The sequence below is a fragment of the Scardinius erythrophthalmus genome (genome assembly GCF_964197995.2).
Source record: "Scardinius erythrophthalmus genome assembly, chromosome: 12".
Taxonomy (NCBI): domain Eukaryota; kingdom Metazoa; phylum Chordata; class Actinopteri; order Cypriniformes; family Leuciscidae; genus Scardinius; species Scardinius erythrophthalmus.
Genome location: NC_138232.1, coordinates 38,552,374 through 38,624,462, shown reverse-complemented (window position 1 = coordinate 38,624,462; position 72,089 = coordinate 38,552,374).

Below are 72,089 nucleotides of genomic sequence, written 5' to 3'. Positions count from 1 at the left end.
ATACACCATGAATATTTGATGATGGCTAACTTCTCTGTAGGGAAAGGCAGATATCAATAAAAAAGGCCATCCAGACGGTGATAAAGTCCACAAGAAGGCAGTCTGTCCAAACAGAGACGGGGTTTAGAAAATAATTGCTTGTAGAAGCTCTAACTAGATGGCAAACTAGATTTGCATTTCCCAAAGGAAATACCAGTGCTTACAAGGAAGCAAAAGAATATTGTGAAAGTTTTAGGCAAGCGGTTTGGCTTTAGTTCTATGTAAATGAAATGTCGCATAAAGTGTAACAAGTGTATATATGTCAGGATTATGTCTTTTTTGTGTGTTTGCTTGTGTTTGACTTTGAGTTGGTTTTCACTGTCCCTAGATCTGTGTTCATTAGTTTCTGTGGTTGCTCATGGGTTATTTAGTGTTTGCAGCTGATGTTAATTTAGTTAATTGGTTTGTTTCAGTGTATTTAAGCTCTGTGTTGATTACAGTGTCCGTTGACATTGCGTTGTTCAGCTTGTGTCTTGTTTCCTGAGTCCATTGTTTATTAAACTATATCACTGCTGCAATTAGATCATTTATTCCGTATAATTTCAACTGGCTGTTATAATATGAATATTTCCCATGAAGTGGAGTGGGAAGTTTACCCTAATAATATTGCACAAAAAAGTACAAAGTTTAGCTAAAATAAAGCAGATCTATATGAATATAAAGCCCACAAGATACCACAACTACATTTTCATGTTACTTAACAATCAAGACAAATCCATATTACAAATGAACCAAATCAGACATGGTCATGTTTCTATACATTCAGGAGTTACAAATTAGATTAGTTATGTTAGTTAGTCTGCAGGTAGCATTGCTATAAGGATAATTTTCTCAACCCATTCATTCAAAAACATTGATTCATTCAGGAACGTAAAATGTGATTAGTCGTTAGTTTTAAAATGACAGTTCCCTTACTTATTAACATGTTTGTTTATTAAACTGTTCCATGAAATATAAATAGATATTTTCATATTTGCTGCTGCTGATTATTGCTGCTACCAATGCAAAAAAGTATGAACTTGCTACTGCTAATAGAATAGATACACAAATACACATTTGTGAGCATAAGGCCGCTGTGCTGCATTAATAGACATACATAAATCCCGTAGCAGATCTAGGCAGGTGGAGCTGGGGGAGGTGGAGGGGTTCAGAGGAACTCTGATAGCGAGCTGCAGGACTGTACAGCAAACACTGAACCAGACTATTGAAATGTTGAGCAAGAAGTCTTGCAGATTGCATATAAAGGACCGTAGCCTACGCCCTCTAGAATTTCAGGACTGAACTAGGTAGCCTACATATATGTGAATAAGATAATTATTTAAAATATATGACACATAATGTGTAACACATATTTTTTGAAACATATATCTGCATCATCCTTCAAATTATACTACCATTTAATTTGTAAAAATATGATCAGTTATGAAATTGGGCATACATAAATCAGGGTTACACTTTATTTTAAGGTGTCATTGTTACATTGTAATTATATATTTAAGTACTGAATAATATTAAGCAACTACATGTACTTACTATAAGGTTAGGGTAGGATTAGGATTTGGTTGAGGGTTAGTTACATGTAATTATGCATAATTTACTGTTATTGCTATAGTAAGTGCATGTAACATATGTAACAAGGACACTGTAAAATAAAGTGTTGCCCTATTATGATATTGTAAAAGATCCCAAAGCTCGAGATCCAGTTACTACACAATTGTTAATGCATAAGAATAATGAATTCATGATTCATTGACAGACAAAGGCATTTTGAATGTGATGGTTAAAGCCAATCACTTTTACTGGTTTGACTTTATTTTGATGGTCTCTTTTGTTGATATACAGTACGTAACATTGGCGTCATATATTGACGCTCTTGACATTTCGTCTACATCGAACGCACATGGCACCATTTAGCGTCAATATGAGACGCAGATAGAAATGGGCCAGAAGGCGCCTCCTAGCGGTCTAACCCTAACCCTACACTAGACCTAAACCTACCCATAACCGAACAAAGCTCTGTGCATCTCATATTGACGCTAAAGGGTGCCATGTGCGTTCGATGTAGACGAAATGTCAAAAGCGTCAGTATTATGACGCCCAAGGATGAGAATGCGTTGGTCGTAGAGTATTAGTAGACTGTTATGGTTAGAATAAGTTGACGTACTTGCAAAGTTACTTATAGTCAGTATAATGTCTGTTGGGGAGCATCACAATTAAAGGTGCATTATGCAACTTTTCATGTTAAAAATACCCGTTTTTCTAACCCATACATGCTTAAACAATTGCCTGATGGGCTGAATGAGCCCTTCTCTGATCACTGCGATTGCCTCTATAATCCTGTAAAGTAAAATAAATAAGAGGGATTCGGGCCGAATTTGAGACTGGGCGTGACGTCATGCGCATTCAGTTGCAGTGTTGCAGTTTCATTTGTCGCCAGAGGGGGCATAGTTCTGCAAAAACTCAGAGACTTGCGTTATGCACCTTTAAGAGTTGGCAGATATTAAGCAGACAGTCTACTAATACTCTAATGAAAGTTAGTCGACATGTAGGTGCAAAATTAATTATAGTTAACAGAATGGGACCATCAAAATAAAGTGTTACTCCTTTACTTGATTAATGCCATTCATTAGATCGGTGTCTTGATTACCTCAGAGAGCCCAGGTCTTCTCCATCATGTGAAAATCAATGCATGCATGGAGCAGCTAATGACGTAGTAAAAGTGAGTTCTGTCCCTCCCTCTCTCTTTCTCTCTCTCTCTCTGGATAGAAAACAGCTTTACTGCCACAATAAACAAGGTTTTTACATTGTAAAAGCATTAATAAATATCACACAAATGTGCAAACGCCTTTCAGGAATCCGAAGAGCTGGAATATTCCCATTGACGTTTAATAACAGCATATAGATTGATAGATAAATTACGTAATTGTTCGGCATGGACGCGTATCGATTTCTCCCCGTGTTCGAGGGTTTTCTCCAGGTGATTTGTCACACAGCCGCGTGTTTGTGTCTTCAATGAGAGCTAATGTGGTTTGGGAGGGAGGACTGAATTCAGGTCCAACACAATCGACTTTTGTCGCAAGACAATAGAATGAGCGAGAAAGAAAGAGAGAGAGAAAACTGAATAAATAGCTGCAGGGTAAATATGCTTGTTTGCTGGTGAAAATATGATATTTATAATGTGTACAATCAATAATTCATAAATGACAAGTTGAATTATAAGTGGCGCTAATATGCCCTTAATTTTTTATTTAGGCCTATTTATTTATTTCTGTGCTTGTGTATCTTTCAGCTGGTAAATAACCTTTTTTACTTATTCATTCTACACATTTTTAATACGATGTTTAATACCATTTCCTGTGCACTGCACAAAATCTAATGTCTTGACTTTAGGTCAACAACTTTATCATTCAACCCAGTCAAAATCAGTCAACACTTTCCTGCAACTTTACAAATTAAATTAAATAAATAACATTTTTAAAATGAATATTACAAACCATCTTTTTAATTTTTTTTTTGTGATATTACAGCAATGTCAGCTTATTTTGATATATACCTTAACCAAGATCAATGTTTTGTTTATACATCATATTTAAAATAATATAATATTTTTACTCAATTTGAATGGTCATGCAAACCAAATATCCCCTCCAGACAATTTATAGACAGACAGACATGGATGGATGGATAGATAGCATTTTATACATAAGTTGGCTTGTTTTTATAAGCTTAGAGCTGATTGGTTAATGTAAGTGCCTTTCAGTGCAAGTATTTAATTCTGATTAAATGTTATGCAGTTACACTTAACATGGTAAACCATTTTGCTCTATTATCTTTAACATATTTCTCACTGCCTTAAAGTGAATTCCAGAGGTTGGAGGAAAAAAAGGAGGCCGGAGTTGAAAGTGGAGCGTCTCTTCCTCCCCGTGGGGCTCCCGCTCGTTGGGCTGGTTTGGGCGGACAGGCAGCAGCTGCAGGGGAATGATAGTGTGGTTAGCCGTCGCAGCCCAGTGAAATAATCCCAGTCCTGGCTGAACCAGAGAAAGAGAGCTGTGTTCTAACAGTGGGGCTTCTGCCATACCTCAAGTATCATCCTGAACAGCTGTTCTCAGGCCTGTAGGTGAGACAGGGCAAGTGGAGGAGCCATGGGACACTTAAGAGGCGTCTTCAGCTGACTCACTGACTGGCCTGCTAGCCGATGAGGGAAGAGATGAGATTACATCAGATGTTTGTTATGTCAAAGACCTTGGCTGTGTGGTTAAATGATGATGACTGAATTAATGAATGGCCTGATGTTCATTTATTAGTTAGTCGCAGTTTGTTATAAAGTAAAACATAAAGGAAAGGAATGATTATTATAGCATCACCTAGTGTCAGATGAGCGTGCCTACATACAACTGAGTGTTTGGTGAGCTTTGTGTTCAATCTACTATCTTTGGAGTCTGACACACAAACAGCTTTAGGACTGAACAATAAATAAAAATAACAATAAGAAGAAATTCAGGACAAAAATAACACTATCGGTCAAAATGTTGGAATATTTGCGATTCTTTTTTTTTGAGAGTTGCATGTTCATCAAGGCTGCATTTATTTGATAAAAAAATGCAGTGTAAACAGTGATATTGTGAAATATTTTACACAACTTTTCTATTTGAATATATTTGAAAATGTAATTTATTCCTGTGATTAAAGCTGAATTTTCAGCATCATTACTTCAGTGTCACACGATCCTTCAGGAATCATTATAATATGATGATTTGCTGCTCAAGAAACATTTCTGATTAATATCAGTGTTGAAAACAGTTGTGCTGCTTCATATTTGAGTGGAAACTGTGATATACTATCATACAAAAGTAATTGCTGTTCATTGAACTTTCTGCACATCAAAGAAAAAAAGTTATCATGGTTTCAGTTAAAACCCATATTTGAATGATTTCTGAAGGACCGAAGAATGCCATAAAATAACAGCTGTGCCAAAGGTTTACAATTATACAGCGATTTCCTTTGAATCTTAGAAAACTGTGAAATTCAATCTGAAAGCCTAATTTATCTAATTCTAATTCGCCCTACAATCAAGTTTGTGTAGTGTGGCCGCAGCTTGTCGAATTCATTGTTCGTTTTACTCCTTACAGCTGGTGCTATTCATCTTTTTTGTCATTTCCTTTAGAGTGTTTCTTTTCTGATTGTTTGCTTTAATGTATTCTGGTCATGGAGAACGTCACAACGGCTAAACTGAAAATGAAGTCACTCTCTCCAGGATCGTCCATTTCAAAACAAGCATGTGCTCAATTAATCATAGTCTCAGTTGAATAAAAAATCCTTCACATCATTCCCTCGCCGTCCCAAACGCACAAATACACAGCCGTCATTCTGACCGCATCCAATCCCTGGACTTTCAGACTCTTTCCACAGTCTTTTTATGATTTTGTTTTTTGTTTACCATTGAGTCCACACCCGAGTCTCTCTTAGAATATATAATTGAATTACTCTGGGGTGCCACTTTGTTTATTAGATGCAGTTGCATATGGTTTTTAGATGCAGATGAGCTCCATGTGGCATTGACCGGCCCATTCCAGAGCGTGGTTTCATCAGATTAAATAAAGATTATAAAACTGTGGAGCAGATGATGATGGCCCTGGGGTATCTCGTGGAGATATGATGAGAGATAAAACAATCAAACCCACCTCTGTAGCAAACTGACCCCCAGCCCTCCCGAATCAAGGCCCCTGCCCCGGAGGCACTATTATTTTTATATCAAAGCGTTTGAATGAAGAGTCATTCCTCTGCAACTTCCAAATTAGAACATTCATGCAATATTGATAGCCGTTTATTTAATACAGCCACTCTATTGTACGCTAACTTTGAAGTAAGATACACTTTAGACAACTGATGAGCTCAGACAATGAAGAGTTTTTTTTTTTTTTGTTCGGCAAAATGTGAAAGTGTCTCATCTCTGGAATGGCTTATGTCATGGTGATGGCTCTTTGTGGTTTTCAGTGTCTGCCATACAGCAAAATGGGGGTCAGGGGAGAAATAGGCCTATTAATATTTCACGATGAAAGAGCTTCATCCCGGTCTATTTCAGCCAGTAGCCACAAGTAGCCTACTTCCTTCGGCTCTGCTCCCATTTATCAATTAGTGGACCTCTTTTTTTTCTTCTTCTTTTTTCTTTTTTCTTCCAGGGGCATAACATTAAACCTAAAAGGAGCTTACAGTATCTCATCTGTGACAAAGTGTTTTCCCTCTATTGCTGTAGCTAGAAAGAACCTTTAATGTTAAGTGACACATTTGAACATGGGAAATGGGGCCTTACTGTCAATTAACATCCTGTGTCAGAATGTTTTATGAGCATTTAAATAAGCAAGAGTGACCTCACATTCACATAGCTAATATCATGGATTATTCACGAAAATGCCATCAGATTGAGTTATTTTTTTTTAATGCAACATCCCTGATTTTATGAATTTCATAAAATAGTAATCTATAAATTAGGACAGTCTCATATTTTAATTCTGCTCCACTAAAACGTTGCTTCTCACATTCTCAGCAAACTTCAAATATTAGCATGTGTTTTTGAATGATGCAAAACATGGACAGGGCTTTAACACCATTGCTTTAATATATTTACATTATGTAAGGGATAATATACATCATATTTTATAATGTGCACACAGAGCAGAGGGGTGTTGCATCATCCTGAAAGGGTTTATTTTGTGAAAACAACTCTCTGGATTTACATTATTGTGCCTGATACTTAGTTGCCACAAATATAATTACACACAAAATGCAAAATGTTTTATTAGTTCACTTGCAATACATTCACAGCGTCTGCAAAGAAAAACAGTTCCTAGAAGGCATCTTTCAGAACAAGGTCAAACTAGACGAATTTGTACTTGAAGTAATGGATAATGAGCAGTCATCCCACATACTATATGACGTCTCATAAAAAAATAAAATAAAAATAAAAATAAAAAAAGAATATACAGTATATACTTATAATACATTACAACAAACGGTTACTCTTTATTTTAAGGCAATATTGTTACAGTGTAATTACACAAATAAGTACTGAATAATATGAATTAACTACATGTACTTACTATAGGGTTAGGTTTTTGGGTTACACTTTATTTTAATGTGTCATTGTTACACTGTTATTATACATTTAAGTACTAAGTAATAATAATTAACTGTACTTACTATAAGATTAGGATTAGGGTTTGATTTAGAGTTAGTTAAATGCAATTATGCATAATTTATTATTATTAGTAACTGCATGTAACGTGTAACAATTACTGTAAAATAAAGTGTTAGCGGTTTAGGGTTTACTTGTTAGCAGTTTACTTGTAATTATGCATAATTTACTGTTATTACTATATACCATGCACTACACTCACCTAAAGGATTATTAGGAACACCTGTTCAATTTCTCATTAATGCAATTATCTAATCAACCAATCACATGGCAGTTGCTTCAATGCATTTAGGGGTGTGTTCCTGGTCAAGACAATCTCCTGAACTCCAAACTGAATGTCAGAATGGGAAAGAAAGGTGATTTAAGCAATTTTGAGCGTGGCATGGTTGTTGGTGCCAGACGGGCCGGTCTGAGTATTTCACAATCTGCTCAGTTACTGGGATTTTCGCGCACAACCATTTCTAGGGTTTACAAAGAATGGTGTGAAAAGGGAAAAACATCCAGTATGCGGCAATCCTGTGGGCGAAAATACCTGGTTGATGCTAGAGGTCAGAGGAGAATGGGCCGACTGATTCAAGCTGATAGAAGAGCAACTTTGACTGAAATAACCACTCGTTACAACCGAGGTATGCAGCAAAGCATTTGTAAAGCCACAACACGCACAACCTTGAGGCGGATGGGCTACAACAGCAGAAGACCCCACCGGGTACCACTCATCTCCACTACAAATAGGAAAAAGAGACTACAATTTGCATGAGCTCACCAAAATTGGACAGTTGAAGACTGGAAAAATGTTGCCTGGTCTGATGAGTCTCGATTTCTGTTGAGACATTCAGATGGTAGAGTCAGAATTTGGCGTAAACAGAATGAGAACATGGATCCATCATGCCTTGTTACCACTGTGCAGGCTGGTGGTGGTGGTGTAATGGTGTGGGGGATGTTTTCTTGGCACACTTTAGGCCCCTTAGTGCCAATTGGGCATTGTTTAAATGCCACGGCCTACCTGAGCATTGTTTCTGACCATGTCCATCCCTTTATGACCACCATGCACCCATCCTCTGATGGCTACTTCCAGCAGGATAATGCACCATGTCACAAAGCTCGAATCATTTCAAATTGGTTTCTTGAACATGACAATGAGTTCACTGTACTAAAATGGCCCCCACAGTCACCAGATCTCAACCCAGTAGAGCATCTTTGGAATGTGGTGGAACGGGAGCTTCGTGCCCTGGATGTGCATCCCACAAATCTCCATCAACTGCAAGATGCTATCCTATCAATATGGGCCAACATTTCTAAAGAATGCTTTCAGCACCTTGTTGAATCAATGCCACGTAGAATTAAGGCAGTTCTGAAGGCGAAAGGGGGTCAAACACAGTATTAGTATGGTGTTCCTAATAATTCTTTAGGTGAGTGTATATATATATACACACATATACACACAGTGGGGAGAACAAGTATTTTATACACTACCGATTTTGCGGGTTTTCCCACTTACTAAGCATGTAGAAGTCTGTCATTTTTATCATAGGTACTCTTCAACTGTGAGTGATGGAATCTAAAACAAAAATCCAGAAAATCACATTGTATGATTTTTAAGTAATTCATTTGCATTTTATTGCATGACATAAGTATTTGATACATCAGAAAAGCAGAACTTAATGTTTGGTACAGAGACCTTTGTGTGCAATTACAAAAATCATACATTTCCTGCAGTTCTTGACCAGGTTTGCACACACTGCAGCAGGGATTTTGGCCCACTCCTCCATACAGACCTTCTCCAGATCCTTCAGGTTTCGGGGCTGTCGCTGGGCAATAAGGACTTTCATCTCCCTCCAAAGATTTTCTATTGGGTTCAGGTCTGGAGACTGGCTAGGCCACTCCAGGACCTTGAGATGCTTCTTACGGAGCCACTCCTTAGTTGCCCTGGCTGTGTGTTTCGGGTCGTTGTCATGCTGGAAGACCCATTCACGACCCATCTTCAATGCTCTTACTGAGGGAAGGAGGTTGCTGGCCAAGATCTTGCGATACATGGCCCCATCCATCCTCCCCTCAATACGGTGCAGTCGTCCTGTCCCCTTTGCAGAAAAGCATCCCCAAAGAATGATGTTTCCACCTCCATGCTTCACGGTTGGGATGGTGTTCTTGGGGTTGTACTCATCCTTCTTCTTCCTCCAAACACGGCAAGTGGAGTTTAGACCAAAAAGCTCTATTTTTGTCTCATCAGACCACATGACCTTCTCCCATTCCTCCTCTGGATCATCCAGATGGTCATTGGCAAACTTCAGATGGGCCTGGACATGCGCTGGAGGATTTTAATCCATGACGGCGTAGTGTGTTACTAATGGGTTTCTTGGAGACTGTGGTCCCAGCTCTCTTCAGGTCATTGACCAGGTCCTGCTGTGTAGTTCTGAGCTGATCCCTCACCTTCCTCGTGATCATTGATGCCCCACGAGGTGAGCTCTTGCATGGTGCCCCAGACCGAGGGAGATTGACCGTCATCTTGAACTTCTTCCATTTTCTAATAATTGCGCCAACAGTTGTTGCCTTCTCACCAAGCTGCTTGGCTATTGTCCTGTAGCCCATCCCAGCCTTGTGCAGGTCTACAATTTTATCCCTGATGTCCTTACACAGCTCTCTGGTCTTGGCCATTGTGAAGAGGTTGGAGTCTGTTTGATTGAGTGTGTGGACAGGTGTCTTTTATACAGGTAACGAGTTCAAACAGGTGCAGTTAATGAGTGGAGAACAGGGGGGCTTCTTAAAGAAAAACTAACAGGTGTGTGAGAGCCGGAATTCTTACTGGTTGGTAGGTGATCAAATACTTATGTCTTGCAATAAAATGCAAATTAATTATTTAAAAATCATACAATGTGGATTTTTGTTTTAGATTCCGTCTCTCACAGTTGAAGTGTACCTATGATAAAAAATTATAGACCTCGACATGCTTTGTAAGTAGGAAAACCTGCAAAATCGGCAGTGTATTTTTTTTTTTTATCCATAAAGATTTTGCCTTGGATAAAATCATAGCATCCTCCAAAATGAGTTGAACACAGCCAGGAGTGAAGTTTACTTATGTTGTGTTAATATGACATCAGTGAAGTCAGATGAAGACAAATAAGCCATTCAGAGTCACTTGTGAAGTCATACTCTCTGCAAATACACTTTTTAAGGCGCTTAGCACAGAAGCATCATGCTAATCCGTCCTCCTGCCAAATTAAAGAGAGATCTTAATAAGACAACGCTAGAAAGTTATTTAAAGTTACCTAAGTAAACATGTTTTGAGTTTCTGGGAGTTTAAGCTCAGGGGAGATCTGTGGCTGTAGAGTCACGCCAAACAGATTCAACGCTTCAGGCTTAAGGAGAGAACTGACACGTCATGTAACACAGGCTTAGGGAAGAAAATGAGGAAAGTGAAAATAATTGAAACAGCTATACTTTGTCTTAGTGGGGCACAATTATACAATAAAGGATATAACACTAATTTATAAAATAAGCAGACCTATATGTTAGTGAATCATTTCTACTTTCACAGAGTTCATTGTATATGTATATATATATATGTATATGTGTGTATGTGTGTAAACTACTTCTGTGTTTTGCATCAGTGAAACATTAGATAACATTCAAAGTTTGAGGAGGCTTTGACCAAAAGGCACGGAGAAAGGCACATTTTTTTTTTATTAAACATATATATAACTCGCCATTTCCCCTTATAAAACTGCCAGGCACAAAACATTTTAAAAGAGGGAAAATTAATGATCCAGCTCATTAAACAAGAAAAAAGAGAACATAAACTGTGTGAGAGGAAGAGAAACAAAGAAGAGAGAGCAATGGCAAAAAGTGCTGTACTTTTGACAGCAAACCTTTCCCTGAAAAAGTCTTTTGTATGGTTTTTACCACTGCCATCTCATTGGAGCCTGAAATTCAATTTCATTTCAGATTCAACACAGGAAATATTTGGTTGGACACACCAATCATTTAACAGTCAGTATTGTCAGAGGGGATGTTTGAGTGTGTGTGTTCGGGATAGGCAGAGCATGACTGCATCTATCTGAAATAAAATGAAATTATTCAATCAGTTCAAAGCTTTCACATTTTCCACCTGCTTTTTGTAAATGACATCAGAGCAAGCTTTGCTGCCATTACATGCAATGTATCTTAACTTCAATCAACACTCAAAGCCTTGCAAAGTCTAATAATAGCGTTCTTGTACAAATGTTTTAAACTCACGCTGTCCTTGAGGAGTCAGAGTTGTGAAGAAATTAGACAAAGAAACAATTGTCTGTTTTTAGACCACTGAGATATGCTGTGGCATGTTAGCACCAGGGAATTGTTTAAAAATTTGAGGGGCTAGTCGTCACACTTTTAACTCCATGCAGTGAATATTGTTTAAAGTGTGCAGACACAAACTTTAAGGGATACAGAAGGCGAGTATGCGGATAATCGTAATAACACAGTCTTTGATAATCCCTTGGTAAATAGGAAAAAGTGATCAGGAGATTACAGTGATCACAGTAGGTAAGTTTCGACAGAAAACAGAAATTCACTGGAGACTTCATGCTATCAATTGTCCACAAACATCCAAAAATTAAGGCATCAGGTAAAATATCAGGTCCAGCCGGGCTCAGACTACAAGAGTTTTTAAATATTAATTTCCCGATTTTGAAATCTGGTTGCATCACACACATAAGGATAGTCTTCACAGATTTTCTTCTTTCAAATCTCAAACCTGCACACACTACAAGATATTCTTAAGATGATCATGCCAGATTTAGCATGTGGGGAAGCGGATGCACACAAAATGGATACAGTGTCGTGGAAATTTGCTGTAGACGTTACATGAGGAGACATTATAAAGGCCCATATACCAACACTGAATCAACATTGAATCAATGTTAATGCATTAACCAAAAGATCAGTGAATCAATGTTGAAATTTAACACAGGTGAGGAGAGAATAAGACGGTTGAGCAGAAAGTTCAAGACGCTCGTGTGTCGTGACTTCAGAAAAACATCTGACACGGGGTCCTCAAGTTGTGATGAATGAAGCTGAGCATAAATCAACATTGATTCAATATTTGTCTTTTTCAACACTGAAAAGCATTGAAATATCAGCATTGATCCAATATTATTTAGGATTGAATTTTCAACCTCAACCAAAATGATGATTCTGATGGAATTTCAACATTGAATCAGTGTCACCTTGCTATCTGGGTCGTGTTGTTGCCACTCCATCTCCGTTGTCCAGCGGACCCGTACAGCTGCTTGTTGTTTCGCGGTCGCCATTTCAAAAGTTCCGTCACTTCCATCTTCTTCATTGGATATTGTGGAAGTACTGATGTAATCATTGTCGTAATCATTCCAATTTAAAATCCTAAGCCCAGTTTAAAGGCAGCCACACACTATTAGATAATCAAGCTGATTTTGGACCCAATTCTCTCCTTCTGAAAATCCTATAGGTAAAGTCCTGATTATCTTGATGGTTCTACAGATTATCTTCTCAGATTTTTCAGTGTTGTGAGGTGTGTGAGTGATTGAATCTGCTCGGAAGAATGTTGGGACCACACTGATCTCATTTAATAATCATCATTATTTGTATTATTATTATTATTATTATTAATAAACAAAATCATATCTGTTAATTTTTACATAGTGCAAACAGTGTCCTCCATTATTTACACTCATTGCAAATCATGGCTGCAAAAAATACATTTAAAAATTCACGATCTGTTCTGGTATTTGACTTTTCTGCTGAAAATAAAAAATGAAAATGGTATTTTTAAGCTTCACCGGGGAATAATAACCCTTTGATAGACTCCACAAATTAAAAATAATATGAGACATGGAGCTCATTTCACTAGCTTCTCCATATCATATCCATATCTGCCTGGCTTCATTCTGCTATTATTTTAATCCCAGTAGTTTTTTTTTTTGTTTTTTTTTTACATTTTTTATCCATGTTCATCTAGCATCATTAAGATAAGTTTCAGTATCAACTCTACAGCTTTGCATTTATTAACAGATTTATCTTTCAGTGGCCAGAGCTGCAAACCAATTCGATAGGATCTTTTCTTAGTATCTGCACACAATTTCTAAAACTATTGAACCATTCTATGTATACAACTTTAGAGACATTACAAATCCTTTGAGGCTCATAGAAAAAAAAAAATAATAATAATGAAATAAATTGGCTGTTTTCACTGTATTTCTAATAGCTGAGATGGATTAAATATGTTTGACATCATCACATTAATACAGTTAACATATTTACTTACATGATTTGACACTGTAAAAGTTTTAAGTTATATCTAAAGAGTAAATTAATTAAAAGGTCTTTCTTGGACCAAGCCTTCTCCATTATTAACTGATAAACGAGCAGTTTAAGATATGCGTAACTCCCTAAAGAGAACATAATATGCTTTTTGACATGTTCTTTAGTTTTTTCAACATTTAAACTAGTAGACCCCAACAACAAAATCAAGACTTTGAAAAAGGCCATAATATTTAAAGTTGGGTCAATATGTATATTTACTTTTCAGTCTTTCCAAATTTACAACGTGCACACTTTATGTACAGATGCCAACACATACTAATATGATTTACTGTATTTTTGTTCAAATAAATGCAGCCTCGGTATAAGGGACATTTTCCATAACATAAAAAATAAAATAAAAAAAATAATAATAATTCAGATCCCAATCTTTTAAATGGTAGTGTAAATGCAACTCACAATCAATGTGGACTAGCAATTTTCACGAACGAGTCTGTTCATGCAGCAATGCAGAAGAATTCAGCAAAGTTTGAAGAGTTCAGAACAAATGTTGTCTGACTTTTCTTTGGTGTTCAAGATTGTTCAAAACCTGTTTTAGACTTGCAACAAGCTGATCTGAGCTGATATGCTGCATGTGAAGTTATGTGACATTAGTTGAGTACTTCAGTAAACCCAACATGTTAACTTGTATGTCAAATTGATAATTATCCCCTCAAATAAATAGTGGAGAGGCAAAAAGGATTCGCAACAGTGACAGTGCATTTATTCCATTTAGGTTTTATTCACCACTCTGTTGATCATCGCAGGATTGCTACATAGATTTTTTTTTTTTTTTGCTCAATGCTGGTAAAAGCGTTGTTGAAGTCCTCAGAGAGCAGGTGTTATTGTAAGTCTCACATGAGAGGCACACACAAATGAACAGACTCACACACTCATGGCCATGGCTCTTTATCCACCGCACACTTTTTTTTGCTATAATATATAGCCTACTTACAAAAGTTGTCGGTCTTGACATGTGACACTGGGAAAGTATAACTTTAATTCTCATTAGAGAGGAACAAGTTCTGTCATTTTGGTTCCTTCTTATAATTGTGAAATATATGTAAATGTATTAGAAATTTAATACTACTAGAGTTGTATAATTTAGTCAGTATTATCCCACTAAGGGATTCTTAAGATGTTTTTGTGTGTGTGTGTGTGTGTGTGTGTGTGTGTGTGTGTGTGTGTGTGTGTACTGAGGGACAATGTGCAGTCAGACAGCAAGTCATTATCACAAAATAAACCCCAGCAGGGTGATCAGGGCCCCGTGTATCACTGGTTTATTATCCACCTTTTTCCTAAACGCCCCATGACGCTTTGTGCAAATGATAGGACTAACTTCTGTTAAGCTGTAAACAATCACCGAAAGGCTCGCTCTATGAACGCAATAAGAATAAAAAAATAAATTAAAAAACTGAGTACAATGACGTGACGTTATGGAACTCACCCTTAAACCATTGAACATTACAAAGGAAATTTAAAAGAGTAAAAGCATTAAGAAACAATTACATCAGACCATTAATAACCCTTAACTTGTGATTATTTCTGCAGAAATACGGGTGTGTTAAATATCACTATAATATATGTCTGTACATTGCCCTAATCAAAAAGGTTCATTAACTGAAACATTGAGTGATAAGTGATTTCCGTCATTTTGACAGACAATAAATATTGTATTTACCTGCTTTAGAAAACATTCCAGTAAACACTGTTAATGGGGATTAGAAGTGAAAAGGAGAGACAATTACATTTAAAAGCATCCTTGTGAAAACAAACCTGGAAAGAGATGCAATGATTTGGGAAGAAAAAAACAGACATTCTTACACATTCCAGTGAATTATTCATGGGATATATTGTAAACTACATTGGGAAAGCAAACCACAAGTGCACAGTATATGTTGTCTTTTTTTTCCCATGTTGTTACAGTAGGCTATAATACAAAAAAAAAAAATAAAAAATATGCAGGGACTGAAAAGAGCTCTTGCCACAGGTATCTTCTTGGTATCTTCTTGTGATACCAAGTCACATTAAAATACCAAGCATTACATTATTCTCCTGACATCTGAAAATTGAAAATGAAGGAAATTTGATAGCTTATTCAGTAAAACTCTGTTAAAGGGATAGTTCACCTCAAAATGAAATTGATGTCATAATTTACTCACCCTCAAGTTGATCCAAACCAGTATGAAATTCTTTCTTTTGCTGAACACAGAGATGTTTTGAAGAATGTCGGTAACAGTTGTTGGGCCCCACTGAGTTCCATAGTTATTTTGTTTGTTTGTTTGTTTGTTTATACTATGGAAGTCAATGGTGCCCAACAACTGTTTGGTTAACCATATTCTTCAAAATATATTCCTTTGTGTTCAACAGAAGAAAGAAACTCATACAGGTTTCATTTTTTGGTGAACTAACTCTTAAAGTCACTAAAGTCAGTCTCATGTACACAAAGGCATGTCTTATTGCTGACATGAAACTGAGGCAACAACAATATGATAAACGAGACAGCAATCTCCAATAATTTCGTTAATAATATTTATAATCAGAATAAACAATTATGCCACCATAATGTCCATTTATATCACTGTAGGATGTTTACAGTTCCAAACAACAAAGAAATTTTATATAGAGACTCATTAATATAGGATGCCACATCTAATGAGAATTTAGAGTTTTATAATGTGTGATAATAACTGATTATACATTATCCAGCTTATTACCTATAATAAATAATTTTATCTGGCTTATAAAATATATAAATAAATAGGCATTAATATATAATATAATATAATATAATATAATATAATATAATATAATATAATATAATATAATATAATATAATATAATATAATATAATATAATATGCCGACTTCTGTGAATAAGATACCATCTATAGCACAGATAGCAGTTATAAACAAGATGCATGTTTTATACTAAAATACTGCATGCAAATGTGTTTTCTCTGTGTGTGAAACCAGCAAGAGATATAAGGTTAAACCAAAAATTATTCAGACACTATATATATATATTTTTTTTTATTTTATTTTTTATTAGTGGGTGCAGGACAATATAGTTAATTTTTGTAAGTGAGGATAGCTAAATAAAGTAAACTGTGACATATAAAAAAAAAATAATAATAATAATAATTATAGAGTGGACTACCATTAAAAAGTATTTTAAAATTTGGGACCAAAAACTATTCAGACACTTTGACCTGACCATGTTTTTTTATTTTTTTTTATTGCTAATGCGAACTTTTTACAACACAGACTGAACAAAATTAAGCATTGCTTGGTAATTGGTTGACCTAAATTGGTATTATCTAATTGTGTACTTAAATTTAACCGCTGACAGCCATTCAACCTAATTCATTTTAGAGAGAGAGAGAGACATAGTGAGAGACTGTGGCTCCAGATGCAGACTCGAGCTGAGAGAGATAGAAAGATACGCATGATGGGGGTGAGAGAGGAGGATTTGAGGCACAGAGGGGGCTCAGGGATGGGCCCTTTAAAAGAGCCTTTGATGAATGAAGCTGAGTGATTTCTGGGGACCAAGGTTGGCCCCTCCAGGGTGAAAGAGGGGCTGGGGCACAGTCACCTTGTAATCTGTTTCATATCTCCTCTTAGTTGTACTGCAAGTACACCACACTGGCTTTTCTCTTTCTCAAGGTCTCGGAGCAGTTCCGTAAGCCTTGATTTTCTCTCTCTCAACTCTCTCTCTCTCTCTCTCTCTCTCTCTCTCTCTCTCTCTCTCTCTCTCTCTCTCTCTCTCTCTCTCTCTCTCTCTCTCTCTCTCTCTCTCTCTCTCTCTCTCTCTCTCTCTCTCTCCGTCCCCATCTTTTCTTTGTCTTCTACCTTCCACTGAGAGAAGCAGCAAAGTCACGCTGTAAAAAGAGAGCATCTGTCCTGTGTCATCTAAAATGAGCAAGGGATCAAAATCACAAAGATGCCTTGCATAAAAAGACAAAAGATGGAATTTTTATGAGTTGCTCGAAAGGAAAGCATTAGCTTGTCAAACAGAGCATCGCAAGATATCATTCAAATGTCTTAGGGGATACTCAAGTTTAAAAGAAGATAAATACATCAGCGCGTGCATATGCACTTTTAAAAGATGATGAAAAACAAATGCTACTTCTCGTTCTGCATCGCACATTAGCTCGACAGCCTCGTGCTTTCTATCGGACCCGAGTGATCTGTCCTTATTGATCTGTTTGGTCAGCTGATTGGTGTTATGTGAACAGTGACTATAGCGCTCCTGACCTCTGACCTGTCGGCCCCATGTCGATTTATCCTCTGCACTGCCTATTATTTTCAAGCATCCCTCTTTAGTCAATACAATGATGTTGATGTTGAAACACATCGTAGAACAGTGCAATCTCCAGCACAATCACCTTTCGTGTTAAGAAAGTACATTATTTCTGATTTACCGCCAGAGGTCACGACCTCTGTGACACGACCGCCTCCGCAGAGCTGACCCCTATGATCACGTAACCCTTCTTTCGTCAATTTTCTTTGTTGTTTCCAGAGTGCACGGTATTTTAATCTTAAAATCAATGTGTTTTTGCATAGTTTCCTCCTTGAGTCAGTCAGGCTTCACACTTGGGGCATCTTAACTTCAGTAAATAGGGTGAAATGCTTTATTGCATTTATTTAAGCAAATAAACACAGGCCGTCGATGGTACTACTGACATTTTGCTCTATGAATATTTAGCTGGCAAAAATTTGCGGTCTCGCAATTTGTAGTGCGTTATTGTCAACGAGTCCGTGCATTTCTGAGAGAGAGAGAGAGAGAGAGAGTTTGCAGTCAAAGGTCTGGAGCTCAACTTCACTTCATTAATGCAAAACACCGCAATATGAGAGCAGATTTACATACTGTCGACCGAAAACCAAAACAACAATGATGAACTGCTATTTCCTCTTAGGATGGGCCGCTTTGATGCCTCTCTAAAGGAAGAAAGCGAGTCTTTTTGTGCCTGGAGGTGGGGTGATGAATACTCAATGAGCCAACAGGTGCCATGTACATGGTTTGAACTACTGAAAAAGGAAAAGTTGTGCTTTAAAGTGACGGCTCCTTTGATTTCTCGCTGCGACATGCCGCTCTGTTGACTATCCGCTATTGTGGTTCATTTCCTGGGACTGAGCAATCAGAGATTGATTGTTTTCTTGATTTCAACACCCCTAATGAGCAAATGAAATGAACAACTGTCTTCTCGGATATTAAGCCCATTCTTTTAAATACAGACACTGTTAAATGATTAGCTATATTACAAGTCTTTTTTTTTCTAATTGCAATTTGCTTAGCAAGGAATGCAATAAATATCTGTTAGGCTGCTGTCATTGCTTGCAATCAGTTTTGCAATTTAGTTTTTAATGACATTTGCGTTCAGTGCGTTTTCTTTGTGTTTGAGGCGTTTAACTTAAAGAATCATTAGAGTTGTCATATTTTTTACTCCAGTGACTATTTCTCAGGGAGGGTTTATTCTTGGAAGTCAATTTCTGTATAGATGCAAACCATGAAGTCTTGGCAACAAAATAACATTAAATGTAACACACTTTCACCTTTCGTGACAACATGCCCCTATGTAAGAACATAATGTTACAATGTATGGGGTCAGTTGTCACAACGAGAATTTGACAATTCAATTTAATTGAGCAATAAAGGAATTAATGAAGATTCGTTGAGTTTAGCTATTGGTTGTCAATCACCACTGCTCTCTTGGAAACTACACTGAGGTTGTGCTTCACTGCTGAAGTAGTTCAGCACCTTGGACAGCGCCCAGAACACACTCCATAAAGAGTTCAGCACCCGGAACAACACGTTTACAATGCTGGACCCAGAACTGTGACACGACTGCAGTTCCACATCCCTCACACAGCCGAGTCAGATGAGGTTTCCTCTACCGGATTAAAAAAAGTGCAATATGGCGTCTATTCAAGTTCAGGTCTAATTTAGTCTCCTCTGGGCAATTAGCTTTGTTTACATTAGCAAATAAATAAATAAATAAATAAATAAATAATAATAATAATAATTATATATATATATATATATATATATATATATATAATATATATATTAGAGATGTACATGTCATAATAACAATCAAGATACTCATAAACATTATTATTAAAACAATAATAGTCATAATGATAATGTTTATTATTATCATCATTAAAATAATAATACATTTCAATACATTTAAGATCAAATTAATTAAAAAAACTAATTATTGCATCAGATCAGTCAGTCCATAGATAATGTTTTCATGCAATGATTCTATGTATCTGAATATTAAAATATTATGTATGGTGCAGTCATTGATGGATGTAAAGGTTGTTGGTGTACATCATCAGTAGAGGCTAGTATAAAGTTGTAAAGTATAAAGTTGTATAAGATAAACTCATACCACTAACACTGACATCATGCTCCGCTGGCATTTTCCAAAAGAGTCGTTCAAGACCTCCCCTCTCCTAAGTCCACATTAAAGCAGCTCTATATATTACAGTAGTAACAGTCACATAATCTCTCTGAGACTCCACTCCTTCTTTCTGCTTGGCCAAGCACTGGGAGCCACGGTGAGGGGTTGGAAAGGTCTGGATCAGTCAGCCTCTCTGGCAATGCGATATTCACGGTTGCCGTTAAACCACAGAGAGGATTTGGGTGTAAAGTTTAGTCAGCAGGATTTAACTCTTGCGTAAGACACAACAGACGTGCATTCCTGTCAAAAAGACATGATACTTCTCACATTAGAAGGTTTTTCGAAGTTAACATTTAAGGATTTACCATTCAGTCTAGCAATGTTTTTATTTTCAACATTTGAGTCTACGTAGTAATAATAATAATAATAATAATAATAATAATAATAATAATAATAATACTAGAATCAAAACGATTCCCTTCGGCTTTTGCATGTTTTATCTGTCTTTTTTTTATAGTTTTTTTTTTTTTAAATTATTACATTTTCCAAATACTCTAAGAAATGGTCCCATTCAAGTACTGCAAATTGCAAACTGCAAACTACAATGGTCAATGTGAATGAGATTCATATTTCATATTCTCTAAAACACATTTCCCCACAAATAACTCTGAATACTAATGAGATTTTATCAAAGGTGGTAGTTGCCCTGACAAATTGAGAAGCACTGTCAACAATACAAGCACTTTACAAACTGACACTTTCGTGAAAAGCAGGAGCTGTTTTCATCAGCTTGGGATAAAAGCTTAGTGTGTTTACTGGTCCAAATGTACCTTTACATGCTCTACAGACACACAAACAAAAGTCTCGCCTTGTAATATTAATGTCCAACATGTCTGGTTTTGCGCCGGAGGTTTCGTTGAAGTGATATCCTTTAATCTTCTCCACAATAGCACTATAAAAAAAATGCTGCTAATTTGCAAATGGGATTAAAACTGTGTGGATAAATAATGTATTACAAACACCCGTGTGCCTCCGAACCGCTGGTGAATGCTAAACACACGGGTGTGTTTTTATTTATTTCGACACTTTGGTCTCGCACACCTTCAAAGCGACGCTTGTTTGTCTTTCATTAGTGTCGAAGCAAAGCTTATGCTCCAAACCCGCGGCAGAAACTCAATATTCTGTCTTCTCACCTTAGAATGACACAGCGGCCTGCGGTTCTGCTTGCAAACAAGAGGCCGTTCTACTGAGAGATCATATATACCGTGTTTCTCTTCACTCAGGCCCAGAGCCTTTGTAGTCCCAGATATCCGACTTTCGTCCTAGTCCCAGATGAGCACTTTGTCTGTAGCTGGGTTAATAAGGTTATAATCTCACCATTAAAGCACATATTTTTTGTCTCTCATGGCACTCTTTGCAGGGTAATCCTGTTAAAGCTGAACTCATTTATGTCAGACCATAAACATCAGATGGATCATGTGTCCTTCACTTTGACGCAGTCCGCTCTATTTGGGTGAAACTAAAGGAATAGAGACAGGAAAAGAGAGGCTCTCTGCGGCAGGCAAAAGTTACACTTCAAAGTTTGGTAGAAAAGTAACAGAGAAACCTCAGAGAGTTCACTGAAGGGGACACAACAGAGAAGAGCAAATGGCTGGAAAGTATTATCGTTGATGTCTGGGAAACATCCATTTTTATTAGCAATAATTAAATAAACAATGTAAGCAACAAATTGTGATGGTATAATGTGCAAATGTCAAAAAAAAAAAAAAAAATTATTGATCCAACATTAAATCGATTGCCAATATTGAATAAGTCCACATACTGAGCAAAGTTTTAAATGCCAAGTTTTCAATTACAGTAATTAGCAAGTCACTCTGGGGTAAAAACACAAAGAAAGTAAGATTATTTGTTATTGGAAAAGCCAAAACAAGTTGGTGGTTATTGGTCTCCGATACCAGCCTGTACATTCCAGTAAATTATATTTACAACAGTAATGGGAGTAATGGGAGACTTCTAGACTCATTCATATTCAAATATGTTTTTTAAACTTCAAGTGCTCACTATACACAGTGTTGCCACTGAAACATAAATTAAATGCAAACCCTTTTGCTTAAAGGCAGGGTAGGTAGGATTTTTCTAAAAAAAAACCATTCCAAATTTGTTTAAACTGTCTTTATATACCAATACATAATTAAAATCTAAGTACTCTGAAAAAGAGAGTATACAAATCGAGTGTCTGTAGACCTCTCACGACTGTTGCAAACACAGCTCATTATTTCCATTCACTCCACCCCCTCCCTTCTGAGCTCCTTCCAAAGCCACGCCCCCAAAACACATGAATGCGCGACGCCAAACGCTCAGGCTCAGCTGGAAGACGCATTTATTTACCTGAGACGAGTGGAGAGGAAGGAGCGCAGTGCATGCAGTGACATCATGTCAGAATCACATGTAACAAAATACCTAACTTTATCACTATGAATATAAACAAATAAGATGGCTTTTAGTACTCACTATCAAGCTAGCATATCGATACTGGTAAAGTTTAAAATATATTTTGTTTGATTCGGTAACAAGCTATATTTAGGCTATAGGTAACGAGCTATATTTATAAGGCAAAGCTAAAAACAGGTTGCATTGATACACGTTTTTCCATTACCATCAGTTAACCTGTTAAGCTGCACCCCCACTTTTGAAAAATCCCCAGAAATGACATACCCAAACTGAAACAGATACTGTACAGTTCATGAACCCTTTGTACTAAAAGCACAAGTATGATCTCATTTGAAAGCTGGCAGTTTATTGTAAATGTAGAATTAATTATTGTCATAATGAATTTTTTTTTATAAATAGCTTTAAAGTTTTGTAAAGTTATTAGAAATTTATTTTTATGAAACATCTTCATGAAAATAAAATTGAAGTTGACCCTGTAGCAATCTAGAAATGCACTACAGCTAAAGCCACATGTCTAAACATTTTATGTTTAAAATCTGAAGATGATAAGTCTAAAACTCTGTATTTAGTTAAATTTTTTTCAAGATAGAAGCACCTAGAGCTAGCTATTATGTTAGCTTAGCACACCATCAATACATGACAATTTATGAGATTAAAACCATGTTTGTGCTCCAAACTTACTTTAAAACGCAAGTGAAGTGTTTTAAATAATCTTCTGTGATCTAATTTGACATCAGATAAAAAAAAAAATCAGACAGAAAATATACTATTTGATCATATTCTGCACAATGATGGTCTATAGATTAGCATTACATTATAAATATAATCTATTATTATGAAAATACCTGGCATGGCTTGAAAAACACAGGTAACTCAAATATCATTGCAATCATGTTTATTGTCTTCAAAATATCTGTATCTGCATGATACAGCGCGATCTCTTGTTAGCTTTGTGTGTATCAGTGACGTCCTGGAATGTCACATGATTATGGCTCTTCTTCATGTTCCATATATGGGTTATTATTGTGCATATAGCGCCCTCAGGCTATTGGTATGAATTGAAAACCCAGTAAATGAGAGTGCCAAACGCTCATAAAGATTACATCGACGCATTTGGGTATAAATTCAATAAATATTATTCCTGTCTATAGAAATCTGATGTAAACCTATGATTATCTATCAATATTTCTCCAAATCTGCACATTTTTGAGCTAAAAGCCCTGAGGGACGTTGTTTTGTGTATCGCTGTCATGACGACAGCACAGAGTTTTTTTTATGAATGAAAGCGGCTGACGCGCATAATTCATATTAAAGGTATCGACTCATTTTTTCATTTCATAACTCCTGACAGAAATTAAGAAATAACTGTCGCTATAAGTTTCTCAGAATACAATAGTGGTCAAATACTGAAACTTGAGTATTATATATTTTTAATGATGTATAGTTTGTCAAGGTATAACATTAAATCTGATAGTAAATTTGAACTAAATAAAAAAAAAAACGCTTCAGTGCGCGGGTGCACTGGCAACGGTTAACAGGTTAAACTGTGATGAAGGTGAATTTCGTGTAATATTCATAACATATACAGTGTTTTGCATGTAAGAGTTTCCATGATGAAAACATTGTTGACTCTGATGAGGACTAACGTTACACTCCGGTGACAAGTACCGCATCGTCGGTTCGAGGACAGGTCCGGGGTCGAGGGCGAAGCAGAGGAGGTCGTTCAAGAGTGCGGGCAACCAGGGTCCGAGGAAGTAGTTTTTGCCTTGTTTGCCTTCGCTGACTGCATATGCAGGTGCTTTGAATGTTGAATGCTCTTTCTCTGCCATAATTTTACTCTTCGTAGGTTCCGCGCCTCTCTTGCACTCCTCAAATCAAATGGGTGCGCGTGCATATGGGCAGATCTTGTAGCAACAGTGGTGGTAGCCATGGTTGCGAGAGTGAGTGACAGTCGCCCAAACCAATCAATTGTTTCGTCCCGAATGGAAATAATGAGCTTTGTTTATTGCAGATTAAAAGGTCTACAGTCACTCGATTTTTATACTCTCTTTTTCAGAGCACTTACATTTTGATTATGTATTGGTATATAAAGACAGTTTAAACAAATTTGAAAAAAAGTTTTTTACAAAAATCCTACCTACCCTACCTTTAAGAACAATCTTGAACAAGATTTGAACAAGACACAGAAACTGAAATGAAATCGAGATGGACTAATAAAATGAAGCCATTTGCACTATTTGTGTGGCTGAATTTAATTATAAAATCTCATAAAGTATGAAAAATGCATGTGTGCTGGGACCACACCTACGTATGAATACCTATGAATACTAATGAGATCACACAGTAATGTCACTTAATTTTTAAAGAGCCAAAAACCTGCTGTTTGTTTCGCTGCCATTTTTAGACAATGCATTAAAGTCTCTACCAATAAATCCCAAGAGATTACAAATGATAGACTGTTTACAATGTTGAATCATAAATAAATATGCATTTGTGTGAATCTGTATGGTTTTTGGCGATAAGAGTAGCTCTTAATTTTGGAACACGGATTCTAACAAAACTATTTCTTTCTGTTCCCAAAACACTCATTTGAGAGGAGAGGTCTCTGACAGCACATGTAACTTACAATGGTTAATAAAAGTAGCAGTATTTCTAACAATCTTCAATTGTTCTAATTGCCATCATTAATTTTTTCTATGGGCCTCAAGATAATTACACGACATTAGTGTCATGTATAATGCATGAGCAATTTTCACCCCCCACATTCTACGGCCCAGTGTTGGTGTGTGTTATATTTTAATATTCATCTTGAAAACAGCATGTGTTTAAATTCACAGTGAGCATGCATGCATGCATTTGGTCTGATATGGAGTGCAGTTCGTTATAATATATTCACGGTCCTAAAATTGTCTCTGCATATTGGTGACATCTACTATTCAATAGCAAATGCAGAGTTTTATGGGATATTGATATGATGCTGCAGTTATGCATACACACATTGCTGAGCTAAACAATACACCGTATTGGTTATACAATAACAAACTGTCTTACATGACACTATCTACAATGGGGGCAGACATACAGTATTATAATAATGGCCATGTACAGTCAGTCGTTCATTATCACAATATAAACTCTGACTGGACAAATTATAACTTATGACTTATATTCTTACATTATTAATTTGAAATTGTATAATTTTATTATATTTTACAAACAAAGAATAGTTGTTAGCAATAAAATCTCAAAAATATTTGTTTTCTAAGATGTGTCTGTAGCATTTTAAAACACTACACTAAATAAACTAAACTTAATTCAAACAAAATAATTTAATATTAAACACTGCGATACCAATCACGTAAATCAATTGAGTAAATTGACAAAAAATATGGGTAGTATGAATGAAATTAGGACACACTACTGTACATCCGTCATGTCATGTGACCTTACAGTGTCAGTTACATCGCTTCACTGCCATTAATAAATCCTCTCCTGTGGCCTCATACGATAGTAAAGTGTCCATCGTATGCACCATTTTGTTTAGCTTGTTCGCACATTTACTGTATTAGACCTTGCATGCCTGATGCCTAATAAATAAAATGAGTAAAAATAAATAAATAATTGCAAATGTCATAGAAATGCTATACCAGATATGGAGACAAAGGGAAGGCATGTATATACTTTGTATGTAAATATATATTTACATGCAAATTTATATGTATATTTTGTAAAATGTTAGGTTATAAAAAGGATACCTTTAATGTGAGGTTTCTGGACAGACCACAACGTTGTCAAAACAATCCCTGTTCACACAGACCACGAAAATGATTAAAAACACTGTATTTTGCATGCCAGGCCAGCAGCTGGCAGAGAAAAGAAAGACTACACGGCTATAGACTGAACACATAATATGCATGTGCATGATGTCACCGTTTTCACAAATTTCCGTTTTTGTAGTTTACATGGAGACGATAACGGTATAGTTTTTGAAACTTACTTTGAACCCTGCTTTTTAAAACTTTGCATTTTCAGGCCCTCAAAATGGCACTGGCGATTAAATTAACAGCCAAACCGAATAAGAAGTTTTCTGTTTTAAGTTGAAAATGGTTTCGTGTAAACGGGGTAAAGCAGGGTGCAGGTATCCAAAAGCAATTAGAGAAAGCATGCCACAAAACTGTCTCTCTGTTCGGCACCAAACATTTCTATGGTCATTGTTCTCAGTTTGCAATGCTCTGATCGAAACACACAGTGTGTTTATGAGTATAGCCCATAAATATTTTAAAATTGACTAAATTGGCTACATGATTGCTGACCAGCAGCAATACAGAAATCCATTGTTAGAAAGAAAGAACATATTAAAAGAAAGAAATAATGATTTAAGGGGAAATATGAAACATCCACACCATTACACAATAACCAGCCCAATATTGTCCACCTTCTCCTTCATGGTGTCGTACCCACCATTTCTTCAATCACCCTGCAACAATCGCTCATAATGCAAATATTGTTCATCAGAAAGCCAATTGCATTCGTTAAGGGTTACACTTTATTTTGATGTTCCCCTTTAGACATTCTGACTATACAGTAAGTAATGTTGCACTTACATGTCAACTAACTCTCATTAAGGTATTAGTTGAGTATTAGCAAACTGTTAGAGGAAGGGTTATAAGGGGTTAGGATTAAATTGCCATGTACTTGCAAAGTTCCTTATAGTCAGTAGAAAGTCTGTTGGAGGAGCATCACAGTAAAGTGTTAGATATTAAAAAGACTGTCTACTAATACTCTGACTGCTATTTGACATGTAGGTTCAAAGTAACTTATAGTCAACAGAATGTATAAAATGGACCACCAAAATACAATGTTACCTAGTTTTGCAATGTAAGATGATCACAAACGTAGTTATCCATATTGTGAGGTGGTCAATGTCTGTGATGTGAATGAGAGATTTCACCCATTCTTATTGCATTTGTGAGTGTGCATGTGTGTGTGTGTGTGTGTGTGTGAGTGTAGGGAAACGGATGGAAGCGGCGGTGTCTTGGAGGTGCTTGTTCTTTGCGTCATGTACTGTGGTTGTGAACGTGTTCTTCCCTGTTCCATATGTAGCAGCTGACCTCTATTAGCTCCTTGCCCACTTAGGTGCTGTAAACCTGATTGAGTTTGTCGACTGAGGCCAGAGTATTAATTTGAGGAAAACACACACCGACACACGCTCATTTCCACCTTGCATACACAAGCGCGCAAGCCCAGACGCACACGCTCGGCACAACACCCACAGAGCGTGAATTCCGCTTCATAATTCATAAACTTCAAAGACAAGGCGGACGTCAAGCAAAACAGAGGGTAAACGTTTCTTCATGTTTGCTGATGCCAGCTCGGAGCTTTTGATTAGTGTGGGTGGGTTAAAGATAGGTTCTTGAAAGGATAATTTAACACGCTAAATATGGCAATCAGTCTCTCCCTTAATCAACGGCTCTTAATTGTTAATGACATTACAGGATGGCTAATACACAGCGTTAATATTACGCGTTCATATTTGACATTGAATCCCTTTCTTTGAGGGGAAAAAAGCCAGTCGTTTGGCTCGACAAAAGAACGCTAATCATAGAGAAACGAGATAAAGTAAGACACGTTGTGCCTGGTTAGCTCAGCGCTAGCGCGTGCAATGATATCCAGCATCAAGATGAGGGCAAAACACCCTTGTAATCAGATGGAAAGACTTCACCCCATTACCATCTAAAACGCAAATTAAGGCTCTAATGAACATAAGCAGAGAGAGCAGACAGCAGCTAATTAGTTATAGACCAAAAATAGTGAAAGATCAAAGAGACATTCATGCGTCCATCTTATCTCACTGCTTGAAAAAACTCAATGAACTACATTTAAAAAGCACACAAAGTCAGCTGGGACTTTGCTTGCTTATTTTCAACTTTAGAGAGGGTAAATAGAGTCTAAATTAGTTGTTGGACTTTAATTTAAATAAGTAATTTTAATTTCACATATAACTTTAAAACACTTTTAATGCAGTGGTTCCTGCATGCCATAGGCGAAAAATGAGCTGCAAGCCTGATAATGTCGCGAACAGGTGGGGGAAATGCTATATAATAAGAAATATGCAAAAATATTTTTGATTTAAAGTAATATAATTGTGCATTTAGAATAGAAATATATATATATATATATATATATATATATATATATATATATATATATATATATATATATATATATATACATATATATATATATACTTTATTTCGTTGGTCTATCTTTGCAACTACATGTCAACTAACTCTCATTAGAGTATTAGTAGACAGTTAGGTTAGGTTTAGGTGTTAGTAGAAAGTTGATATGTAGTTGCATGGTTACTATAGTATCTGTTCGGGAGAATCAAAATAAAGTGTCTTGCAGATATCAAGCAAACATTCTACTATTAATACTCTAATGAGAGTTAGTTGACATGTGGCAGCATAGTAAGTTGAATGTCTAAAGTGGACCATCGAAATAAAGTGTTTCCAAAAAAATATTAAGTTTTCAAGAAGAGAAAATGCTTTTCATGTATTTTGTTGTTAAAGTTAAAGATTATGTATCTAATCAAACATCACAGCATTTCGGTGCAAAATTATCAACCACTATAAAACTAGTCAAGCTAGTCAAACTTAACTCATGTCAAGTTATAACCTATACCTCAACTTCAAGACCATGAACAAAAATACTTAAGGTACAAGAAAATATGGGTAACACTTTATTTTAATGTCTCCTTGTTACACATGTTACATGTATTTACTATAGTAATAACTAAAAATTAGGCATTTTTATACACAAGTAACCCTAAACCAAATCCCAATCCTAACCCTATAGTAAGTACATGTAGTTAATTACTATTATTCAGTACTTATATGTATAATTACACTGTAACAGGGACACATTGAAATAGAGTGTAACCAAAATATGTCCAGATATGTCTTTTTTTAATTTTCTAATGGATCAAACTGTCATGTCTGTAATCTCCAAATGCTGTCATTCGTTATCCAGGAAAGCATAATAAGATTTATAGAATATGCTGTTATACTGTACAAGCTCTCAAAGGTTAGTTCAGAAATGTATCTTTATTGTTTTCAAGACTTTAAGGCATGTGTCTATAAAGAAAAAAATCATAAAAACCCACTCTTAAAAATATTCATTGCACTCTTAAAAAAGAAAAGAAAAAAAAGTTTTTCATGGAACCATTGAAGCCATTGGAGAACCTGTGGACTAAAATGTGTGACAACTTGCCCCTAGAAAACAATTCTGTGTTTCATTTCCAGCAAAAATAAATACTGTATGTTATGAAATGTACCATTGCAGTGATACAAAGTCATACAGTTACTTGATATTGTGATTATACCAACCTCCTCTAAAGCCTCTAAAGACTTTCTCTTTTTTAATCCTGCTTCCATCTTTCACAATCAAAACAGATTATTAATTTACTCAAGTGTTGTTACAGTTCTATATGGAAGAGTGCTTGGGGTGTATCACTCTGATTGTTTCTCAATAGAGAAAAAATGCGTTTGAAAGATAAACTGTAAGCAGGGAGGATTTAAAAGTGTGAATTTTATAATTAAGCCTCCTTCTATTTCTCTGAATGGGGGAGTTTAAATCACCCTTTTATTGCAGTTTCTTCCTACAGGCAGTTTCGGATAGTCTCACATTAATTTGTCTAAGAGAACACTCTCATTTTAGGCCAGTCTCTATTGGTTCAGTAGAGGAAAGGTGCTTAATTCAGTCAGTGCATTAAAATTATATCCATCCTGTTGCTGAGATAAAGCTGGCTCTTCCCCATTGCAGACACAAACAGCTTGGCTCAAGTGCTGAGTTTGTATTGTGGCAAATGTGGAGTCATTATGAAGAGAGGGAGAGACTAAACTTAAAACAAATATTATCAGAGACGAGAAAATGAGACTCCTGCCAAAGTGCCGTTGCCTTAGGGAGAGCGGCTTGCCTTTATTCAGCGGGAATAGAGTGCTACCATGTCGCTTCACACTCCACAGCACATATTGCTGGAGCCTGGAAGCTCATCCAAAAAATATCTGCACAGTAATCAAGACGAGCACTTACGCCTCTAAAGATTTCTCAATTTATTTATTTATTTCATTTTATTTGTTTATCTCTTTCTCCCATGGGGAAGACGTTGATGTGATGCATATGCAGTTTTCCTAAAGTTGCCTTGTAAATATCTCACAGTTGGTAGTTGGACATTTTGCTCGAGCGAAAGTTGGCACAGTCAACCGAAAGTACTAAACAATGTTTTAGCCTCTTTGAAAGTGTTCTGGCTTAATGGTTGAAGATCTGGGCCTTAAAAACACAAAGATTGGATGTCTGAGACTAGGCTGTTTTGCCATCACCATTCTGCCAATTAACCAGTGCTATTTATCGCATGCAAGCCATCATCTCATGGCAAACCCATACTAATTTGTATTGTTATTGTCATTAAAAACTAAGATACTGTACAAGTTGCTTCATACAAAAACGCATGGCATTTTTCTCCCTCTGACACAATGTGATGAAGACGAGCCCACTAGCTCGCCTTCGGGGAGAAATGTGAGTCCGTATAAGGATGTAGAAAGGATGGCACACTCGCAGAAGGTGGAATTTATTTACAGTGACAATAAGAAGACAGTCCACAGTTAAGTATATATACAGGTGCACACACACACACACACACACACACACACACACACACACACACACACACACACACAAAACTAAAAAGTACCACAAAAAAAAAATACTAATAAAAAGACGAAAACTCGTATCCACAGTACACAAAGGTTTGGTCTTGGCTTAAATAGGCCAAACCTCACCCCTTTTTGGGCCACACCAATTTCAGGAACATTTAATACAAATACTTCATCTGTTTGATTATCCATAATAATCCATTCCCAATATATACATATTATTAATAAACACACAATTCATTCACACGTAATACACTTAACACATCATTTTTGCATTTGAATACACACATGAACACCTATTCACACAATGCGCCGGCGCGACCCGCCCGTGACGTCATAAGCGGCTGCCGCTCGATCGTTCGGTTTGGAATTTTCCCGCTGAAAGACTGACTACGCCCACACAGACAAACAACACAGGGACGAAACGACAAGACAGTGCAGTGTAAGAGAACAGAAAAATAGTTGTGGAAACAGTACAGTATGCGCTTTCTCTCTCTCTCTCTCTCTCTCTCTCTCTCTCTGGATCAAAGCATCCACGATTGGAGGATCAAAGAATCCATATCTCTAATATAGGAGCCTGGACTAGATGAACAGGTTCACCCATCATGCAGGATTCCCAACCCACAAGTCATGCCCTCCGATGCCATTCTCTGATGCCAAGTTCTGTGCGAACATAGGCTTATGCAGCAGTGAGAGATGCACTGCATTCCAACTTAAAAAAAAAGAAAAGAAAAAGAAAATAAAGTGTACGCTGCACAAATTGGAGAGATGACTAACTCTAGCCCATGTGAGAATACTGTGGGGGAGAAGCCTTTTAATTGGGTTCCTGTTTCATTGTGTTGATACATTCGTTAGCAAGCCAGATTGCAGTGTTTTCCTTTTGGTTCTGCTCTTAACGGTTAGTTTCCTTTAACAGTTACATTTTATTTTTGATGTTTTTATTGTTTTCGTTTTTTTTTTTTTTTTTGTCATAGGCACGATTTGATCACATGTTAACCTTAGAACTGAGTTGCCTGGTAGAATATCACGTCTTTCAAGGCCTTTTCTACCAAAACAAGGTCAAGGCAATGTAGATTTTGCAGATGTGACTGGAGAGACTGGAGTAGCTGAAAACTAGCCATGGTAAACCGATTTTGTTCAGAGATTTAGTTGATTGCTAATGCCTTTAAGACCGCAGGGCGGCCGAAGTGCACTCTTCCAATGACCTGTATTGATTTCTGACTGCTTTGGACTTAAGCTGACATTACCCTGTTAATGTAAATGATTTGGAAGTAGTCCATGTTACAGTGGACATCTTAGAAGTCATTGTCTAGTTTTCACATAGATTAGAAGCCCAGTACTTGATTCATGGCACTGAAATTGGACGGATCCAAAATATGGCGCAAGCAGATGCACAGATTGCATTCAATATGCGAGTAATTTTAGCTTTTGAAGTTTGAGAAAGAACATTTCAGAAGGATTTCAAATTGATTTCAAATTGATTTTAGCCGCACACTAAACCAGTTAAACCTGTTAGAAGTGAGCTCTTAGTCTTATCCAGATGGTCAACAGGGCAACTTTTCCACAATGTTGCCTGGCAACAACACTGGAGGGAGGGAAAAAAGAATGAAGCAAAAGATAAATTGTTTATATATTAAGCTTTAGAAGTAAATCTCAGGGTTGCATAAGCTAGCTGCCCAGATTGTCATAGTTTTTCTTATTTCTCCTGCTGTTACCCGGCAACACTGGGTTTTTTAGTAGTTTTAAAGAATTTGTTCACTCAAAAGCAAAATTCTGCCATCATTTACTCACCTTCATGTTGTTGTTGAACACAAAATTAGATGTTTTAAAGAATGTTTGAGAATCTGTTTGATATAGTTGCTGGGCGACGAATGGAGCACCCTTAAAGTAGTTTTCTTTTCTGAAGCCATACAATTGCTTCGTGATATAGTGAGTAAAATACTGACATTGAATTTGTTATTTGATAAAAAAAAAAAAAATAATCAACGAAATCTCAGCTTTTCACATGCCTGGTGACAAATGTGAAACATAATCTGTGATATTTGAATCTTTTTGGAGCTTGTCCCTAAAACATCACATGTCCTTTTCACTGTTTGGACCCTTTTTTTCTGTGGAAGAAAGAAAGTCATACAGTTTTCAAATGATGAATGACAAAAATCTATATATGGGTAAACTGTACCTTTAAATTGTAAAGGAACAATCGCATACTGTTAATGTAAAATGTGGTATATGTGGTACATGTTGTGCTCTTGATGTGATTTTAAACAATGATATTTTCAAATTTCACACGAGAATACATCAATTACTCTGCCCTTTAAAGCTTCTGATTTCAGAGTCCATGTACACGTTTTATTTATTTATTTATTTATTTATTCATTCATTCATTTATTTATTTATTTTCATGGGAGTCTACAGTGCCCTAATGCCCTAAAAATATTTTCCAGGCTAGTTTGTTTCCCGTTTATTCCCTGACCTCAGCAAACTTCCAATTCCGTCTCTCAGCACATAAACTCAGCGATCGTTTTCTCTGCCGAGTTGTAGGTCGAGGAACACAGATTCTCAGTGTCATACATGTCTTCTCTGAGTCTTAGTTCACCATCTTCCGGTACACAGCACGTTTTTGTTTTGTTTGCTCTGCATGGAGGTTTTGAAACTCAGGAGTCATGATATTAGTAATGGAAAAGTGTGGTTTTACCCTTCGCTCCAGCAGTGCCACAGGGACAAAAACAGCATTAGCACAAAGAACACAAGGGCACAGAAAGTATTAAGAAGTACTAGTCTGCAGAAATATGCTAGGTTTTGGATACTGTCCTTTGTCGGAATGTACTGGAACTGCATGAATGTGTGGATGTGTTCTGAATGGATCTAATATTTTGCAGTTTATACACTGTACAAAGTACACTATTATTTAACAATAGAAAGTGCATTATGCAACATTTCAAACAGAGGTTGTTGTCACATGATCTCATTATTTATATTTCAGCCAGCCAGTGTCATCCAATTATCTTTCATTTTAGTCCATTTTTCTATTTAAAAATATCTCTACATTTGTCTATCCAATTAAATAGTGCAGTGGTTTTTCAACCTAATCCACTCCAAGGCCATTGTAAAAAAAAACACCTTTAAATAACTACTTTTTTTTTTTTTTTTGCAGAAGCAATATATGAAATTAAACATATAAACTAATGATACATTAATTAAATAAATAAATTAATAAATAATAAATAATAAATTAAGATTAATCTCTTTACATTTTTATTACCAATTAATTCCTCTGACCTTTCATATATACTGTATATATATATATATATATATATATATATATATTCTATTTTAGACCTAGATTTATAATCATTATAAGAATTTCCATGACTTTTTAAGATTGTATTAATTTAAAAATGTAATGTATGTGCACACACACACACACACACACACACACACACACACACACACACACACACACACACACACAGTTTATATTTTACACCAGATATGGAAGGTCATGTCATGTGCATTGAATTGTGGGAAACAGTATTGTGCTCAGTGCCTATGTTCGAAACAGTATATTCCCATACCAATCTTTCTATTTCTGGAGTACATAGTATGTACAGTATGTACACAGTGATAGAGTACGCACATTTCCTGTATGAATACTGTAGAAAATTGCCTCTCAATCCTGTCCTGGATCCTTAATTGTAAAGACAATTTTGTTTTGTAAAGACAAAACAAAATTTTTTAATACAAAATGAGAATAGAAATTCCTTAACTGGATGCCACACTGAATTTAACGTGCAACAGAAGGTCATGTGACATTGCAGAATACTACTTTTATAATGAAATAACCAAGTAATGTACACAAGGAGACATGCAACATACACGTGCCCTACAGGTCACATCTGCAATTACTTTCTCATGTCCCAAGATCTTTAAAGTGTCCGTAAACTTGTTTAGAATAAAGTACCAAGTTGGTACCAAGTCTCGTCAACATGCGATTCAACGAACGACCTCCTCTATTGTTGCTGAAGGTCCATGCAGTGAAAAGAAATCTGCTTCATCAACCTTTCACAAGGTTAAAGGCTTCCACAAAAGATCCCCCCACCCCCCTCATCTCCACAAAGCTGGAAAATGGGGCCAACATTGGATTTCACATGATCTTATCTCATTTGACGGTCAAGATAGTATTTTCATCTCCCCCCACCTTCCCGTCCCTGCACAATAATCCATTTCCCTCAATTCTGGGTCTTGAGACCAGCCACAGAGGGCCATTGGATCAATATTTGCCAAGTTTAAACTAGAGGATTATCCGTCTGTCAGGGAGTCTAACAGAAACCCTCCAAGGTGACATGAATCCTTTTCTGCCCACCACCATTTTGGAGGTCGCCCTCCCCTCAGAAAACAAAACATGCATATGTATTTATTTATTACGTTGCTAATTACAGAAAAGTATGCTATACTTTGGAATTCACAGCTCTGAAATATCAGCTTCTGCTCACATTAAGAATCAATCGTTTGTGGACCATGCATATTTGCTGATAATATTCACTCCGCAATGACTTATCAAAACAACATCTCATTAACAAGAATTCCCCGCAAAGCCACTACGTAAACAAACTCAAACTGATGCTCCCTCCGTAGACCAATTAAAATGAGCTACCCACTGACAGTGCAACTGAAATTTAAATAGAACAACAACAGAGAGGACATTGACTCAAACAGGTTGGCTGCGTATAATCTCAACCAACTTTCTTGCATTTGTTAAAAGGGAACCGAGTCCAAGGTCACCAGATCAGCAAACGGATATGATTTTGAGGTCCTCATTCATTTGGCAGCATGCTACAGTACTTGTTTGTGTTGAAACTGTCTCATGCCTACAGTAATTATATAGACTGAAAATCCTTCAGACACTTAGATGCAAAAAAGAAAGAAAAAAAAACTGAAATAAAGAAAAGAAATCATTGGCTCTGTTGGAGTCAGCTGAGAAGTGAGCATGCTTCTTTAAAATGATCATAGCATTTCTGGCCTGGCTTCATAAAGTTTTAGACTACAAAGATGCTGGGGGAAAAATGAAACTGGTTTTCCATTCAGTAGTTGCCAATGAGGAGCATGACATGTACTAATTTTGACTATAATTGTGAAGTGTTTCGATTGCTTGACTGCTTGCACTTCCATGACACTGTCTCAAGGCCTATTCAATGTGCATTTATGTCATTTTCCCACATTGGCTGATTTGGCATACTGCTCAGTATTATAATTTATAATAATTTGTCAGATTTTCAAGTTGAGCATATCAGCGGGAGTTGACTTTTAAATGTGTTACAAGACATGGTAATTTCTAACGTTATTTGTCTACTGGAATGAAATGCTTTACAAATACACATTTCCAGACCATACTACATTTTCCAAATCATATTTGGGGTAATATGTCAGCCAATACCATTTTTGGTTGTGCTACAGCTTGAAAGATGGAAGGAACAAACTGCAGAAGTGCAATTAGCTGCCAAACAGATCTAAACTAAAACTGAATAAAAATTCACAAAAAATTCTGCGATTATTTACTCACCCAGTACTTTGCTCGTTTTTGACAGCACCCACCCCCCCCCCCCACACACACACACACACACAAACAAACAAACAAAAAAGGTTACACTTTAGACATTCTACTAAGTGACTTTGCAACTGCATGTCAACCAACTCTGATAAGATTATTAGAAGAACGTAGTAATTGTTAGTAGACTGTTAGGTTAGGGTTAGGTGTTAGGGTTAGTGGAATAAGTTTACGTGCTTGTAAAGTTACTTATAGTTAGTAGAATGTCTGTTAGGGGAGCATCAAAATAAAGTGTTAGCAGATATTAAACAGACAGACTACTAATGCTATAATGAGAGTTAGTTGACACGTAGTTGCAAAGTTACACATAGTTATTAAAATGCCTTGTGTTACCAAAAAATAGTGCAGGATTTGAAACAATTTTCATTTAGAAATTGATAGTACATTTTGCAAATAATTACCAAGACATGCAATCATAACATAGAATTAAACATGACATTTTGAAGTAGAAAGACTGAAACAGTATGTTCTTGTAAACGTGCTTCAATTAACTTTGAAGAATATTTTTTTTAAAGTGCATTTGGAACAGAGGAAAGCTAGTAAGAACTGTGTGTGTAAACCACACTTCCCTCAAGCTCAAGAGACACACTAGCGACTGACACCAAAGATTGTAGTTTTTGGCGTACTTGTTAGCGCCCATGCCAGAGACACTGGTTCGAATCCCGCTCGGAGCAGGTCGAATAGGACATGTTCACTTTTATTTAAAACTGGCAAGGATGTTCTTCAAGAATTAACTTTTGAATTCTGCAGTAAAGAAAGTTGTTAGACTTTGGAATCACATAACAGAGAGTACAAAATACCTATGTGCCTTTGTAAAATACCTATGTAATTGTACCTTTCTTTGGCCTTCTGTGTCCATGGGGAATGTTTCAGCTCCCTTTATTTTCCTGAATCTGTATAAATCCACCATATAAGAGCTCAAAGTGCCACGTCACTATAGGGTCATGGCCATTCACAGCTTGCAGAGCAGCACCGGCAGCCAAGCAAGGTTGCTTTGTCCATAAATGTTTAATAAAAGAATACACATAACAATTGAACCTCTCTTGCTCCGTGCACGGGAAGCATGTCCTAAAACCTGTTGAGATATTCCATTTATTTGTAATACCCTTCACAGCTCCCCACAGTCATGTATACTGCTCCGCTGGGCTATGATACAAATTCATACCCGTTAGCCTCTCAGAATTGGATCAATTTGGGTGATATTACCCCACAAAGTCAATCTCAGGAAAAATAGATAGTGGATGTATACGTTCAGAGCAGATGCTCTGTTGTAGCAAATGCAGTTTTATTCAGCGCACTACTTCTGTGCTCCTGTCAAAATCTCCAATTTCAAGGTTAACCTTGTGACTTAACTCTCCAGTCAGAACTATTATCTACGACATCTTCCAAAAAAATACATAAGAACACAGATTAATCTGGTGAAATTTATACTATGACACAAGAATGTGTTTTGCCTCTGTTGAAAGTTTTGTTTTCCTTTTATTTATTTTTTCCCAGGCAACCCACTGATCAACCTGTCAATGTAATGTTGTATCCAATCTTTCAACTCATGTCAAGACCAGCTAAAAATATAAACCTGGTTTCTTTCACTTGCTATCATGTGAGAATACCAGGCAGAGTGAAAGGACAAGATTAAATATTTGTACAATGTTTACATGGAGCAAATTCCAAACAATTCACCAACCTAGACCCTGTTTACACCTGGCATCAAGATGCATTTTGGTCGATCGGATCACAAGTAGACGAGGGCAACACATTCCCCTTTACACCTGATCTCTTTTGTCCACTTTCAACCACTTATGTCCTGATTTGTTTAAGGTGAGGGTCTATGGGTAGATAAATGTATGGCCTTTTTCAGATCTTTCGATCTCATGTACAAAATAAGCATGCACAATTTACATATGAATGCGAAAGGAGAAGATGGAAAAACATACGGAGAGCAGCAGCTTTTGTTTCTGCTCTGATACCCACAACACCACACCGAATGTTGATAGAAATAAGGAATGGTGAGAGAACATTGTGCATGGTTTGTTTTTTATCTTCAAACCAAACATAGGTCTAAGTTTAAATCCCGTCTGTCTAGCGCAACTCCTATAATGTTTACGCATTAGGTCAATAGGCGAAGAGTAAGCGTCTTTTGTGGCTGTTCAAACTCATTCGAACATGTGAGCTCTGGAACAGTTTGCCTATTCAAATTATTCCTTTTTAAAAACTCACCTTCTCTTCCAGGCTTTTTATTAAACACTGAGATATGTTGGGAACACAGTGTCTTATGTCTGTGGTAATCAGTGGCATGCTATATAGTTATTAGGATTATTATAACCCATAGTAAAGCGATGAAAGACGAAGAACCTAAAACCATATAACTGCATGGTAAATGTGACAATGCATCATATTCATTAAAAAGAAACTGCTGTCTTTTGAATTTAGTCAGTTTTTCATATTTAATTTCATATTAATTTATTTTAGTTCTATTTAGCATACAAAAAAGTAATAATTTAGTTTGTAATAATGTGCCCGTAAACTGTAGCAATAATTTGCTTCATTGTCTGTGCATATTATATTTCTTTTATGTTCTGGATATAACCAATTAATCTCATATATATTGGATATATTTAAGTAAATTAATTAACCCTCTAGCAAAGTGGCTCAGTTATTTTTTTCTCACCATATTTGATTCTACAGTACATTTTAATTAAACTCATTTAATTATAGTTATGATGAACATATCAACAATAGCATCAACAATATACTTTGAATATTTTCACCTGCGATTTTGTCGATGAGATTAACAGTACAGAAAGGCCTATGTAATATTAGGTTGGAAATAACTGATGCAACTCTCCACCAAAATCATCCCGATTTCGTCCAAAGCTCACACCGAACGTTGCATTACCCATAACGCCTGCCATGTCTATGAATAGACTGGAATGAGTCAAAGTGCTCGCTCACGTACAAACAGCCCCCACCCCTGTGCCTGGCCCCTGTCCGTTCACCCAGCCACACTAATGATTCAATCTGTCTGTCTGCTCTGTGAGAGCCCTTCTCTCCTGGGCAGATGCGCCCTCTGAGACAAACCTGAAGCAGCGCACTCACCAAGGCTCCGAGTTTCTGACAGGTTTGAGGTTTCTCTGGGATTTAAGATGAAATCAAATTCTCAATTTGGCCCCTGACAGTCCTTGAGATGTTTGAGAAATACCGAAGGGATGTATGTGTCTGTGTGGATCTGGAAATGGCCCCCTCCCAACTAACAAAAATATGTTACTAACATTCCCATTAAGGAATGAAAATGTTATCTCTGAATATTAAAAATACTTTAAAGGTCCCGTATTATGCCCCTTTTCACAAGATGTAAAATAAGTCTCTGATGTCCCCAGAGTGTGTATGTGAAGTTTCAGCTCAAAATACCCAACAGATCATTTTTTACAGCATGTTTAAATTGTCATTTTTTGGGGCTCAGAAAAACGCGTTGTTTTAGTGTGAGCCCTTTAAATGCAAATAAGCTGCTGCTGCACGACACAGGGGGCGGAGCTTCATGAGCTCGCGCTCAGTCTCTCAGGACAATTTCATCTCACGGAATGATGATAATATCAGAAACTCTCAGTAACGGTGTTCAGTTCGAGTCGGACAATAATGCCTACAGAGTCAGAGTACTGTATATAGATGAAACAGGTATAGTTTAGTAGTTTAATTACGGTTATTATAACGTATTTGTCATCTGCTTGTATGTATCCGTTATTTATTAATAGCCTACAAGTCTGCTGTCTGAACGATGATCAAACATATACTGATGAGTTTAATAAAGTTTATTGTACATCACACAAAAGATGAAGCGTCAGTTTTACTTCAGAAAATCACCTAAGAGCTGAGTAAACACAGGAAGTTATTAGAAGTGCGCAAGTACATAAACGAATTTCGGTAGAGTTGAGGGAGCATTCCTGTGGGCGGAGGTTAGTCAAAAAACGGTTTTAATGACGTCATTAAAGAAGGAAGTAGAGGGATGTAGTCCAAACGGGCCGTTCGATGTAGTCAACTTCTGTTAAATAAAATATCTCACTTGGCATTGAACTTTGAGCTTTATAATTTTACAGATATTATTTATACTCTAACAACAACATTACACACTAACTAAAGTTTGAAACATGGGATCACGAAGAACGGGACCTTTAAAAAATGTGTTATCTTTGTAATGTTAATGTTTTTGAAGACTCCATTTGTTTTCATTTTTCATACATTAATGGAATGTTACTTTTGACCAGGCTTTGACATTAACAACCGTAACAGTATAATGGAGTGTGTCATGTCTTAAAGTGACAGCAGCCTAATATACCTGCTGTGAAAGTAACTTGGCAAGTAACTTTGGAAAACCACTAGCCAGAGTGGACTATTTTGATAGTCCAGTTTAAGCATTCTACTAACTATAAGTAAGTTTGCAACTGCATGTCAACAAACTCTCATTAGAGTATTAGTAAAATGTTAGTAGAATAAGTTGGCAGAAGCAGACTGAGGCGATAAAGCATATCCTGCTCTGACAGCCAGCTGCTGCCTCCACCCAGCCGTCGGTGCAGCCCCCCCAGTCTGCTTCCCGCAGAGGCCGCCCTCCTGCGACTCCCGTCCCTCCTGCTCGACCACGCCCCCACACCAGGGGCCTCATTTATAAATGTTGCGTACGCACAAAAGAAGGCGTACGCCGATCTCTACACAATAATTGGTGTGTATAAAAAGCAAACTTGACGGAAAAATGTACGGTCCTTCGCGCAAACTCTGACCCAGGCGTACGCACAAAAACGGGTGAAATGAGAAATGGCGACACCGTCAGTAGATGGAAGAAACACGTGAAAGTGTGTGCATCTGGCGTATCAGTGTCCCCCTCCGCCTCAGTCACCACTCCACTTAATAGGGATTCCCCAATAATTGCTGCCAGTCTCTCATCAAGAGGGGTCAGTTCTGGTGTCCCCTTTCCCCCACTCGTGGCAGACACACTCTGGAGATGGAGCGCTAGACGCTTTTTTGCATCGACTTTGATGTCCGACCATTTCTTTTTTATTTCGGCCACGGTCCGAGGTTGTGAGGCTGGAGCATTAACGGCGTCTGCAACCTTTTGCCACTCAAATGTCTTTTTGGCATTAGTAATGCCCACGCTGTGCCCTTGAAACTATATTTTACTCCTCTTTTCTACCTTGCCAACGATAATTTGTGCTTGCTATGATTTTGCAATCGATGAATATTAACTTGTGGGCGTTTCACATACTATTTATGGGCAACTATGGGCATGACATGAAGCCGTAAAACTGTTACATTTAGAATTGATTGTGATTTATGAAGGGAAAACTGCATAGGATGTGCGTGCGCATGGTTTTATAAATCTGAATATTTCTGTGCGAATGCACGTCCTATGTTTCATCCATACGCCACTTCTGACGCAAATCCTACGCAAAGTTTTATAAATGAGGCCCCAGGACGCTACGCCTCCCATGTCTGGGGCGGTTGTTCTGCATCGCTGCCCCATCGTGGGTACGCTTGTAGTTCCAATGACCCCGCTGGTTCAGTTTTTGGGAGCCTTTCCAATCTGTCCTGCTGGCTCACGCGAACGATCAGGCTCAGCTATGCGATTCAGTTCACACGGTCTCCTCCTCACTTCCAGGAAGTCCGCTATACCATGGTAGGTGGCAATGCCCCTGTTATGCGTGCGGAGGTCGCCGTCCTTCTGGCGAAGGGTGCGATTGAGACTGTCCCTCCAGCCAAGATGAAGTCCAGCTTGAACAGCCCCTACTTCACTGTACCCAAGGGGGTTGGGTTACGACCAATCCTGGACCTGTGTGTCTTTAACCGAACCCTTCACAGGCTTCCGTTCAAGATGTTGACAGCCAAACGCATTTTTGAATGCGTTCATCCATTGGATTGGTTTGCAGCGATCGACCTGAAGGACGCATACTTTCATGTCTCCATTCTTCCTCGACATAGACCGTTTCTACGGTTTGCTTTCGAGGGGCAGGCATATCAGTACACGGTACTCCCATTTGGGTTAGCCCTGTCTCCTCGCATCTTCATGAAGGTCGTCGAGGCAGCCCTTGTGCCACTCAGGCAACACGGGGTTTGCATGCTGAACTATCTCGACGACTGGCTGATTCTAGCACACTCTCAAGAGCAGGTTTACAAACACAGGGACCTGTCTTGGCCTTCGAGTCAACTGGGAAAAGAGCAAACTCTCCCCCGTGCAGAGTATCTTTTTTCTCTGTATAGAAATCAACTCGTTCGCCATGTACGCGCAGCTTACGAGCGAGCGCGCGCAGTCACTGCTGAATTGCCTGAGTCAATTCGAGGGCAAGAGTGCGGTTCCACTGATGTTATTCAGAGGCTCCTTGGGCATATGGCATCCGCATATGGCATCTGCTTCATATGAGACCACTTCAGCACTGGCTTCGCGATCGAGTACCGAGATGGACATGGCAACAGGGCAAGTTCTGGGTGCTAGTCACTTGGCCCTGCCGTCAAACCTTCACCCTGTGGTTGAACCTCTCTTTTCTATGGGCCGAAGTTCCCTTAGATTGAGTTTCCTGGCATGTTGTTGTGTCAACAGATGCCTCAACCACGGGTTGGGGTGCCATGTGCAATGGGCATGCTGCCACGGGCTCCTGGACAGGACCCCAGCGCCTATGGCATGTCAACTGCCTCGAGTTGCTGGCCGTACGTCTAGCTCTGCACCGTTTTCGGATGTTGATATAGCTGGAGGCAAAGCACATACTGGTCTGTTCAGACAACATGGGGACAGTAGTGTACATCAACCATCAAGGTGGTCTGCGCTCCCACCGTATGTCACAACTCGCACGCCATCACCTCCTATGGAGTCAGAAGCATCTGAGGTCGCTTCAAGCCATTCACCTCGGTGTCATCGCTTGCTGCGCTATTTTACTCAGATGAGTTCTCCATAGACCCTGAGTTCCTCCTGCACTGTTGATGCCATCACCAGAGTGCATGCCGGTTGGTCAGCCCTCGTGAACGGTTAGGTGCCTCCATGTGCATGGTTCCCCAGTTGGGCAACCCCCACATGTTCATATTCCATGGTAAGTCTCCTCCAAGCACATGTTTTCCCTTGGCAAGACCCCTCTTGCCATCTCGAGGTTGAAACATTCCACCCTGCGGGCTGGATACCTCTGAGTTCTCCATATGTATCATGTACTCAGGTCATATGTGTATTCTAAGTCCTCCCTGCGGGTAGGCGCTGCGTCACATATTCCATCTGGGATATGCTACCCAGTGTACCTTGGTATTCTTGAGTTAACCTGGCCCTTCACTCGTGCTAGCCTCAAGACAAGGAGCTGGGGCTTGCGCAGGACACTGGAAGACAGCCGCATTGGCAAGATTAGATTGGGACCCCCATTCGTCAGTCTCTGACGTAACTCGTAGTGACTGACTGAAAGGGAACGTCTCGGTTACGTATGTAACCCTCATTCCCTGAAGGAGGGAACAAAGACGTTATGACCCCATGCCACTGCCGCTGTACCGCTGAAATGGCCAGGACGCACAGTCTCGGCTCCTCAGCAGATAACATAATGCGAGATTGCACTCACGGCTCCTTTTATACCCACATGGTGGGGCGGAGTTCCCGGTGCAAATTCCACAGACCACATTTTCATACCATTGGCTCATTTTCTAATAACTTGAAGGTGAATAGGGCTCTCTAGCGAAACCCCCGTTCGTCAGTCTCTGACGTAACGTCTCTGTTCCCTCCTTCAGGGAATGAGATTTACATACGTAACCGAGACATTTTACAGACAGAAGAAAATGTTGAATTACCACTTTGTCGTCATTTCAAAATTGTAGACATATACAATCTCAAGTCTGTGTGATTGTTGCGGTGAGAAAGACAGGTATAAACCTAAATGATATATACAATCCATTATCCTGTTGAACACCCCTGGCTGTTCCAAGCAGTGTTTGCTTACATTGCATGCGTAATGGATCTCTTTTATTTTCCAGGGTTCTCTTTATCGTTGGTAATAAATAAAGTTGTAATACCCATATGGAGTGTTATATTTGTTTTGCTTTTGCAATGTCCAAAGAAAAAGAAAGAAAACAGCATGCTCAAATGCATCCAAGGGAATTGTCTTGGCAGTAAGACCTATTGCCAATATAAAACTTTGGCTTGCTAGACTACGCTAACCACTTGCACGGTGTTAAGCATGAAACATTAATGAAAACGCACAAAACCTCTGCTGTGCCGCAGCACAATGACCAGTTCTCTCCAGAGGAGAAGTGATTTCTGTGCTTGAGGATGCATATAAACAGCTTCTCCAGCAGCTTAAGATTTGTCTTTTTTTTTATTCTGTAATTCATTCAGGTTTTTTTTCCCATTTATTACATTATTTACATTATTTACATTTAATTACAAACCACATTTCAAGGATTTTAGTTATTTTTGATACTACTTACAAATTAGAGTCTTAACCCTATAGACCAGGGATAGGCAACTTCGGTCCTGGAGGGCCACTGTCTGTACTCACCTGCCTGTATCTATCTAGTAATCCTGAAAACATTGATTGCCTTGTTCAGGTGTGTTTAATTAGGGTTGGAGCTAAACTCTGCAGGACAGTGGCCCTCCAGGACCGGAGTTGCCTATCCCTGCTATAGACCCTTCTGTATCATATTTGACACACAAAATAAGGCTTCTAAATTATCAACATGATGTAAACTTTGCTGGAAAAAAAAGGTACACAATTTTGTACATGCCTTCTGTCGTCTGATTGATAGTTTATACTTTTTAGCAAGTAAATAGACTTTTAGTATAATTCTAAAAACCCCACCCTTCAAATCAGGGTACAAGTACTGTGAAATCTTATAATTTACAAAGTAAACATGAGAATAAATTTAAATTGATGGCAATATTTAAACACTGGAATAAAGCAACATTCACTTGACTATTCATACATCTTTTTTATATGAAATCATGTTCAAATGTATCAAATATGATCCATCAGGCTTTTGAGGAAGGTTTATTTGATCATCTCTTAATCATTGTTGTATAACAATGTTTATATTCGTTTAAAAACTACAGAGCTTTAATCATACAACTAAGCATTTAACGTTCATCTTATTAAGACATATTATTGGGAGATATAGAGTGAGGACTGATATTTACAGTATTTGCATTTTAAGCAAGTAGTCTGTTATACTTTCATAAAGATCTCATTGTTTTGCATCTTAAATTTAGATTTTCATCTAAGAATTCCATCTTACTTTTTGACCATTTAATATGGAAGCTTATTTCCATCTGAAAAAAATAATAATTTTGCCTTTTTTTCTCCGAATTGCGTGATTGCGTCTCTCAATTGCAAGTTATGAAGTCAGAATTGCAAGACATAAACTCGAAATTCGGACTTTATAGTTTATATCCTGCAATTCTGACTTATTTTCTTGGAATTGTGAGATATAAACTCGCAATTGCGAGTTGTACGTAAGATAAAATAAAAATACTGACTTTTTACGAAGTTTATATCTCACAATTCAGAAACAAGCTTCCATAATATAAATATCAGCAACAGCAGCAAATTGCATATTTTTGCTCAGTTTGGGCCTGATAAAATGATGTCTAATTTTTAAAACAGCTTCTCTGTAACCAAGAAACTGGATGTTTATACATTATGCTTTAGGTAAAATATATTTTTGTTTTGTTTTTCTGTTGGTCTGTAAATGTTTATGGCACATGCTTAATGCATGAGCTTATTACATGTTCTCAAAAATAATTGAATCTTTCAAAAGGATCAAGAGGATTTCATAATAGCTTTGAGTGCTGCTTTAAAACCCTTGAAGTTTCTTCTCACACCCTTATTGGACCTGTTTGTTGAGCTGTAAATAAATGGCACGTTTCAATGAGAACACATTTCACACACTTTCCAGGCAGCTTTCATCTTAGAATTGATTGCCTTGATTTGTCAGAAGAGACCATCTCGAACGAACATGAAAGAAATTACGTGTGTTTGCGGTGGGTACATTATTATCTACCTGCCTGCATCTGCTTGCCACTAGAGATCTAGAGGAGATATCACAGAATTGCATGCAAACTTGTCCTACAGCACTTGCATTCACACTAAAAGCCACTCCTACAGAAGAATAAATTATAAAGAGCAAAAATTAACTAAAGGGGGAAAAAAATCACCATTTTTAATACATCATTACTAATAAAGGTTTCTAAGGAACCCATCGGGCTCCGAGAACCACAAGGAGAAGGATAAATATTTGCGACAACAGATGTAACATATTAGTGGACGCAGGCCATATGCAAATGGTGGCTGCAGGACTTGTTGGCTTGGCGCACCATAGTGGGCCGATCGCGAGCAAACAGCGGGGCGACCCAGCAACAGCCGCGCTGACAGTGATCAAGCTGCTGGGGCTGGAGGTCTTTGGAGACCTGCTGGAATCATTAGTTCTCTGCTCTACTTCTGCCATGAGATGTTTTCTTAGTGCCAGCTTTGGGACTTCCCAAATACCCCTATTGTTTAAAATGGCTTGCTGGATACAGTGCATTTCCTAAGCAGTCTTTTGTTTGCTCTGTGAAGGAACCAACTTTACTCCGGAAGCGAATAAATGAAGCTTTCCATCACTACCCCTGTGATTTTTCATAGCTTTTTCAGAGTCCAGTTCGTTGTATTTTACTTGATTTGCAAAACAAATGGCCCCAGGCTTGTGAGTCCATCAAAGCCTCGAGGACTGACAATGTTTTTTTATATAGCAGGAGAGCAAGGTTCTCTGCTGACAGAATGAGAGACTATGTGGTGTAATGGAAACAGACTAGTGTCATTCTCTGAGCTGTAGAGGACTCTCATTAACACATTTTACTAAATGAGAGATCTTGTGTGTCTGCTTTCATGGTTGTTTTAACAGCAGAGACCCACTCATTCTCATTCTAACTGGATGTTCACTCTAATCAGTTTACATTGTACTATAAAAAAAAAAACTATCCAATTTTTCAGTTTTATATTATCTAGCTTGTGTTTCTCCATACTGTATGTATGTATACAAATATGTCTAAACAGTGGTTTGAGGAGAAATCAGTGATTTAATTTTATTTCCATGTACAAGAGTTAAACCAGCGTATTATGCATTGTGTGTGTGTGTGTATATATGTATATATATATATATATATATATATATATATATATATATATATATATATATATATATATATATATATATATATATATATATATATATATATATATATACAGTATATACACAAAACACACAAACACACATTATATATACACTGAAAAAAATGGTGTAGGATTTACTTTGAAACAATTTTCACTCATATATTGTTAGTACATTTCACAAATAATTGCAAGCAAAGACAGACAGACAGACAGACAGACAGACAGACAGACAGACAGACAGACAGACAGACAGACAGACAGACAGATAGATAGATAGATAGATAGATAGATAGATAGATAGATAGATAGATAGATAGATAGATAGATAGATAGATAGATAGATAGATAGATAGATAGATAGATAGATAGATACTGCCAGTTTAAAGGGATAGATACTGCCAGTTTAAAGGGATAGTGCAAAAAATAAAATAAAACTGTTAACATTTGTTCACTTTCATGTCAGAAAGAATAAAGATTTTGCCATCTGTCAAACTTTTTTAAATTGGTGAAAAAAGAAAGTCACTTTTATGACACAATGACATACAGGTGAGTAAATGATTACCGATTTTGGTTCCACTTTATTTCAATAGTCCACTTTAGACATTCTACTAACTATAAGTAACTTTGCAACTACTGTACATTATGTACATTATGAATCAACATCAAATAATGAAAATGTGTATGACATATTTTAGTTGATATTATTCTTACCAAGCTGATTTCTGAGAGATGCACAGAGGCAACTGCAATTTGATTTGTGCTCATTTCATTCATAGAGTTTACACTCATTCCTGCGTAGTGATTTTAGAGGTTTATGTATAATATCATGCAGTGATCTCTGGGCTCACCTGTTATCTGGCAAACACTAGGAGTGACTGTGTCTGTCGAACATTTTCCCCCTTTTTTTGGTAGAATTCGTTATTCGTTTTGAAGCCATTTTCCATGCCTTTCCGAATAAGGCATTCGGCTTAGGGAACATCCCTAAGTCTTCATGGTGAAAATCCGGTCCTAGTCCAGCTGTTCAAGCATCTAGGCCAGCTTGGACCAGCCAGAGCTTGTGAATCCAGCTAGCATGGGTGGCTTTTGCTGGATTTCCAGCAGTATACTTCACTCGAGTTAATGATGTGAGGGGAGGATTTTGTCACTGGAAGTTCATTTATCACTCCAGTCTACTTATGTCCACCGAGCGACTTATCTATCTCCAACAACTGAGCAACAAACGTGTGCATCAAAATCCACAAGGTCCATCCCCTGCTAGCACATGGCACGCCACAGTACAGGCTGGCACCGCCTGGCACGGACCATCTTTGGAGGATTCAGCAGTCTTCACCGTGCCATCCAGCACTCAGATTGCCAGAAACCTATTCAGACACTCCAAGTCCTTCCACCCCCATTCTACTCTTTCCTGCCCCATTTGCCCAACAGAGACTTGCACATAAATGGCTCGTTCCTCCTGGTCTCATCCATCTATGACTGGAGCCGGATGGTGGACCCTCATCGGATTCCTACCTGCCATGACGTCCCCTCTCTACCTCTCATCACTCCTTCTGTTCTCCCCCCAGCCGAAGGCACTCCATACCCCCGGCGATAAGTACCATCTGTGCCATCACCCGCCAACTCCTGCCCCAGAGGAGCGAGAGCTACGGGGCGGCTTTCCCTCTCGTCTCCCTCCCCTCGTTCTTCCTCGGTACACTTCTCTGTCAGTCTGATAATTCTTCCTTTTGACTCTTTCTACCAAGCTTTTTTCCTCGTCTCTTGTGTCTGGACCAGGAGATGAGATTTAGCAAGCCTCTAGCCAGCTGTGGTTTCTGGCCATGGATGTAAAGCTCCAGGCAGACGTCTCGAGTCTTTGTGTCACAGCTTACAATGGAACTGCATGTCGGAAATCCATCTAAAGCATGTCCATGTCCCTCATATGCTGCCTGCTACCTGCCCACACCATAATTCATCCTTTTTCCTTCCTGGAGCAACTGCATGTGCAAACTCTGCTTTGTTCAGGATGTTCAGTTCTTGTTGGCCCTTGTGAAAAAGAAGTACGCATAGGCATACTTTTAAAAATAATACGCTATAAAAATGTTTGGTAGCACTTTAGTTTAGGGTCCATTTCTCACTATTAACTAGTCGCTGGTTAGCATGCATATTACTAGGATATTGGCTGTTTAAAGCACATATTAATTACTTATTCTGAATGACCATATTCTACATCCCTTAACCCTACCCAATAGCTAAACTTAACAACTACCTAACTAGAGGTAATTAAGAGTGTATTGAGTCAAAAGTTGTAGTTATTAGTGAGAATTGGACTGTAAACTATAAAGTGTGACCAAACCAATTTTTTGAAACAAGATAACTGGAGCACATTTTACAAGTAAATGCTAGATCAGTCTTTTATTTGTGAAATGTACCTGCACTTTCTGAGGGAAACTTCTTTCAAAGTATATCATACACCATTATTATTATTTTTTTTTTTTCACTGTACTTATTACAAAAAATATACTTAAGTGCAAACTGAATGTAATGTCCATGGAGGCGTATACAATTGCATTAAATGTAATTAGTTGCACATCTTTATATGTAATTTCTTCTAATGACTTCTATTGTCTTTAACATTTGGTTAAAGTGTACAGTTGAATGTACCAACAAGCATTTATGGTAAACTAAAATATGCTTTAATGTAATTTGTAAACTTGTATGCCAAGGCGTCACTTTTTAACACTTTCAACCATGCTTCAATATCTGACGCTCAAAGCAGCCTTTAGCGTCCATTTGAGACGCATAACCCTACCACAGACCTAAACCTACCCAACCGAAGCGTCACATATGGACGCTAGGGGGCGCTTTGTGCGTCGAATATTGACGCTTCCGAAAGCGTCAGTTACATGACGCCTAAAGCTACCCATAACCGAAGCGTCACATATGGACGCTAGGGGGCGCTTTGAGCGTCAGATATTGAAGCATGGTTGAAAGTGACAAAAAGTGACGCCTTGGGTGTGAGAATGTGTTGTATATTTGTACATTTCATATTTGTAATGACGAAATTGCAGTTTAGAACACTAAAATATATTAACTTTAAATCATATAAATAGTTAAAATTATAATCAAATCAAGTACTTTACATGTGATTCAGTATGTTAGAGAATGGGTTGAAAATAAGTGTACTTCTTCAAAACATTACAAATTTAAACAATAATTAAAAAGCACTTTAATGTAAAACTTTTAATTTGATATTATTACAAAGGGCACTTTTGTAAAAGTTTACTTAATTGGTTTAAGACATGGAAGTGTAATCTCTTAAATTACACTTAATTATTTCATTAATATAATATTATCTATAAGTACAGATTTTGTCTTTAAATGGTTACACTTTATTTTAAGGTTTCCTAGTTACAGTGTAATTATACATACTACATAATTAGGGTTAGGGTATTGATTGTAATTATGCATAATTTACTTTTATTACTATGGTCCGTACATGTAAGATATGTAACAGGGACGCTGTAAAATAAAGTGTTACTAAAAGTACTTTGACAATTTGTACACTACAAATGCATATTCAGTATAATTAAGCACACCACTCAAACTTGTTCACTTGTATAAATTCCTGAACATGGCACTAGCTATATCAAAGGTCATGGGTTCACTTTTCAGAGAATGCATGAACTGATCAAATGTCTATCTCAAATGCAATTTAAATCACTTTGGAAAAATATAAACATTTGCCAAATGCACACATATAATATCACAGAAAGGGATAGACAGATGTGGCTGAATGAGTTCATGAGGAAATTGACAGCATTTTGATTAATTGCAACAGAATAACGCAACATAACTAACGACAGATAGATTGGGGAATGGACGGTTCTAACATGTGTACATGTCTGCAAAGTCCCGGAAAGAACAAAGCAAACACATCACGCTGAGTTCCCTTGCCAAACCATTTGAGAGTAACGATTTGTCCTTGTCAGTGGATGACACATTTTTTGTTGATGAACATTGACTGTGTTAGATTAGCCAGAGTGTTGTTTCCTGGTGTGATCCAATCCACTTCGGCAGCATTTGAGTTTAATACAGCAGCGGGCGTCTAAGACCTCTATTACCAATTCAGAAAGCGGAAGAAAGAAAGAGAGAGAGACAGAGAGAGAGAGAGAGAGAGAGAGAGAGAGAGAGAGAGAGAGAGAGAGAGAGAGAGAGAGAGAGGAAGAAAGAGTTTAGGAATACATGCATGTCTTGCATGTTATTTTCAGGCTTACACTCAAACGAATCCAAGATTGAGGATTAACCTTTTCGTACAAGAAGAAGGGTGATGACAGCTCCCATGTATTTTATCTTATTCCATTTGGTGAAACCGGTCTTCTCGCCAGGTAATTTATTTGTGTACTTGCGCCCTTAAGAGACACGGGATGCTGTATCTGTGAGTGACTGAATATGCTGGACCATTAGAAGGTCAAAGTCATCAATTACACTTATGCACGGCTAAGAAGAGTGCTCCTGCAATCCAGTGCGAGATTCGGCTTTAGAGGAGAAGATGTCTGGGATGTAGGTCACGGTAGATTAAGACAAATGGATGTATCCTCCGGAAGAATCAGTCTCCATTCGATGCTGGACCGCAATTACACCACGTAAAGAGACACAAGAGTGGGGCACTGGGTCAATAAACATGTTTACACTGCTCACTTTCAGATTCATTTTCATAATTAGATGGGCAGCACATTCGTCTCTCATGAGGCATTCTTCTTTTAATATTCTGTGTTACTCTGGTTTCGCACTATCAACCACTTCTGATTGTGTAATAATTTTTTTTCGAAGGTGTAAATCAAACTTTTCTTATAAAACACTCTTTGTAATAATTATTTTTTTAATTCACTAGGAATGTCTTAATGAAAATTATTTCAAAGTAAATCCTGCAAAGCAAATCCTAAACCTTTTTAGTGTAATTATTGAAGATAAATTAGTGCCATTTTGTTTGTATCTTTGTTTAGTTGGTCAATATACAGTACATCACTAGAAAATGCATTTAAATTGATCAATAAATGCAATAAAAAAATCAAATCAAATTATTGTCAATAGAATACATACTAATTGGATCACTTCATATATATATATATATATATGTGTGTGTGTGTGTGTGTGTGTGTGTGTGTGTTGATTCAAAAAAGATCAAAAGCTATAAAAATACATGTAACAATGTAGTTCATTTCAGAAGCCTTGCAGTCTATTTTATTTATAAATCCCTTTGAATCTATTCCATACATGCACATTGTCGAATTAATCCATTTAGTTGTCAATTTGCCAATTTAGCAAGAAAAAAATAATCAACTTGATTCTATGCAAAGATGTCTATATATTATAATATAATATATAATTTTGGTTTCAAGACTTTTTTTTGCAATAAAAGTAGTATTTGGTGTGTCAAAATACTATAAATTGGCAGTGTGAAAGAAGTTTAGCTTGAAGATTTCACTGCCCCCTTGAGAGAGTTTTTGATATATATATATTTTTTTAAACCATTCATTTCCACAGAACCACTACTTTTCTCTCTGCTTATGTAAAACTAATCACTTAATCGTGTATTTCTAATAAGCCTCTTATTGGTCTGTCACACAGACCCTGGCGGAGGTCTCATCGGGGAGATGTTTGTGACAGCATAGCAAATGGCTGAATGCTGTTTCCAGGCTACGGCGAACCCTACAACTGAGAGAGAACCCGTGTGGACTGACCCACGCAGTAAAAGGATGCACACGCGAATCACTCTTTTTCCTCGCTGTGCAGACATGCATCATAATGAAGGTCATTGGAATGGAAGTCGAGCTGCTCCTGATGGACCCCTAGGGTACCATTCATCCAGAGGCGACAACATCAGTGACATTAAACAGATCTGACTGACCTGAACTCAGCAGCTACACATGCAGAATGTCTGTAAGATGTGTACTTAAAACCCCGTCTCTCTTCATTTTTTTTTTTCAGTTTTCTCTCTCTCTCAAAAAAAAAAAAAATCCCTTGAGGACATGGAAGACATCTTTGAAGGTCCTCTTTGTATCCTTGTCGGATCATAGCAACTATTACACAACGCTTTTACCAAGATTTCTATCTGGTTGCTTGACCCTAAGCAAAAAAAGTCGTAAAAGTTACTCAAAGGAGGAGAGTAATGGTTTGGAACTTTAGAGCTAAATATATATAGACATCTGCTCTCTCTCTCTGACACCACGTAAAAAGAGGAGAGAAGTCTTTTAATTAACTCATTAATTAGATATTATAACTGACACCCCACTGGTCTACTTTTAAGTGTGGACTAGAGATATTTTGAGAGAGCGAGCGAGAGGCTTTGGGTAAAGGAGTTTTCGAATGTTAATCGCAGCGCATCGTATTTCACGAAGCGAAAACCTGTTTATATTTCGAAATGCAACTTGAGACAAGCAAATTGTGTGGACTTTGTAAAATCACACTTTCATGGACCATCTATCATGTCTGAAACTGCTCTATAAGTAAACATCCCCTGTGTAGGAATCCAAACAATCCGGAGAGGGAAAGACGACATTACAAATGCATGGTGGGAGGCACAGCTTGTTTGGGGCTCTATTTGTATAGTCGGAATGGAAATGTGACACAAATCCGTGTTTAAACAAAAAGCTTCAAGCTTACAGGGAGCCATTTCATCATTCAGACAGATACCTATGTATTAAGAACAAGCACACAATCAACTACGATGAGCGTTCCTGGTGTAAAAAGTCACCTTGTGGGGGATAAGGAAGGGGGAAGATGCAGGAAAATCCAGCTAAAACAAGCTTTTGGTAAAAGTTACATGGTTTTTAGCTGGTCCAAGTTGGTTATTTAAGGTCAACAGTTGATCCAAGATGGTCAAGTAGGTTGATCAGACAGATCATCGACTGGCCAACCAGATACATCACTTTGGTCTGGTGGAGAATGGCCTACTGAAAGGTCGTCTAACCAACCACTCTTTGTTGTTATATACTGTTTAAGAGCAGGTTTAACTGAAAACATTGATACCACACTGTTTAAAAACTCAAACAGTAGTGCATGAGTTGGTTTTGAAAGCCTAAATTCAATCTGTTCATCATATAAAGCAATTGTGTCTCTTCAGAAAATTTGAACTAAACCGCTCAAATTACATGGATTAGTTTTACAATCTGAAAAATAAATGTACCAAAAATGGATTGGGACAAATAATGTTGAATACTTGATTGAAGTATATTTGATTGTGCAAAAGTGGAACTATTGCAAGTATATCTTAAATGTCTTGCATTTAAAGACTGATATTATACAGAGATCATACGATCCTTACTAATTGTGATGTTAAAACACATTTTAGGCTTAATATTAAGAAATGTGCACTAAAGAAGTCATATGTCAGTAATGTTTATGGATTTGTAGTATACTTAGTATGAAATAAATGTATTTTTAAATACATTTTGGTATAGTTTATTTCACTAAGGATCTCTATACATTTTTGAAGCTTCAAAGTGGATCAAAAAGATCTTGACGTGAGGTTGAGTAATAGATGACAGAATTTACATTTTTTTACTAATGTTAACGAACTAAACCTTATTGTATTGTTACTGATTAAACATATACTTTGAATGCAATGTGAATAGCTTTGGATAACATTTTGACAAATGCATAAAAAAATGTACAAATCAGTAGGCTATGTTGTAAAGACAACTCAGTTCATGCAGACTGGTGCACATAGTCAGCCAATCATTTTACTGCTGATTTTTGATTAGCATTTTTGAGTGCAACGCACATCAAATAGTCAGTAAATGGACCGTGGGCGGCCCGTCGGATTCTGAGGCAAATTTTGAGAAGAAGTGAAATGACGTTGAGAGGAAGGATGTTGAAGAGGAGAGATGTAGATAAAGGCACTGCTTTGCTTCGACAGAAACATGCTAATGACTCCACCGAACGCGGATTGTTTTGAGAAAGCCGACGAGAACTGTAACGTGTTTGCAACGCTGCGGAATAGCTAATCCCCTAGCAAGATTAGCATCTCTGATTGAGTGCGAGCAGACCCTGATTAAAAAAAGTAAATGAAAGAAATAAACAGGAAGTAGAAACACGGCCCTGGGGCTTTGTTTGCGCTGGGTAATTAGCGAGAAACACCCCAGCATCTCCAGTCACAGTGCAGCTGCTCAGGGAGAGGTCTGTGAGCGCGCCACACAGGGATACAGCAACTTTGGGGAGGAACAGCTGTTATTTCAATGACAGAGGCAGTGGAATGGTGCTGGAAAAATGAAATGATGGATGGGAGTGAGTCATGGAGGTCGTTAAGGGATGAGAGACACACACCTCTTGTCCGTGACATCACTCATGATCGCTGATCAAGTTAACGTGTCACGCTGGAGAGATGATCGTCATCAGTGGGGACCTGTAGATAGAGAGAGAGAGTGTGGGTGCAGAGAAAGGAATATTTATGAGAGGGAAGACACAAATGGAAGAGGAGAAGTTCGTAAAGGAGAGGATGTTGAGAGACGAAAAGGACAGAAAGAGAGACGGAGCACTACAGTAAATGGTTCTCTGGGATTAGAGTCCTGACAAGTTGGATGACATTTTGCCTTCAAGAGGCTACAAGCGGCGAGTGACAGAGGGAGTGACAGCTTCTTCTGCGAGAATTCGCAGAGACTCCATGTCCTTCTCCTGCAAAGAGAGAGGGGGAAGAAAAGCGTTCTCGCCTATCTCTCTTCTCGTGTCATAATGTGTTTCAGTGAGGAGATCACAGAGAATGACCTCTGGAGCTGTGAAAGTAATACCCTACAAACGCACACACACATATTCACCAGTCAGATCTTTTGATCCTACAAGTCAAAATCGACCAGTTCTTAAGCATCAGAATCACTTCGTACTATGGCTGTTTGGTGCAATATATATATATATAGTAGTGGAAAGACTTAGTAGTGCACAGTATATTGTGATTATACAAACAAGTATTGCTAGTTGAACTGCAATATAAGCAGGACTGCTACCTATAGAAATCAAGACTAAAAGGTACTTTGAACATCTAATAAAATGTGTGCAAAGATGCAAGGGATAATGCATTCCACACTGAAGATCAACCTGAAGACTAATCATGTGACTGCTTGATGGTAACAAGAGTTTAGGGCCTAATTCTCACTATTAACTAGTTGCTGTTAGCATGCATAGGATATTGACCTATTAGTACTTATACAGCACACAGAAGAAGTGAAATAGATGCAATGTTAAATACACAGACGTTTTAGACGTTCGCATGTACTGTAGCAACAGAAACACTTTCCATTCAATACTTGAATGTACTGCTTAATACAGTGTCTGTACAAAAATAAAGTTCAGCAATATTTAAATACGAATACAGTGGGGACTTTTTTTTTGGCCATGAAATACGAATACTTTTCCCCCCACCTTCGTCTTCATCTGCTCCATGTTAGCAATGTTATTATATAGCGTAGCAGTCATTTTATAAAATATATTTCACCACAACATGTTTGGGACTGACATACACACTATTTAGGCCTACATACAATTTATTTAACTATATTTGATGCTTTAATAATTAATAATAATTGCTCTGTTAGCATCAATATTTGAATGTGATTAATTGTGCAGCAATGTAGGTTTTTGGAGAAGACACAAATCTGGCTTGTTAATGATTTTTTTTTTTTTTTTTTTTTTTTTTGATAACGGTGAACTTGCTGATCTGATAGCTCAAAAGCACTGGCTACAGCCCATTTCTGAACTAGAACAAGCACTTTCAAGTTATTTCTGGCTATAGTTCAGCTCCTTTTCTTAATTAGTACAGTATAGATTCAGATGTTATATTGTGGCTAGCAGTCAAATGCATTTATGCAAATACTATTATTATATTTTTATAATACTACCATTCATATGATAGCCAGTTGATATGAGATAACATAATATTTTGAGTTTCTGTTCATTAAACCAATCTCCTTCAATGTATTACTTTTTATTTATTTATTTAATTTTCTCAAAATTTTAAGGCAACCAGATAACTTTTTTTTTTAAGTTCCACCAACAATATTTTTTTACAGTGTGGGTGTTCATGCTGATGTTTTATTTTTAACAACATCAGTTCCAAATGGTTTGCTCTGCACTCCTCAACTATTATCTGTAAATGTCTGGGAATGTCACTGGTTGCATTTGTCAAAATACTTGCACAAAGAATACATGTATTCTAAAGATTGAAAGAAAGGGTTACTTAAAAGTTAAACATTTTAATTTTAAAAAGTTTTTTTTTTTTTTTTGTGAATAGACTCTTGTGTCAGTTAATTTTGACAAAGATATACTGTATAAATCTTTGTTTTTCTGCAGATTTCATATTGTAAAAACAACAGCACCATTTTCAAACACCATTTTATTGGATAGTTGAAGCTGTGCAATCATGTTTGTTCACCAGCCAGACCTTTAAAAGGATATTCACACATATTAATGGAATTCCCCTTACAATATTAATGTTAATAAACAGTGTGTTTAGCTTTGCTTTTCACATTAACACATTTGACTACAATTAGATAATTAGATTTGATAATGTTTTTCCCTACTCTAATTTAAATTTGAATAATTCAGACCTTGAAAACCAAGCAGCTGAAGAGTCTTGACATAGACTCTATGAGCAAGAATTTCAGAAGCAAAAGGCAAACCATTAACACGAGTGTGCTTTTATTAAAGATGAAAATGTCTGCTGTCCTAGTGTTGCCTAATATGCAGAGGCTCTGTTTATTTCAAATGTTTTAACCAGCCCAACAAAGAAAAACTGACTCAACCAATGGCATGAGTTTGGGGCGGGGCTACCTGAATGTTTGACCAATAGCAGACGGAGAGTGTTTGAGAAACCTGTTTAGAAACATAAACTCGCAAAACAAGATATAATTTTCTTTAAATATGAAATTATACATGCCTTCCCTTTTAGCATCAAATTACCAAAAACATTTGCTTTATTACTTTCATATATTTCTGATCAGAAATATAAGACATTAAAATTCTTAGTGATGATATTACTCTGAATTCCCAATGGACTCTTAATTATCTTCAAGAGAATTGCATGAACATCCTTCCGAGTAGTTGATGCTGATTGATTTTATTTTATGTAACAGGAGTCAGACATTGGGAATCGAGAATCTAAATATTTTAGTAATATGAGAAAAAAGGAGAGTCTATAGTAAGAGAGTGAATGGAGTAATATTTCAGGCTGGTAATCTCACTTTACAGAACAGATAACAGTTTGCCCCTTTAACGAATTGGCGTATATATTACTTTATTTCCTTCTGCAATTCATTTCAAACCTAATATAGATAATATGTCCCTTTGTAAGCTATAAATTGAACCCTGTTTGAAACAAATGTTACTAGGTTTCAGGGTCGCTGGCGTCAGCTTTGATAACAGCACACATTCAATTCAGTGTCTAAGCAAATCTCTTGTCTAAGCAAACCGTATAATCTTAAGTGTTGAGTGTTGAGGTCATGTCAGCTTCCCTCAGTTGTTTATCAGCTATTGACCTTGCCCTCCATACACAACACATTTACTCTATACTTTCCCTGTACACTAATTCAACAGGGGCAGATGAGACCCACAAAGCAACTGCTGTCAATGTATCCATGGGGTTAAGACTCAATTTACTTTTTTTCCTCCACGTTTTTTCTTCTCTCCTGAAAAGCTCATTTCCCTAAGGGCAATTATAATAAGAGAATCAATGCTTGAGTGAATTTTAATTTGTCATATGGAGAGAGGGAAAGATATTTCAATCTACAGTGTGACTGTTGTCATTAGTGGAGAGAACGATGAGGCAGAGACACAGTTTGAACACTGGACTCTCCAACAGTGATAGTAGCAAAAACTAATTGTTTCAAAAACTTGCTTTAAAAGGGACATATATTATGTTTTAACATTTGTTTTTAAGCTACTTATCTCACTGCTGCCCACATAGAATGTTAGCCAAGGTGCCTTGCACCTAAAACTGTCATTTTATATGTCTTTTTACTACTGTACCTTTAAGATTTGTATATAAAAATTACTTCTTTGCATTTGTGAAATTGGTAACTGTGCTTAATTGTGTTTGCCGTAAGGTCCAGTTTAGGTGGCACTGCCCCATTCTTCAAAAACAGCCTCAAGATTTCTGAATGACCCATTTTTGTTGTTTCAATGTATGGCCTGAGTGGACTGTAGAGGAAACTGTGTTAGAGACTCTTTACTCTAATTACAATAGACTAAGGGACATTTATAATACAGTATGTTCACTTCAAACTCAACCTCAAATTAATCAATGCACATTCCTGGCCAATGTGTGGACTATTTATTAGTGCACACTGCACATTGTTTTTAATTAAAAGTATACAAAACTTATATATGTATAATATAGGTTTATATATATATATATATATATATATATATATATATATATATATATATATATATATATATATATATATATATATATATATATATATATATATATATATATATATATATATATATATATATAAATGAACTATATATATATATAGTTTATATATATATACATTTTTTTTTTCATAAAATATGCCAATATGTTTTAAGCATACAAACAAATGTATTTGAACTAACTAACTAACTAACTAACTAACTAACTAACTAACTAACTAACTAACTAACTAACTAACTAACTAACTAACATTACATGGCTTAAACTTAACCTCAGAACTGGCCAAACTATGAATGAGTAGTTATTATTTATTATATATAATACATAATACATACAAATGAATTGGAGTAAAGAGTACATTTACTTATTGAACAATATAGGTTTCTGAAATAACCATTTATGCAGCTTGATTTCTAAGGGTCTTAATGAACTAGGAACATAATTGAAACACAAAGTATTTCAAAAGAACATATTGTTCTAGTGTTTTAATTAATGCGATTTAGTGGTTAACATATAAGACAATTGAAATCTGAACATCTAGTTGGGGTTTTAAATATGATATCTAATCATTACTTCCATTCTGAGCACAGCTTTAAAAGGACTCCAGTTTCAGATCATCTTGCAGTCTATGAAATGAGCTGAATTAATTGGCTGTGAATTAATTGGCAACACATTCAGCCAGTTGTAAGGTTTCTCTCTTTCCATCTCAGTAATCCAACCAAAGTGCCTTTTGGACAAGTCAGTCCCCTCGGCAGCCATCTTGCCAACAGCTACCACATGTAAAACAGTAAACAGTAAGCATTGAACCAAACCAATCAGCTTTGAGATGAATCACAACAGTACTACATTTGATTTGATCAAATACTTGAAAATCACAATAAAAGACATATGTACTGTCAACTGGGGTGTAACAATACTCTCACGAATCGATACATATCAAGATACTGAACTCACAATACTCCAAGACAAAATGTTAACTAAAACTGTACTGTTGATTAAAATGCTAAATTTTGGATTACATTGGGTATGGAAATGAATAGGCTTGGATATGGTGCTGGTAACCCAATGCACAGGACAATGATGACACCAGAGTAAAAATATTGATGATTCTGAAGCTGACAATACATAATTATTTCAGACGAATATGCTTGCACTCTGTCACTGACTAGATATATTTAAAATAATGTAGGCCACTTTTTACTGGTAACATCAGACATTTAGCATTATCAGGACCCACAATATTCCCCCATTGCATTATTATACATTATATTCAACATTATACAGTATATTTAATGTAGTACTGACACTGACTCTCTGTAAACTCTCACACAGTAATTTTCATTTTGGGTGAACTATACACAATACATATTGTCACTATCCACGATACATATTGATGCAGTTTTGTATTGCGATATATTGTCACAGCAATTAGTGAGTGTTTTAAGAGGTGGCTGCTCATCATTTTATCAAATTAATTTCTTTTTGGAGAAAATTTAGTTATGCAAGCTGTTCTCTAAAAAAGAAAATAAAAAAGGTCACTTTTTTTCTTCTTCTTCAGGATATTGTGTAATATTGGCACTAATAGCATCACCAAAGGAAAAAAACAAAAAAAACATGTCTGCCATAAAAAAGATAGCCCCGACCCAACCAAGTTTTGTTGTATTTGGTTTAGCACCATAGAGCCACAGTTTTTTTTAGAGCCATGTTTGTTTTAGAGCCACTGCGTTTCAGATTAAATAGCATCATCATTATTATACATCCAAGATGTGATTTTAATGTGCAGTGCACATTCCGGTCATTGTGGTGCTGGGGAATGAAAAAACAAAACAGAAAAGACAAGACATAAGACAGTTATACTAATATCACAGCACCTTTTCAGAGTCAGAGCAGATGAAGCAGACAGTGCTCTTAATTACCTGACCGTTTGTTTGGTGTACACCGCTCTGACATTCCCACAGATACAGCTAAACTAAGCTCTAGCATTTGCTATAAGATCCCCAACATGACCTTTGCGAAGCTGTCAGCCCTCTAAACACGAATAAAAAAATGGGAGTACTTCCCAAACACAAATTCATGCCAGGGTGAGTCTGGGGAGCGATGACATGAGAGTGGTGCATTAGAAATCATATAAGAGCAGAGTGTTTCACTGTACACCATCTGCTATACAAGAGTCCCAGTAGGGTTGTTTCGAGCATCTTCAGAAAGTGGGGTATAGCTTTCTGTCTTCTGGAAACTCAGAAATCTGTATCAAGTCAACGGCTGCCAGCAGTTCCCAAATTATCAGCTGCCCCAAAATGGTGTGCCAGTTTTATGTAAGCTTGTAATGAACTTTAAAGAAAATATCATATGATAAGAGAAGCCGGAAGACTACAAATTATGTAAAAAAATCAGTCATGTTCCTCTTTGTGCTACTATGATCTATGGAAAAGCTCAACAACGATCATCAAATTTGGCCCGGAGGATTAAAGACCCAATGAAATCGTTTTACTTTTTTTTATTTCTGTGTTGGCATATTTATTATTAAAAGGGATCATTCCCTTTTTTTATATATAGCCAATATACTTTTGTTTCTTTACATTTACCCAAAAGAGAATGACTCTACATTTTAAATGTAAATACCATTAGGAGTCTCTTATGTTCACCGAGGCTGCATTAAACAGTAATATTGTGAAATATTATTACAGCATCTGTCTATTTGAATTTATATATATTGCAATGGCAATGCTGCATTTTCAGCATCTTTACTCCAGTCTTCAGTGTCACATGATTGTTCAGAAATCATTTTAATATGCTGATTGGATGCTCAAGAACCAATCATAATATTATCAATGTTGAGCTGAGTTGTGCTGCTTAATGTTTTTGTGGGAACCATGATACTTTTTTTCAGGATTCGTTGGTGAATAGAACGGTTTTTTTTTTTTCATATTGGAAATATAAATCATTTGAAAACGTCTTTACTTTCACTTTTGATCAATTTAATGATACCTTGCTGTATAAAAGTATTAATAAAAATAATAATAATAAAATATATATATTAACCCCAAACTTTTGAATGGTAACTAAGTGCATACATGCACATACTTGCTAAAAGGTCATTTTGGCTACTTGAGTAATATTACCATATAGATTATAATGTACTTTGACTAAAATATACAATATACTGTATATGCCTTAGTACATTAATATCACATTTGGTAGGCTTATATATACATTTTACCCTATTATCTATTTTTGATCAGGTTTCCAGTTGTCTGGGATCACTGATCTGATTTGTGTTACCTCTTTATGAAGCTGCATCTTATTATCAATCAAGCAGAATTCATGTTAGACAAATATATCTTTTTAATGTAAACCCATTTGACACAAATGCAAAGTGCACCGAATCAAAGGCTTTTTATAGGATACAGCAGATTAGCTTCAAAAAGGGCCTCCCTTCCTAACTGACTATTGATTTGTGACTAAGCGAGCTCATTATGCTCAAGTGTTGGCACTAATCTTTTGAGGTTTTTTTTTTTTTTTTGACTGCCCTTTCAAGATGAATGTCAGGTGCAAAGACAATTTAACAAGCTCAACTTCAATGAGGCAAATAAATCAGTTTTAAAAGAATTGTTCAAACAAAACATTATTCTATCTTTTATTCTACCTCATGTCTTTGTAAAATATGATTGACTCGCTTCACAAAAGCTGCTTTTCTCAAGAATATAGGTGGCTCTTCATCATGCACAGAACGTGCATGGGAACTAATGGTGGCAAGCTCCAAAGTGAGAGAGAAAAAAAAGAGAATAAAAATATAATTCAAGCTATTGCAAATTTTCTAAGCTATAGCTTTTGTGAATTGAAGACTGAAATGTACCCTCCACTGTGGCTCACAAAAGAAATATGTCGCTTGTACACATCCTGTGATTTCATTATTAGTTTGTGGGTGTCTTGTGACCAAATATCATTGACGCCAATCTTAACCTCACCTCGGTGTGACACCAAGTGTGAAGGGTTTGTGATACAGCGCATGGACCTCGCTGTATTCTCATATTTGAGTTTGACAGTCACAATTTACGAGATGCGAGCATATCCCAAAACTTGGAAATTTTCCTTTTGCATTTTATAGAAAGATGGCAAAGAAACAGCAAATAATTTCACAATTCGTCAGTTCAGTTCTGGCGCAACGTCTCTGTTCCCCCCTTCAGCAAACATTAGTAACCTAGACGTTATGCTTACTTTATTAATGATGTTGGATTGGTAAAATTATCATTTGATTCAGATTCAGAGTGATATTAAAGCTATTTTTTTTTTCTTAAATACAAAGCTACAAGTAAAAAGAAAAAGGACCTAAGTGTGTGAAATGTTTTCCTAATAAAGTATAGAGCTGTGCGGACATAGTTACCTCTTTTACATTTGCTTCATTTTATCCTGCATCTGAGCCCAAATTATACATTTTCCCAAAAGCCTCTCTACAGTCTATCAAACATTTCTCTTTTCTGAGAACCTATTTCTATAGCGTACCTGGCACACGCACACACTTAAAATGATTTCTGATTAAATGTCCTCCTGCAGACCTGGGATTAAATTCAAAGCAGCTCTGCAACCACGGTAGAATTCAAACCATTCAGTTCAATATGTACTCTAGTTTCTCAAAGACACACAGGTGTAGTTTTTGTCAAATAAAATAAAGATCTGGTATTTCAAAGATGAATATTAGTACATCATCAGAGCATCATGGTTGTCTGGCTTCTGACATCTGTAAATGTAGAGTATAACAGGACTAAAAAGACATGTTAGGATTTTTTTTTTTTTGTAATTATGATTAATATTATTATGATTAATAAAAATGCTAATGGAATATTGTATGCCATTATGATTGTAGATTTTTATTGAACATTGAACATTTATTGAAAACAAATAATAAAAGTAATTTGCTTTGTTCAAAAGTCATATAAATGAGGCAGCAAGGGGGGTATTTTGCTCAGAGTGTTATATAACGTATATAATACTTGGAAGTTAAGCTCAAGTAATATATTTTGCATAATATCTTAGTTAATTATTGTTCAGTGCAATCACTTCAGCAAAAATTGTAGCAATGATAGATACAAATAATTTACTTTTAGTGAATAAATACATTCAAATTTGATCACTGTAAACATACAGAAAAAAAAAGTTTCAATGCTTACAATGCTCGAAGCAATTTCAATTTCATTTCTTTACAGAAACAATAAATGCTACTTTTCATGATTAATAAATCATTACAAATCTGATGATTATCTCTAAGTTGGACACCCATTGAACAAATGATATTCACTTATAATCATTCCAAAGTATGCCAACAAATGAAAAAGTTAGCCAGCTGTTTATCACGTCAATTACTGTACCTTTAGCCCAAGTAATAGGGGCGATTTTTAAAACTCAAAATCATTAACAATACATTTGTCTCAAAATATATTTGGTATTTTTTCTCATTTGCTGGAATGATTTTTAAAAAATCCGCCCACGTATGCTTCAGAGATGAGCCTAAGTTTCCAGTGCAACGTGGATGTTCAGAAAAGTGCTGTGGTGACTTTTTTTGCCTTCTATTGTACTGTACGAGAAGAAAATATTTTATTTTTTTATTTTATTTTTTTTACCACAGTGCACCCCACTGTACCCTATCATTATTCTATTTCAAAAGTTTTTGTACTTTAAAAAAAAAACACGGTTGTATTTTTGCAATTTCTAACTTGCAATTACAATAGTCCCTAATTGCAAAAACATCTCTCAGCACGATCCTTCAGTTTTAAGTAATGACTACGAGGCACATTCACTTTGAATAGTTTCCAAGAGAAACCATTGAAATTCCAGCCCATCTGTTTGCTAGAGTATAGCTAAAACAAATGATGATGGCTGAGTGCATGTGTGTTACTATCCTCTGACCTCTTTGAGGAGGTAACGCTATGATGCTAATGGCAGATGGAGAACGAACACGTGCCGTTAAAAGCTGCGGATGTTCAGTTTGAGCTTTTCGCCATGTTCGCTTTTAAACTCGGCAACCCGCGATAGCAGGAAACGAGAGTCCAACAAGTTTTTCCACTTAGCCGATTTGCTCACTTAGACACATAGTCGGTTCCCATCTGGGAGAGACCACACAGCAGAGACACATCGTCTGAAGTGAATTAGACATATTACAGACAAAGCTCAGCTCGCATGACTGAAACATCGGCGTGAGATTTAGAGGCAAAAGACATGATGTATATCTCCCGGATATGTTCAGCTAGTGACCGGCTCACCTGTCACTGAGGTCTCTTAGAGAAGGTTGTTAAAACCCATCTCAGGATATAGTGAGGGAGAGTCGGAGAGCATGTTGAAGGACAGGGGTTGACCTCTCTGGCTTTTTCTTCTGTCTGACTGGAGCCTCCATCCAGCTTGAGAAGTAACTCTAATGAGCAGAGCCCATCACTGCAGATGCCAGCTGCCTCTTTCGAACACCGTCGCGCTCGCAGTTTCTTTCTCTCTCCCTTGCTGTCAGTCTTTCTTGACGGAACCGCACGCCTCCAGGTTGGGCCCTGATCTCTATTATGGTCCTCCCATCTGCCACAGGGTGTCACGGGGCCCAAACTCAACCACAGGGCCCTTGTCAGGACCAGGCAATGAGGGACTTAAAAAAAAAAGGAGGATGCGGCATAGAGGATGGATGGAGGGCTGCGGAGTGACTGCCTCCCTCATCAGTGGTTTCTCTTGTTCTCCTTCGTTCTCTGGCCTCCTGTCAGTATCAGTGACAAGAGCCACTCTCATAAAAACTTAATGAAGCGTCTTGGTAAAGGAGCGAGAGCCAGGACTCACAGATTGAAGGCCTGTGTGAAGTTTGGGGAGGGACAGGTTATGCCTGACATCCACAGCTATCAACTCCAGCCAAGGTCTATTGGGAGAAAAATGAGGTGCAGAGAAATTTGGAAAAGAAGAGAAGCAAGTTGACTTTTCTCATGGCAAACAGGAAATGAAACGGGTCGTTCTATGCGTAAATGCACGACTGGAGATCATTTACTTCTTTTCCACTGACAGGGTACAGATGCTCAAACTGCATGGCCACTTTCGGCACTCTCACAAAAGAAAAGGCAGCTGTCTTAAACCAAGAACCAGTTACATCAAAATCAGGAGAATGAGAATTTCCTTCTCAAGTGTTCAAGGTTTGGCTAGTTAGCATGGTCCAGTTAGTCCCTGCTGGCAGATTCTGTAACTATAGCATTCTACGGCAAAAGCATTTTTGAAATACCGTTCCCATCTTCATATAAGTGGACAAGTGGCTGACGAAGCACCAGCTCCAGTACAAACATCAACACCATTTCAGTGGAAAAAGTAGTGGGCTAAATATGAGTGGCTTAATGTGCCCAATGTGCATTAAAAATAAATCTAAAACCAGACCCAATATAAATCGTTTAAGTGAATTTGGGCATCACAACATTATAATGCACAATCAAGTCAACTTTATTAATATAGCGCTTTATACAATACAGATTGCTTTAGAGTGATTACAGGAAAATGATGCATTTCGGCTGTTGTTCAGCTGAGGTCAATTCAGTGTTGATTCAGTTCCATTGTAAAGATCATCAATTATTGAATTAGTTCATTATCTATAAAGCAGTTCTGCAAAAAAAAAAAAAAAAAAAAAGTCATCATCCAGATCAGTTCAGTTCTCTTACAGCAGTGTCATACACATACAGCCAGATCAATAATATTGATAATATGCAAATGGATGGATATTCATGTTAATATTGCTAAAGATTACATTTAATAGTGTTAATAAATTAGTGCTTTTAAGGATGGATGAATGGATGGAAAAAAACAATATGGCACCAATATATCATGCATGCCTAACAAAAAGTTTTATAATTATGTATGCATGTATGCAAGAAGAAGAAGAAGCTGGATCATATATCCTTCTTTGGCAACTTCCAGCAATTGGTTTTGAGTACAAAAATAACCGCCTAAGGCGCTAATATATGCTGCCCAACAACCTCCTCTTCTCCCTCTCTATCTTTACTGTCTTTCTCCCTCCAGAAACTTAACTAGCTGTAAAAACAAAATCATCTTTCTGCGTATTCAAAAACCAAAAGATAGAGACAAAGACATACACAATTTCACCAATAGATTGGGTTAGATGGGTTCCCCTAGTTTGAGATGGCAAAAATTTGATATCTGTCAATTTAGCAAACAGGATTCAGGCTTCATTTGAGTTTCTTTTTCTTTTTCAGAAAGAAAGTAATGTACTTCTATGTCAAAGATTATTCTGCTGTCTATCATGACCTGAATCTCTCACAGTCTTCATACCAAACTTCTAACTTGTCACTTTAAATAGCTAGCTCAATATCTTAGTAACAATTTGAAAATTCACACAGAGGATGGTTCCTGCAAGACTAAAAGTCTTATCCGCTCATTACAGTCTGTTACTCAATGTTCCTTTGCTCAAAACTTAATTTGGGGGATGTGTGAGTGAAAGAGAGAGGTCTTACATTATGGGGATAAAATGTCCCCACAAAGATGGCAATATACGAAATCATTGTCCTTGTGGGGACATTTTTGGTCCCCTTGAGGAAAAAAAACTTATAAATCATACAAAGCAATTTTTTTTTGAAAATGTAAAAATGCAGATAGTTTTCTGTGATGGGTAGGTTTATGGGATAGAAAGTATATAAAGTATAAAATGTATTTTGTCCCCATAAAACATGAAACCCCTGTGTGTGTGTGTGTGTGTGTGTGTGTGTGTGTGTGTGTGTGTGTGTGTGTGTGTGTGTGTGTGTGTGTGTGTGTGTGTGTAAAGAGCATTATCTTACTGTGTGTGTAAAGAGTTATCTTATTGAAAAAAATATGAATATAATTAAATACTACAGTATTATTATATTATGATCCACATTGTGTGAACAGACCAGTGTATTATCATCTACAATATTAATAACTGAAGAAAAAAATATTTTATTCAAGGGATCAGTACACGTATTACAGGAACAATAGTGCTAACTGGAGCGCTAACTTTATCAACTACACTGTATGCATGAAGTTCTTCATTTATTGCATCATTAATATAATCCAACTAATATGTCATTTAACTTTCTTGGGTATACTCATTTAGTTTTAGAAGGAATACTCTTCTATACCAGTGTTATATTAGTTATAATTTATATTCTAATACAGTTTTTGTTAATATTTTGAATTTAATTTGAATTTAACACTCACCTAAAGGATTATTAGGAACATCATACTAATACTGTGTTTGACCCCCTTTCGCCTTCAGAACTGCCTTAATTCTGCGTGGCATTGATTCAACAAGGTGCTGAAAGCATTCTTTAGAAATGTTGGCCCATATTGATAGGACAGCATCTTGCAGTTGATGGAGATTTGTGGGATGCACATCCAGGGCACGAAGCTCCCGTTCCACCACATCCCAAAGATGCTCTATTGGGTTGAGATCTGGTGACTGTGGGGGCCATTTTAGTACAGTGAACTCATTGTCATGTTCAAGAAACCAATTTGAAATGATTCGAGCTTTGTGACATGGTGCATTATCCTGCTGGAAGTAGCCATCAGAGGATGGGTACATGGTGGTCATAAAGGGATGGACATGGTCAGAAACAATGCTCAGGTAGGCCGTGGCATTTAAACGATGCCCAATTGGCACTAAGGGGCCTAAAGTGTGCCAAGAAAACATCCCCCACACCATTACACCACCACCACCACCAGCCTGCACAGTGGTAACAAGGCATGATGGATCCATGTTCTCATTCTGTTTACGCCAAATTCTGACTCTACCATCTGAATGTCTCAACAGAAATCGAGACTCATCAGACCAGGCAACATTTTTCCAGTCTTCAACTGTCCAATTTTGGTGAGCTCGTGCAAATTGTAGCCTCTTTTTCCTATTTGTAGTGGAGATGAGTGGTACCCGGTGGGGTCTTCTGCTGTTGTAGCCCATCCGCCTCAAGGTTGTGCGTGTTGTGGCTTCACAAATGCTTTGCTGCATACCTCGGTTGTAACGAGTGGTTATTTCAGTCAAAGTTGCTCTTCTATCAGCTTGAATCAGTCGGCCCATTCTCCTCTGACCTCTAGCATCAACAAGGCATTTTCGCCCACAGGATTGCCACATACTGGATGTTTTTCCCTTTTCACACCATTCTTTGTAAACCCTAGAAATGGTTGTGCGTGAAAATCCCAGTAACTGAGCAGATTGTGAAATACTCAGACCGGCCCGTCTGGCACCAACAACCATGCCACGCTCAAAATTGCTTAAATCACCTTTCTTTCCCATTCTGACATTCAGTTTGGAGTTCAGGAGATTGTGTTGACCAGGACCACACCCCTAAATGCATTGAAGCAACTGCCATGTGATTGGTTGATTAGATAATTGCATTAATGAGAAATTGAACAGGTGTTCCTAATAATCCTTTAGGTGAGTGTATTTAGATTCTATTTATTAAAATTTATATTTTAAATTAACACTGCATTTTACAACCAGTTAAAAAGTAACTGTTTTAATAATAATAATACTAATAATAAAAAAACATGAACAGAATTATGATTTCATAATCTAAATCACAAGACAATTTCTTTAAATTGAGAACACACTCCATATTATCTTTATTATCACTTAACTTATCTTTATCTACTTGTGCATTCCCCTCCATATGGAAATGTGCAAGAGTTACTCCTGTTTTCAAAGATGGTGATAGATCTGATATGAAGAATTTTCGTCCAATTTCTATTAACTGTATGTCACGACACGCACACGAAGGAAAAGGTGATAATCCAAACGCAGTTTTATTTAGGGTAATCCGTATCATAATCCAATAACAGGTAAAAGGTCGTAATCCATATAAGCAGTCCAAAACACAATAAACAGGCATGAAGAACACAGAGAAGCGGGTGACATAAAACAAGGATACCAGAACGAGTGATAAAACAGACAGGGTATAAATACACACAGAACTAACAAGGGAACGGGAAACAGCTGTGATCAATGATGAGTGCAGACAAGGATTGTGGGAAATGCAGTTCATCATGTGAATGACACCGTGGGGGAAGAGGACCTCTAGTGGAGACCAAGGGAACACAAACCAGACACTGTGACATAACCCCCCCTCTACGGAGCGGCTACCAGACGCTCCAAGAACCAACAATAAACAAAACAAGAGTCCAGGCGGGAGGTGAAATGGTGGAGGATCAGAGGGCGGGATGGAGGGCCAGGTCCATGGAGGGGAACAGGAACAGGGGGGAACAGCTTAGCCGGCAGCCAGGACAGAACAGACAGTCCACCGGGCGGCCAGGGCGGTGCAGGCTGTGCAGACGACCAGGGTGGAAATGACTTTCCCTCGGGCAACCAGGGCGGAGACTTTCCCTCGGGTGGCCAGGGCGGAGACTCTCCCTCGGGCGGCCAGGGCGGAGACGACCCTTCAGGTGGCCAGGGCGGGACGGGAGGGACGGACCAGGGCGGGAGGGGAGGGACGGACCAGGGTGGGACGGACCAGGGTGGGACGGGAGGGACGGACCAGGGCGGGACGGGAGGGAGAGACCAGGGCGGCCAGGGAGGAACAGACCGTCCATCGGGCGGCCAGGGCGGAGACTTTCCCTCGGGCGGCCAGGGCGGAGACTTTCCCTCGGGCGGCCAGGGCGGAGACTTTCCCTCGGGCGGCCCGGGCGGAGACTTTCCCTCGGGCGGCCAGGGCGGAGACTTTCCCTCGGGCGGCCAGGGCGGAGACGACCCCTCGGGCGGCCAGGGCGGAGACGACCCCTCGGGCGGCCAGGGTTCAGGAACTGGAACCACCGGCTTGGGCACTGGAACAGACACCACCGGCTCAGGCA